The sequence below is a fragment of the Elaeis guineensis genome, chromosome 11, assembly GCF_000442705.2.
Source record: "Elaeis guineensis isolate ETL-2024a chromosome 11, EG11, whole genome shotgun sequence".
NCBI classification, from domain to species: domain Eukaryota; kingdom Viridiplantae; phylum Streptophyta; class Magnoliopsida; order Arecales; family Arecaceae; genus Elaeis; species Elaeis guineensis.
The window spans coordinates 17,356,963-17,417,910 of record NC_026003.2 but is presented as its reverse complement, the minus strand read 5'-3'; the positions used below and the strand labels follow the sequence as shown (position 1 = coordinate 17,417,910).

Genomic DNA, 60,948 nt, shown 5'->3' with positions numbered 1-60,948 from the left:
GACTGGATTTTTCTTGTGGAGGAGATGACAACTGCTCAAATGATGTAAAATCAAGACTAGAAATAAGAGATCGCAGTATTTTTCTATGTTGAGGGTTTATCAAAGCTGTTACAATATGCTCCTGTGTAATCTCTATAGCTCCTGGAGTAGCAGAATAGACAGTAAATGTACTCCCTAAAAGATCATCTGATTGAGAAGGAAAGCATGATGTAGGAGTCCTCATGAGTATGCTGGATGAATATGCATTCAGCCCAAATCCATACACCTTGTTCTTAGAAACACCTCCTGTAGCTTCTACCCACACAGTAGCATCAAATGAAGGCTGTGAATCAATCTCTAAGCCATATTTTTCTATAAGAGCAGTCTTATATGTTTCCTGCAATGATATATTAAAAATATTTAGATCTTTTAAAAAATTGAATAAACAAGTATCTCTATTTTATAGATGATATATATAAAAATAAGACAAACAAAATAATAGTAATTTATCTCTTAATGTAACATCATAACTCTATAAATTTAAATATCTAAAATCTATTAGATATTTTTTAAAAATTCGATAGAGTTTATTTTAAAACTATGACTTTCAAAAATAATAAATATATAACATATTAATAATGCAAACCAACCATTCAATTTAATGCCCAACCATTCGATACTTATAGATATACTTATCAATATATATATGTTAATATATATTAACATATAGATATACTTAGATAGAAAATTAAGAATCTACACTAATTTTCTTGGATTTTGCATCCACGAACTCTCCTGTCTATTTTTTTTTTATGGGTGTGATCAAAAAATATTGCAACAGTAGGTTCTGCACCATTCTCTTGCGTTTGCAATAAGTTATTATATCATAAATATATGACTGAATATAAATATCAGTAATAATAGAGAAATACTTAATAAAATACCATCCTCCTCTTGTGTGTCACAAAAGAAATGGAACCCTCTGAATGCTTGATGATCGATCCCTCCTTTTTCTTCATTCAATTTTTCCTACCAGCTTTAGATTTCTACTGTCACTTATCTTTAAGCCAATGCCTTCGACACAACTCATCCCATATCTCTTGCTTCCTCTAGCTTGGATGAACTTTGCCAATCGTGTCTGCAAATGTGGCTTGTAGATTTGTCTCTTTTAACTCATCAACACATTTCTTTCGTGCCTCACTGATCATGCCAGTAAGTAGACATCTATTGATACTCACCCAGTATTTTTTGACATTATAATCTGTTACTGAAGACCATCTATATCTTGTCTATAAAATAAATTAAAGATTTATGTAGTGTTTTTATAATAACTTACATTATAAACTAAGTAAAAGACTAATACAATATCTCAAATCTGCGCAATAACTCATCCTTGGTTGTTTGCTCAACTATTCTCCACAAAGGCCAAGCTTCTTTAAAAACTACTTCAGCCAAACACTCAGCTGACGTGACACCTCAAGCTCGACAAATCTATGCATAAGCCAACAACCAAATTAATCATACAAAATAACAATAAAAATAAATATCAAATAAGAACATATAATTACAAAACTTACTCATTCATTTTTACTATAATGAAAACTTTATCTGCTTCGATGGTTAGCTCAAGGGCCGGCTGGTTTGGATCTCTTTTATGCATAGAATCAACCAAACCCACACTGTCAGGCACATGAGGTGAAGGATTGACAGAAGGCTTCTCCACGGGCAATGAGCCATGCCCCTCAGTAGGTGGAGGTGTGTCAAATAGCCTACGAGTAGATCGTTATAGGTGTCTCCCACTATCTCCATTATATTCATCTTGAAATTATTGTCGGAAGGCATCTCTTTCTCTACCACCCCTTCGACCAAGTCTAGATGCTTCACCATGTGTCATTATCTCTGTTCACACATAAAGGTAGATGCATATATTACATATCATGAATCTAACTTAAGATCAAATATATTATTTATAATAATATAATATAAATCCATAATGCAGGTACAGATCAAACTCCACCATGTGTTATTATCCCTATTCATATATAAAGGTTAGATGCATATATTACATATCATGAATCTAATTTAAGATCAAATATATTATTTACAACAATATAATACAAATCCATAATATAGGCATAGATCAAATAGTCAAAACAAATATTTGATAAATTATAATGAAAATTATCCAAAACATATATAATTGTAAACATTCCAATATGATAATACATTACATAGCAACTAAATTTAAATGTGAATAGCAACATTGTACAAATCAATCATTATCGCTATCAGACAACTCAAACTCATTTTCTTCCTCATCAGAGTCATCATTGTCTTCAAATTCTTCTTCCTCATCCTCTACATCCTCTTCATTCTTCTCTTCTTCTTCCTCTTCCTATTCAACCATCGCTTCTTCTAGTCTTTGTTGCAACTTACATATTCATCATTATCAAGCATTTCATATTGAGAGAAATCAACTAGCAAATTGGGTGCATCAAGTTCTTCATTAGCCTGAACTATAGATGGGTTTGTGATATCATCCTCTTGATACACATCAACATCTGAAGATACATTGTCATCACGTGTATCTCCTGAAGGAATATTAAAAGAATTTCTAGCTTTAGTTTTATATACAGCCCACCAAACACGTGTCTCCTTACTATTGCATGGATAAGTAGTGTAATGTACTTATTGCACTTGTTGTGCTCATACAAAAAGCTCATTGATATTCAATCGTGATCTGTAGCGCATATATTTAATCATGATTTGTGGAGCACATCTACGAGACTATGATCACGATGCACTCTTGTGCCTCTTTCAGTATCATACCAATCACATCTAAATAACACAACCTTATTTTCAGCACCATAATAAGTTAACTCCAAAATATCAGTTAACATGCCATAATAATCATGTTCAAAGTCATTGTAGCAGCTTCTTTTTATACACACATCACTGTTCATTGTTTGTTTATTGATACCGTATTCAAGACTGTGAAATTTGAAACCGCTGACAAAATATCCTTCGAAAGTTGTAACTCTTGGATTTGGGCCTTGTGCTATGTCCACAATACGCCGATCAATCCTATGCCTCTCACTCTTCATCTATTTTCAAGAAACAATTATCACAACTATCTAACTTAATGATCAATAATAAAGAAAATATATTAAATAGAGTATATTATTGACTAACCAAAATTTTCAACTATCTTGCAAACTCCCGCTCATGCAATCTCTCAACTTCTGTATCGATAATATGAGGTGAACACACTATGACATACGACTCATATCGACTGTACTGACGTTAGTCACACATAATTAATCCAAATAATTTAATATCTATAAATATTATAAATAAAAAAATAAAATACTTACTCTATAAATGGTCCAAGCTCTTCACAGTTAAGCAACACATAAATATATGCAGTATCATACTCTTCATTAGTCATTAACCTATAAGATGCAGTTGCTTCTATCGATCGTCCGAGATGCGAAAAGATAGAAAGACGTCCTGAAGGCCCCACATCTCCGCCATCAATATTTCGTGGGACTTGAGTCAACCTTGTTTATACCTTAAGCTTAAAATAATATGAGCAAAAAGAGCTAATTTTCTCGATGACATAAGCCTCACATATTGAACCCTCGACAGAAGACTTATTTCGCACCATACACTTCAAGTACAATATGTACCTGAACAACATCAATTTTACTTATATAAGATATGAATTTAACAAACTATATACTAAGAATAAAGAATAATACCTCTCAAATAAATACATCCATCTAACTTGATTTGGTCCTCCAACTTTTGCTTCATAAGCCAAGTGAATCGGTAAATGTTCCATAGAATTGAAGAAAGTAGGAGAAAAGATTTTTTCCAACTTACATGAAGTTTCAACAATATTTTTTTCTAAAATCTTCATATGCTTAACCTGAATGATACTGGAGCATATATCCCGAAAGAAATGACATAGTTCGACTATTGCATCCCACACTGGATGTGGCGTTATGCCTCAAAAAGCAATAGGAAGCAATCTTTCCATAAGTATGTGATAATCATGACTCTTCAACCCATAGAATTTACAATCCTTGACATTCACACATCGAGATATGTTTGAGACATAGCCATCGGGGAGCTTCAATTCCTTTAGCCAGTTACAAATATCCCTTTTCTATTCAATGATCAATGCATAAGAGGCTTTAGGTTTGCAAAGCCTATCATTATATAACTTCAAGTGCAAATGAGGCCCATTGCAATATCTTTTCAAATCTTTCCTCGCTTTTGCGTTATCTTTGGTTTTGCTCTTAATGTCTAAAACTGTGTTAAAGACATTCTTAAACATATTTTCTCTATGTGCATGACGTCAAGATTATATTTAATTAGATTTGTGTGTCAATAAGGCAACTCTCAAAATATACTTCTTTTCATCCAATTATATTCAACACCAAATCCAGATAGCTTTTCTTTGGCATGCTGCATGCCAAATGTAATATCTAGAAGCATGCATATTCTGTTCAATATTTCTTCACCAGATAATCGAGGAGGGGGTATATCTCTCTCAACTCGACCGTGAGAAAAAATATCCCGTTGTCTCCTATATTGATGATCAAGGGGTAAAAACTAACGGTGGTAGTCAAAAAATGATGCTTTGCCACCACTTTTCAGGATGAATGCCTTAGTACGCTCCATACAGTAAGGATATTATAGTCTCCCATGTGTGCTCCATCCGTACAATATGTCATATGTAGAGAAGTCACTAATTGTCCATAGAAGTGCTACTTTCATCTGAAATTTCTGTCTTCTACTCACATCATAAGTATTCATACCCACTCTCCATAACTCCTTCAACTCCTCAATTAAAGGCTTTAGAAATATATCAATATTCTTGCCTGGACTCTTCAAGCCCGATATCACCATATTTAAAAAAATATACTACCGCTTGAGGTACATCCATGGAGGTAAATTATATACCATAATCAGAACAGGCCAATATGAATAAGGTGTTGATGAATGTCTAAAAAGATTGAATCCATCAGTACATAATCCCAAATGCACATTCTTCGGATCGGATGCAAAGTCAGGATGGATTCTATCAAAATGCTTCTATGCCTCACTACCACATGGGTGTGCCATAAAACCATCTGTACACCTATTTGAAGCATGCCAAGTCATATATTGTGCAGTTTTTGATAACATAAATAGCCTTTGAAGTCTATCAATTAGTGGGAGATATCGTAGTACTTTAAAAGGGATATTTTTTTTCCTTCCACCACAATCATTTCTCTTAGGTTTTCATTGAGCATGACCACAAACACTACATCCTGCCTTTGCCTCATCTTCCAAATAATACAACATACACATATTAGGACACACATCAATCTTTTGATAGTCAAGGCCAAGCTTTTCCATTATTTTCTTTGTTTCATAGAAATTATCTATTATTTTCTTTGTTTCATAGAAATTATCTACTAGCTTTTCATCTTCTGATAATAAACCCTTAATAATTGATAAGAGATGATCATAACAATTTTTACTCATATTAAATTCTGACTTATAATTTAAGAGTTGCGACACTGCAGATAATTTGGTGTACTTCCGACAATCCTCACATAATGGCTCATCTACTGCTCTCAGTAAAGAATAAAATTTCTTGACATGTGTATTCGGGGATTCATGCACATCATAACCCTTCTCATTGATGATTTTCATATTCGGTTGTAATTCTTAAAATTTTGGACCAAATCCTTCTACTACCAACCTTCTATATGGATTAATATCACCTTCTGAAGATTCTCCGATCCGACTATAAGTCTCACCATGTGAAGTTTATATAGTGTAGTGCTCATCAAAACCTTTATAGTAAAGATATAAAACCACTTCAACTCTAATGCAAAACTTTAAGTTACGATACTTTGAACATGGACACCTAATTTTATTTCCATCAACATTATTAGGTTGCAAAAATACAAACTGAAGGAATCGTTCAACCCCTTCCTTAAATTCGTCGGTGACATATCTATTTCTCAAATGATTATATATCTAACTACGATCTTCTGACATATTGTATCTTTTTTATCTATATAAAATCAATAAATAGTCAGTATTTTAATAAAATTATAAAATTTATTTATCAAATAATTGTTAATATAGCTATTTTGAAATAATGATGCAAATGATAACTATAAGAGGCAATGATGTCAAATCAGGTCATAAATAATATAAGTATCGCTCAAATACAGTTTTGGAGCAAAAAAAAAAAATCAAACTCAATATGATAGATAAGATTTTAATAATAAATAATATAAGTATCACTCAATGAACATGGTAGACGTTCTCTTTCTACTCTAGCCCAAGTGACTTATGCTCTAATAATTTTCTCTGAATTTGTAACCAACAAATTAGAAAATATAGTTGATTGGACTAAAATCTCCAAATGCAATGCATAATTATAGAATTTCAAGAACTACTAATAATTAGAACATGCTTTTATTAAAAATATTAAGTAATTAGAGAATCATTAAATTTATTTTTTTTTAAGATTACCAACAAGAACCTAGATGAAAATTTTTATAACTAATGACAGAAGCCAGAACATGAATGAAATGTGTATACTTCATATAAGAGTTTTACTGATGTGACCAGATGCCACACTAGTGGCATGCTTATCATCATTTTTTTCAACATCTTTCGAGCCTAATTCAACTAAACCCAACCGACCAATGAATGGATTCCAACTGACCAAGACCACACATTCATCATAATTAACTCTTGATGTCAATATTCAATTGTCCGCCCTCAAACAAGAAAAGAAAATGTGAGATGTGCCAGCTGATGCTATTTCTAGGAGCATGGCACTTCATCCTGGCCTAAAGAAATAGTTTTAAAAATTGAAAAAAGATCCTTTTTAGGTCTCTACCACTATGCCGAACAAAGAAAAAATCCAAACAAGATCATGAACCAATGTTCATCAGAGATGCATTAGAAATAAAAAGTATCACCATGTACATTTGTTAAAACTTCTATAAGTGCATATTTTTTGATGTCTCAATCATACACTAAATGAAAGTATTGAAAAGTCATGAGGCTAAGTGTTAGATCACTGATTCATATTGAAATTTTTTCTAGACCCACACCCAACAACATTATGATCACAAAAAAATAATATTCTGTAAGAGAACCTGCAAATCATGCATCCAAACATCTACAAATTATATACATATTCAAACAACAAAAAAACCTATTGTTGGATATGTTATAGGAATACATACCAACTATGCATAAATTCCATGATATGTTGAATCACACATGCACACATCTAGACTGTTCTGTTTGAAAGTTAGAACATAATATTAAATAAAATAAAAACCCAAGCAATGTACATGGTGACTGTAATTTAAGATCATTTTTTGAAATCATGACCCTGCTTTCATGAAATTTAATGGAAGGCTACTTTAGGATAGAACAGAATACCCACTATTCATCAAAAGAATAGAATACCCACTTTAGGATAGAACAAAATGACCCTGGTTTCATGATATTTTTCTATTTCTTTACATAAAAGAACCGATAAGAATGAAAAATTATACCTCATAGTCCATCAAAACTCCATAAGAGCAATCGAAGAAGAAGAATGAAAGAAAAAAAAGGATGGAAAAAGAAAAAAAATGATCAATCCATATGGGACAATCTCTTACCTTTTGATTTTTCTGTTTGTCCTCTGTTCTCCACTAGTTTTCCCTCCATTTTCCATCAATTTTCTCTCTGTTTACTGTATCTCAAGAGCCTCTATCGGTTGGGAAGCTTGCAGCGGCTGGATAGGGAAGCTTAGATGCTAGGGCTTCCACTTGGGAGGAAGGAAAAAAGGCTCAATTGGGTGGGAGGCTTTGAGTGACTGAATAGGAAAGCTGAGACGTTGGCCAAGAAAATTTATGCACCAGGTCCAATTGAACCAGGCCAAATCTCAAAGCACATGCACATTAGATAGCATGCAATCAAGAATTGGTGAAATACAACAGGTAACATGGCCTGTTATCCATCGTGGGATTTGGTGCGGTCCAGTTACGCATAGTGCATCCAATATTAGACCGTTAGCTAGGACTTTCGCTTGAAAGAGATGGAAAAGGATGCGATATTTTTTAAAAAAAATAGGCAGTGGATATAATTTTATTTTCTTTAGTGCATAATTTTGAATAAGAATAATCATAATATGCTATTAATTATATGGATCAAAAAAAATATAGCTAATTTTCATATTAGAAATGGACTCAAGCCCAAATCAAATTACTTCAAATATTATGTTCAAAATTTTTTAAATCTCTTATGAACAATATCAATTCAAAAGATAAATAGGATGCAATATTATAAATATCTTTGTTTGATGTTATTCGATTTTTTTCAATAAAATCACAAGTTTATTTCTCTAATTGGAGTTTAAGGTTCTTCCTTGGTACCTTGAAGAATTTCATCTTGCGTGAATCTTTATTTTTATTCGTAAATGCTACATCAGTGTATCTCCTAATCTAAAAAGAATCAGATAGAGTGACAAAAAGCAAAGTTTATGTAGAAGTTAAAATCTATTATTTGTATAATTTTAGCTTTTACAAGTTTATTTTTACTAATCATGTATATTTTAGAAAAGTGAGCTATGTTGAAATTAGAAAGATGAATTCGATCGAGCTTGAGTAATATCCTTATGAATATAATTGTGTAACTCAATTTTAAATGAATAATGACATTAATGAGGATGTAAAAATTTTGCTTTTGCCAATTCGTATATCTTTTTTTCTCTTCCTAATCGAATGATAGGATTTCTTTAGCAAAGAGTTAAATGCTCTTCATTTACTTTGTATCTTATATGAATCTATGTTATAATAGTGAATTAAATGCTTCGATTTTTCATAGCATCATTAATACTTTCAATTCTTATAGTATTGGTGTTGGATTTCAATATCACTAAGGGACTTCTAAGAAAAAATCCCTCTCTAATGTAATTTTTTTTGATTTTTAAAAATATCTTATTAGCACCAAGGGATTTATCCCTTGGTATATCTCCAAGGAACAAAACTTTCCTTACAAATCCCTCGATGAAAATTAATGAAGTAATCACTCACTGATCTCTTACAGATTATCAAAAAATTTTCAAGGAATTTACCGAGGGTAGTAAATCCCTCACAAATCACTTAAAGATTTCTTAGTGAAACTGAGTTTTGAATGTAACTTAATATTCCTTAAAATTTTTTTTCTAATCCCTCAGTGATTTTTTGAGGGACAGATCCCTTAGTGATATCCCTTGGTGAAAGGCTGATTTTTGGTAGTGCATGGTTCTCATGCAATTCCTATCGAGCACTAGAAATTGCAGCATTAAGTGGAGGATTTGATTAGCAAAGGAGCATGGTCCTCATTTAATTCCATTATTATTGGTTCCTAAGATTAAACAAAAAACACCTCCTCTTGCTTTCCCTCTCCCTCTCCCATTCTCACATCTTGGGACCCCCTTATGTTTCTATCTCGCCCACTTCCACTCTCTTCCTTTCCCTTCCACTCTCTTTTCTAGAGCCTATCATACCAAATCTTGCGGTATCTTCCCTAACAAGGTGTAAATAAAGTTTTTCTCCTATAATTATCAAACAAAATGTGTTAGTAGAAATGATTGGTTAATTTAAGGGGCAAGGAAAAGAAATTAAAATGCATCATTTTGATATTATAAATTTAGTGATTGCTAAAGAAAGAAGTGGGGCATTCTTGCTAGTCCATATTTTTTTCTTTCTCAACTAACATCAACATGTGCTCCTACATTAGAATAGGAGTTGTATCCTTTATGTGGAAGAAGGATTCATTTTCTTTTGCATGAATCCACCATTGAATCATACAATGGTCGCTTCGAGATTTGTACAAAAGATAAATGCAAGAGATTATAGTGTTCTGATTTCTATGCAGAGCACAATCCAATAATCAACATTATGAAAGAAGATCAATCATTCTTCCAGAGATACAACCTCAACCCCGCTAAAGCTTAGCCACTATATGAAAGATATAAAAAAGTGACCCCTTGCACAACATGCTTGGTTAAATGTGAAGGATATTTCCCATAAAATCAAGTGTTTCCAGCTTCATAAATGCAAAAAATAGAGATGGGTACCACAGGAACAAGATCAAACAGCATGGCAACAATACATATAAGTTTCTATGGAGTTTTCTCGTGCATTTCCTTTCCATCTATTTACATTTTACTTGTTTATATTTCCATTTTGCTAGTTATTGTTTCAAAACATTCCAAAGATCATAAATCTATGTGTTTCTGAGCTACATATCTGTAATACCCAACCCATCATTTAAAGCACTAGAAAGAAAAAAAAAGGACCAGCACGTGCTGGGTGGGAGTTGGACTTCTGCTGGGAAGCCTCTTCCATGAAATCTTCATCGCGGAGATGACTTTCAGGGAGGACTCAAACTCCTCCCTCGGAGCTCTTTAAAGAGGGGCCAACCTTCCCTTTGAACCCCATTGTCTCCGACAATGACCCAGAATCGATCTCCCTCTCTCTCTCGCCGTCTTCCTCTCTCTATCTGTCTCTTTTACTTCTGGTTATCATCATCGTGTTCGATAAATTATGGACTGAGCATCGTCAAGTATTAGGTAAAAATCTCTTAAAGAAGCCTTCATCAAGTTTCTTTGATTATTAAGATGGATTGTAGCTGGTTTATTTGTTGATTTCGAAAAAAAATCAGATTTCAAATATGCCCTGTTTTTCCTTCCGTGTTTGATTTGATTCCGATATCGTCTGCCACCGTTGTTCGTCGGATCGGAGATCTATGACCTCGCCGCTATGGGCCGCACCTCCGGCCATCTTCCTCAACCTTTAAATATCAATTTTCGATCGACAATCGCCAGATTTCTTTTGAGAAAAATCGTCCCCTGTTTCGGGTTATTTTCGCCCCTTTTTCTTTTGGTTTTACGGCATCGATGGTAACTGCCGACCATCAGTCTGAATTTTTTAGACTGTGCCATCACAGTCCCGACAGCCACCGACCACCATCGTGTCGGAAGGGGCTTCCGGTCCAAAGAACAAAAAGGGGGACCACGGTCTCCTATTCTTTTTAAATGAAGGAAGAAGAAGAAGGAAGAAAGAGAAAAAAGGAAAGAAAAAGAAAGAAAAAGAAGAAAAGGAAAAAAAAGAAAAAAAAAAGAAAAAGAAGAAAAAGAAATTTCTCCCTCTTTTCTCTCTCTTTTCTTTCCTTTTTTTCTCTTCTACTTTCTCTCTTTACTTTCTCTCTCTAGTTTCTCTATTTAAATTTTTTTTTTCTCTAGATTATTTCTCTCTCCTAAGATTTTTAGAATTATGAGAAGAGTGATGATGAGTTTGAATGATTCTAGTAAAAGCATCCTAATCCGTGATCGTTAGACAGCATGCTAACATCTTGATCAGACCATGACCACTAGATTTGATCATATGTGATTTTATTTTGAATCATCTATATACTGGTTTAACTATGACGATTAGATTATTTTGATTTGGACCAATCGTGATATTAGACTATGTCATCTGATCAAATTAGATTGTACCTCATGAATTCTCTCTCCTCTAATTTTTTCTCTTTACTCGATTAAGGAACTCAATGAAGGAATCTCAATCCTATCACTTTAAAAATTTGATTTGATCCGGTAGCCAAACTCTGGATCATCTATATTCTAATTGAATTTTGACTAGATGAAATTAGATGATCGGATCAATTTGGACTATAGGATGCGGGTATCCATTAATTCTATCTTTCTTAATTACTCGTATCCTTTCTAATTGTTGAACTTAATCCCGCATAGGGTTGTGGATATCTGATCATGGGATACTGTGATATGAACTATGAACCGAAGATTTTGGAAAGATATTTATAGAATTATGTGGATTTATTAGAATGCATTCAAGATAATTAATGCTTCATTTTTTCTAGATTTATCGATAAGTTATAATATATATTTTTTGACATGATTTGTGAAATGATATATGAATTAGATGAATGATATTTTGTTATAGAAAATATCTTATTTTGAAATGTTATGATGAAGCATAATTGAACATATTGATTTCGTTGTGCATTATATTGATTGATTTCGATACCACATGATTGTGTTTTTTTATCGAACTAGAATAAGAGATATGATTTATGAAGAATTTTGATATAAGAATGATATGAATTGACAACTTGACTATGTAAAGGACCCCACCAATGGGGGTATATACATTGGTAATTAATTTATCCTGAGAATTTATGTCGCCAGCGAGACCAGCAACATGTCACCAGTGAGACCAACGATAAACCGCCAGCGAGACCAGTGATTTTGAAGGACTTTACTGTCAGATGATTCACAGCTAACCGCAAGATGATATGCGGTGTTATGACTTTGTCACAGAAAAAATATGGTCATAACTCATGGTTGATGAAAAGAACTTAAGAATGAAAGAAATTAAAATCTCGAAAGAAACTTGAATTTTTAAAAAAGAAATGAATTTGACATAAACTATATTGTATAATTGAAATTGATTTCGAATTGATGAACTCGATATGCTTATTTTTTATAAATAATTATTTACTTTAAAACCTAATAAAATCTATTTAAAGTGATTATTGCTTACTGAGCTGTCTAGCTCATTATCTTCTATTTTACTATTTTTACAGATGTTGAGAAATTAAGATGATACAAGATATGAATGGAAGAGTGATTAGAAGCAGAACCTCCATCTTTTATTTTAGATTGAAAGTCTTATTGAATTTGATGTAAGACCTATTGAATATTGTTGAATTTATTGAGATATTAAAATTAAAATTTAGATTATTATTATTGACTAATTATTCACTGTTGCTTTATGATAGCATGATAAGATGTCTTGCATGCTTATGGAAAAAATTTTCTATGGGTATGCGATGATTGCTATGATCTTTGACTCACAATCTCGGATCGAAAGTATGACAATATCTTTAGTTATAGTGTCATTAATACGTTCCAGAGATGGCAACATTGCAAAAAGACATCTAATACTTGATTTTTAATGAGTGGACATCCTAGTAATAAGAAAGAAATGTAACAAAAAAAAAATCCAAAAATATATATATAAAAAACCAATCTACTCTGCGAATCAGAAAATAATATATATAAAAAATAAAAAAAAAAATCTAAAGCTGCAGTTCCACGTAACTAGCTGCCATCTAATCAGCTTTACCATTTTATTTCAAAGGTTATTAATCTACTACCTCATTTTTTTTTCTAATAAAATAAAAAGAGAAAACAAGTACATCATTTACAGCCACTTCAAAACAAAAAAAAAAATTGCATCAGTTAAAGCCATGTTCCGGACGCAATTTATGGCAGACTAGAAACCAAAGTGCGATGCCCAAACTATAGCAAGCTTGCATCATCACAAGCTTTGAGCTCATGCAGCCAATATTTAGCTACTAATACTCCTGTAGAGTAGATAATTGCCCCATTTGGTCGTTTGATTACTGCATCATGTATAACATTATGGGTTTTCTGATCATCATGGATTTTTTTTCTTTTTTTTTTTTGGGTAATACATAAAGCCTAAGGTCCATAGCTCTGATTTCTGGCTCACAAGGTAGGACAGCTCTTGGATTATCCAACTGAAATAAGAATCAGGTCTAATAGCACCACCTCTTTATCTCTTGGCACCTAATTCTCTGTACTTAAATGATCTTCCACCATTAGGCTTTCTAGTTGTCTCCATCCGCAAAAGACAAGCAAGGCCATTAAGATTCCTTCACCATCAGGCCGCATTAATTCGCCCATTAATTCAAAGCCGTACATAGAGTCAGAAGCCTCCTCCCACCAGGAACCACGAGCTATCATTGATTTGTAACCCTACGAAGAACCGGCAAAGCGCCTATTCCCATTGGACACCCGCTCACTAAGTCACGGGCCCCACAAAAAGGTGAGGTTGTGGGTGCGCGAGACACGGCGAGCCGTCGTTGGAAAGGACGCGCGACCAGAGCCCGCCGGCGAACCAGCGCTCGCCAGGTCAGCAACCTGGCCGGGGCCCACCAGGCCAGTCACGTGCCCAAGCACCGGTCACGTGCGGCGTCGTTCCAAAAAGTCGCCCTCGGCCGAAATAGAGAAAAAATAATAATAATTCCAAAAAAAATCGCCCCAGTTTCTAGAGAGAGAGAGGGGGAGAGAGAGAAAGAGGGGGCGGGCGGGGGGGCCGCGCAATGGGCAGCAGCAGCAAGCCAGCAGCGGAGAAGAAGAGGAAGAAGAAGGGCCGCCCCTCCCTCCTCGATCTCCAGAAGCGCAGCCTTCGTCTCCAAAAACAACAGCAGGAGAAGGAGAAATCCAACAATCGGAACCCTAACCCTAACCCTAATTCCAATCCCTACCTCCGCTTTCCTTCCTCCTCCTCCAGCCGCCGGATCACCCGCCGGAACCCCCATCCCGAGGCGGCGGAACCGTCGCCTCCGCCTCCGGCGGCGGTGGAGGAGGAGGACGAGGAGGAGGTGGAGAGCTCCGGAGGGAAGCGGAGAGAGAAGAAGCTCAAGCTCGTTCTCCGCCTTCCCCCTGGTCGCTCCGCGAATTCCAATTCCGGCTCCGATTCCGACGACGATGCTCGGGGCGCGGTCCGCCGGAAGCGGAAGATCGACGCTGTCGGCAGCCATGGGGATCGAGACAAGGTACTCACTCCCGGCTTCTTAGTTTGACACGGTTACTGATTTTTTTTTTTTTTTTTAAGGTGCATTCCGTCTCTTTCCTTTGAATTTGGAGTGGGGACGCGGAGATCCGGTGCTTTACGGGATCGGGCGCCAGGGCTTCTTGATTCGAGGATGTTTTGCGGGATTTAAAAACTGGGAGTTTGTACGGTTTTGTCTACGGATCGCGAATCTATGCGTCGATGTCGGTTGGATTTTTTCTTCGGATTCCGTTCTTTAGTTGGATTTTTTCTCGTGGATATTCAAACTGAGAAAGTTTTGAGATTTGACTAGGTCAACTTGTCAATCATTTCTTGAAAGCCAAAGTATCTTTGCTGTTGAAATTTTGAGTTTCGTTTTTTTTTGGTTTTTCAAGTGGATGTGGATGGGGGCCTGGGTCTTTGGAAGGAAGATTTTATCTTAGAAAAATAATCTGACCGCTTCATTGAGAAAAGTTATCCTTGTCCTCTTTCTTCCATTTTTAACATTTTTAATTTATTGATGTTGTTCTTTTTCACAATTATCATGAGGTAGATCTTTTCCACTTTCCTTTTTTCCCTTCTTTCTTGGTGTTGGATTTTTTCCTGACTGTTTTTGGAAACGATTTTCTTATTTTAGGCAGAAAGGCACAATTCCTCGAAAGCGATGGATTCTCTTCAAGGTTTGGTGATCATGCATTTATTTCGAGAAGTAGCGGGAAAAAGAAGACGCGGACTATTTATTGGGTAGAATTATCTAACATTTGTGTTACGAACAGGGGAGCCATCAGATTCCGGGCCCACAACACCTTTGCCAGACAAAAAGTTGTTGGTGTTCATCCTTGATAGGCTCCAGAAGTGCGTCCTTTGTTTTCTTTTTGGAATCCTTCTTGTGGTGTCCTTTTATATGATTTCTGTGTTTAGTGCTTGTTTATTTTGCTGTATTCATCAATTTTGATGATATCTTGTAATTCATCTTTAGGAAAGATACTTATGGTGTCTTCTCAGAGCCCGTGGATCCGAACGAGGTGTGTCTGAAAGCTGTTCAAGTTGTTACTTTCTTTGTTTTTGTATTTTCTCCTTGTTTTTCATTTTCAACGTTCTTAGCTGTTTTTCTGATGCTGCTTGGGACATGCTAGGGTTTGTTTTTGAAGCTTAAGATTTAATGTTTGATGGATTCACAGCTTCCGGACTATCATGAAGTCATAGAGCATCCAATGGATTTTGGAACCGTACGCAAGAAGCTGTCAAGTGGAGCGTATGCAAACTTGGAACAGTTTGAGGTTGGTACAAGTACTGCAAACTTGCATGGATGTTTCATGGTTCTCTTGATGAATGATAAAGTTTCAAAGAATTGAAAATGCTCTGATTTGCTGCTCTCTTCCAATCCTCTCTCTCCTCTCTCCTCTCTCTCTCTCGTTTGAAACCAATCTGTTGGGAGATGCGTTACATTTATTTGTTGGTTTAGGTTATGGTTAGTGATACAGAGTTGGTAAATACGCCTTCTGCATCACCTGTTATGTTCGCGATGCTGCTTTGCTTTTTTTTGACTTGACTATTTATGTGTTACTCTGCTCCTTTTGATTGTTCTGGATACTGGTTGACAGTTGTTATGTCTAGTTTTATCTCCTTTTCATAATTGGTCACAGTTTTGATGCAAAATTTCTTTTTTCGTTACTATGGTTATGGAATTCTTTCCAAAATTGTGACATTAATTTTCTGTGATCTATGATAAGTGATAAATAGAATACACATTTTTTGTTTTTCTTCTTGGGGAATGAGGTGGGGTGCAATTGAAGGTGCAGTGGATCAATCACAACTAAGCATTTCATCTAGTTTCTAATTTGTAGTCATATAACCTAATTCATGGTAATAGAAGTCACCTTACTGGATTGTTTTCATATGTTCAAATATTTACTCAGAGTGATGCATTCTCTGTTGTTTCTCATGTCTAGGATCAGTCACATATAATGCTGAGCTGTATGCGTTTAACTGTTATTCATGATCATTTAATTCATACTGCAAATGAAGAGGTACTGATCGTTCCATATGCATTCATACAACTCATTGAACACCTGGTAGTTTTGCTGTGATGAAGGTATATGACAAACTGAACCTATTTTATTTTCCTTTCTGGGAATTCATAATGCTGTGGAACAAAAAAAGAAGGCAAAAGATAAGAAACATGTCATGCTTCTAATGCGACACAAATTACAAAAGTCTAGGAAATCTTGTACTTTGAACCTTTTTTGCAATCCTATCAGCTGATATATGTGCTAATTCATAGGAGAAGTGTTTATTTTCTGGACAGTGTCTTCAATCTCATCACTTAGTTTGGAAAAATATCCATGTCTTGTTTGCCCAAAAATTCATGATATGATCTTTGAAGTCTCCATGTGTGGATGGACCAAAGGAACATTAGCAAATATTATATGGAGTTAGACAAAATTTATCGAACATTTCAATGTGCTTGAAGGTTGAGAATTTTGCAAACCATACATTTTGTCTTTTCTGCCATCAGAATTTATTTAGTATATCATGATAACAGAGATCACACAGAGTTGCTTTTTATGCATGGCATTTTCTTCCAATTGTAACTTCCTAGCCATCAAAAGCATGAGAAAATGCTTGAAAAGTTATTTAGAATGTTTTCTTGTTTGTATTGCACAAAGAATTGATTTTCAGGGTAATGTGGTTTATGTTTTTCATTAGTAAAAGTTGTACAATTCAATGAGGGCACGCAAGTAAATCTGGTGCTACCTCATAAGGCTATAAAATTGTATGCTTGGAGGTGCTATAGCCATATCAAGCTTCTCTTGTAGAGGTGCTTAATGATTATGAGTTATATTGAGCATAATCTGTTAGTATTATAGTTTGGGATGTTTCTAATTTTCTTAGATAGATGAATAGATGTTTAAGTTCCAGGAGTTACTTATGGTGCCATTTTCTCATTCAAGTGGAGCATATTAAGAATCAACAAATTTTGAGCATAAATAATTTAATGCACTAATGATGCCTTGCCACCCTGTAAGGACTAGATATTCTAAAGCTATGTTTTCTTTGCTTTATAAATAAACCAAACATCAGACATGACTTTACTCAAGCTTACCATCATGTTTTAGCATCGGTAGACATTATTTTTTTTCCTTATTAGTAATAATTCCTTACATAACTTGTTCATTTACTTCCTTAGATCTTTCCTAAGGATACTCTTGATCCTTTATTTTGAATTTTAATTGTAGTGGTATGCATTGGAGAGGGGTATGGTAGCCATTTTTGCTAAAGGATAAAATCTTCATATCCTTTTACTATTGACACCAACAACTGAAGGTGATGTGGTTAAAAATCTATAACATCTTAAAAATAAAGGAATTGTATTATTGTTATCCTATCTGGGGGCTGCAATCGAGTCGGGTTGGGGTTTGATATGGGTTGGGTCAAATAACAACTGGAATCTGATCTGTTTATTAAATAGGTCAAAAATCCAAATCTTAACATGAGCTTTTTATTAAACAAAAAAGCTAGACTTGACCTACACAACTTGCTTAATAAACAGATCAAATTATGTTAAACATGCTAAATGGATTTTAAACAGGTTAAATGGTTCTAAATACGATTAAACAGGTTAGTTCATGACCCTCTGCACTATTAAATGGACAAAATGGGTTCAAGGGGTCAGGACTCTAACTCTAAACTTGGACCCATTTAAGATGCGGATTAGGTCGGATTGGCCCATTTGTGACCCAGAATCATTTATACCAAACTTGAACCTGCTTAAAGCAGGTTGGTTGCGGGTAGGGTTGGAAGGTTGAGTCATAAATTGCCACCCATAATTTTGTCATGCTTTAGTAATGTATCATAGCTGCTTTTGCTATATCCTCATACTCTTTGCTCAATCATTTTCACATTTTGAGCAAGTCGTTGAAAAGACTACCATGACGTCTCTGCATGTTTGCATATAGCTATTTCACTTTCTCATCGTGGGATTTAATAGGATGCTCTTGCAAGTTGAAGCGATATTCTACCAGGTCAACCTTTGAGCTCCCGCTGAGGTTTACTTTGGCCCAGTTTGGTTAGAGGATAGTGAATTATGAATAGCTTTTGTTGTCCCAAATGACTTCTTCTATTCGCAGGATAATTTCTGAATTTTGTTTGCGTGCCTTAAAATGGAGGATACAAGGACTGAAAGGTTTTTTCTTGATTTCAAGAATTGAAAAAGTTTTTATCCTTCCCTTGGGGAAAAGGTTATTCTCTCCCTCACTATGTATTAGTTTTAGCCAAAGAAAACTGGAACTTCATGCAATTAGGTAATATAGGGGGCCATTGATGAGAGTAATTTAATCTGGTATAGACCGGATTAAGGGGCTGGCATTTGTTTGTGAGCAGGCCTATTTGCCTCACTGTTCTTGAGCTGAACACAATGTAAGTAGTGTTTCTATAGTTCAGGTGAAATAATGATCTCTGTTGACAAGAAATGTCTCAATAAAGTTATTATTTGTCTATGTTACTTTGGCCAAATAGTTTGATGCAACCAAATTATCTTTTCTATATTATGATTTAGCACAATCTTTCTTCTTTAATCCAGGGAATTGGTTAAGGTAATTCGGTATGTTGGAAAGCAAAAACTAAGCTGAAAGGAACAAAAGAGACACAAGGTCACTCCTGCAAACTAGCAAACCATGATGTCTTCTAGGCCTGAGGCTAGCGTTATTCAAATTGCCTAAACACAGCTATGGACTTTGTGCCTTTTCCTTGGCTCAATGCTCAACAGAGGTTCAAGCCTGTGAACTTAAAATCCGAGTTTGACAAATTAATCGTAATCTTAGCTTAAGCATAAAATCAGATAGAAAACATCTTAATGAAGGTTCAAATTCTAACACTAATTCTTGTAATAATCTTAAATTCTTAATACTTTAAGACTTGGAAAATCTTTTTGTAACCATTCCTTGGTATCTATGAAGGCGATCCTAGGACAAATTATGCCAATTCCAATCCCTAATTTTGGATGCTCATATCCAATTATCCAGTCAATTTGGCTATGACCTGCCATATATTAGTTGGTCAAGTTTAAAAAAGGAAAAAAAAGAAGATCTACAAGGTTCCAGTTGGCTGAGAAAGAAGATTATCCAAATCCATTTTCATTACATAACCTCCCTCCTGTGTTAAAAGGTTGAGAGAAGCATTTTGATATATAATAAATAAGGATTTGGTGTTGGTGAAATGTATATCAAGCTAAGGATACTTAATAGGCGAGCTTTTGAGAGATTGAGTAGTGAAGATAAATCAGAAATACCAATGCAAAGAGGCATATTATTAGCTAGGGCTCTGATTTGGGAACACCATTGTTATGAGCAGTTGTTTGGGCTCTTAGACAATTTCCTGTTTAGGATATGGGCTTTATAATTCCTTAGCCCTCAAGTTTCTGGGTGTTTGCGCAAGCAGGCAAGCAAGCTGAACTCAACAATCCATACATGTTTGCATGGGAGCATATAAAGTGCAATCTAGTTTTTCCAAGGGACCCAATCTAATTTATCTCACTTAAAGTTGGATAAACAAAGAATCTAAGCAATCTCTACAAAATGAGCTAAGAGAAAAACAATATAAGTTATTGCTTGTAAGATTTTAAATACCATGGGATAAGGCATCCCATTTTTTTTATAGAACAACCTTTGAGTTGGTGTATGTCCCATCCCATCCCATCCCGACCCATCCCGACCCATTCCTTGACTTGTTCCATCCTAACACTCCCCATCTTGGCACTTGGGATAGTGGGATGCCTTGTTGTAAGGTTTTAAATCTTGTGGGATGGGCCTGTTCCGATTTTTCTATGGAACGGGACGTATCGCCGTCCCATCTCGTCTCGTCCCGACATTTGGGACAGAGGATGTCTCAAGGTGTCCCGATCGGGACGCTAGAATGTTAGCAGGACGGTCCTGTCCCAACATGGGATGGTATCTCGTCCCGATGTCCCGCAGGACGTCCCGCTGGGATCTGAATCCTTGTCTTGTTGTACCACCAATATTTAAAACTATGATAACTTATAATATATTTAATATACGAGTTTATTTAGATTTTCAAATAATGGTTTATTTTCTTAAAAAATTTTTGGTGAAAGCGTCTATATTTTCTTTGCATGGTAAAGTGCTCATTTAAGTATAGAATCCAGTAAATAAATAATACAGATGAATAAAACTATTATTTATTGTCTTTGATACCAAGTTGCCTGGGCAATTTGCCTAGGCTATAAGCTTGGCTTGTTGCCTTGAGGCGATTGGGCTGTTTGACAATCATTTTTGGAAAGTGGTATTGTTATATATTCTTCTTAAACATGATTTCTTACATCTCAAAGCCATTTGTGTTGGTGTACAGGTTCTAAAAGCACATTCTATGTAAGCTTGAGCATGATTTCAACTTTAATAGGGCTTTAATTTGTAAGCCCAACTTGAACCACAAGGTTGATCTGTAACGAGCCCATTTAATGCTGATTGGTCTGAAAAATTTATTAGTCTTTAACCTATTTCCACCTATAAAATCCACTAGAGGTGCAAATGATGACAAAAGAAAGTAAACTGAAACACTGAGTTAGAATAGTATGAGGAAATAAATGTTCCGATCATGTTTGCAAGCCATCTCAATACTAATGCTTCCTGATCGAGAAAGCCCTGCAACAATGTAAAACTGCAAAATTTTCTTAATCCTATGAAGAAAGACACTTGTTTCTTACTTCAATTTTTCCAATATGGCATGTCGGAAGCTCTACCTGGTTGCTCTGTTGATAATACATTACCAATCTTTACTCGACAGTTAGTTGCATGATAATGAAGTGCCAGGCTGAAACCTGAAAGAATCTAGCCCAACGTATGCCTGCTTAATTTTAGTTAATATGAGAAATGATGAAACTCAATTTTTTTTGCATTATCAATAAAATCAAGGATTTAGGTCCCAGTGGGACATCCCGCGGGACACTGGGATGGGGTACCATCCCATGTGTCGAGACAGGACCATCCCATTAGCATTCCAGCGTCATGATCGGGATGCCTTGGGACATCCTCTGTCCCAAGTATCGGGATGGGGCGGGATGACCACGCGTCTCGTTTCATGGGAAAATCAGAACAGCCCCATCCCATAGGATGTAAAACCTTGAATAAAATAAATTACCTATCTGAGAGTCTCATTTGGGTTACATTTGTACAAGTTTCACCCGGAAAAGATAAAACATGTGGGCTTTTCTTTGGGCATTCATATTCCAGGTAACTTGTTTCCAAGCAAAACATGTTTCTCTTTGGAGCATAGTTAACAAATTATGAGAAATGGTTATACTTTGAACATTGAAACTTAGATATTGTCTTATAAAATGTTCTGTTAAGTGTTAACATTGTTGTCTTATAAAATGCTTTGCTCATAATGACTCTTTGCTAGTTTAAATAGTTGAGGCTCGTAATCAATGTTCACCATCTTGGTATTGGACCTGTTACCGAGATCATGTTGTTATAGTGTTGTTATGTCCAGTATGGGAGTTGATTTGGCATGCAGATACTTGGTACCAACCCCCTCACCCCCTAAATTGAGTATTGTTCGATATCAGTACAGTATGATATACCCGGTATGGGGAGGTATGCACCGGTTCTGGGAATGTTGCTCCTAATTTTCTAACATAGTATTGGTGTTTAACCAATCTCCCTGTGGTTTCATGCCAAGCTGCAGTTTTAACTAGTAACTTGGGATCTGACATGCAGCATTATAGATTTAACATTTGTATGTTGTAAAGCATGTTTAGTTAATGATTGAACCTTTGCAACTTGTCAGCAAGTGTTGTTTTTATTTCTACTTTATGTAAGCCACATGAACATCAAATACTTGAGTTGTCTACCTTTCTAGAGGCAGGGAATGTAACCAGCTAGAGATATAATCAAGCTAAAGCATAATCGTTACGTGATCTGTTCTTGAGAGGTTTTTTCCTTTTTCTTCCTTTTTTTTCTTTTACTTTTCAGTATTCTAGCACCAGAATATTGTGGGATGCATTAGTACTCTAACTGGTTTCTGAAAGTGAAATTCTTAGGTTGTCAAATTTCTGTCTTTTATTCTAATCTCAGCTGAAAACTGAGCATATCACCTCGTATGAGTTGATGACAAGTTGACAACAGTGGCTGGACAATTGTTGATGAAAATAACAGTTAGTTGCGAAGGGACTTATTCATTATCATATTGTGTTGCTGCACAGTTAATATTTTTTTTCTAATTAAAAAAAATATGCATGTTAATGCCATCTTATGTCTACAAGTTAGCATTTGAAATTTCAACATCTGCATGATTTCTAGAAGCACAAAATTAGAATGACATTCCCTTCCTTTTCCAGGGCTGGGGTAAAGTTGTGTTTTTGGGTTTACTTATTTTGCGGTACTTTTCATGTAATATCTTCACCTAAATAAATGGCTTCACGTAGTTGTGATGGGTTGACTATTTAAATCATCTAATATAATGGTTGTTTAGTTTTTTTTTTTTTTAAATTATTCTTTTCTTGTTTTTTTTTTTTAATTATTTCTTCTTTTCTTTCTACAAGTTAGTTTAGATGGATGAGTTCCATTGATTCAGAAAATTTTTCTTGATGCAATATGATTGCATATTTAAGTGACAAGCAGAAGATCACTGTATGTTTCATTTGAGAGTATATGCCTGGATCTTTGATTTGCATATCCTCATTGATGTTGAATGCTATGGATATACTGGTGGAGATTATCAGGTGGTAGCACAATGATAAAATGAATGTGTGCAGCAAATTGCTGATTTCATACCTTTGTCCCTTTTTTTTTTTTGGGCAGATAGGAAGACAGCAACTAGCTGTAGGATTAAGTGGTCCTGTGATTCCAAAGGAAATATATTCTCTGATGGTTAGTTGCCTTACTTGAAAGGCAATATTCTTGTCCATGACTGCTTTTGGAATTTGATTATATGATATGTATTTTATAAGATGTTTGTTAGTATCATCAGAGTAATTTTAAGTAGATTTATTTTTTAGAGGGAGGCTAAGAGGCAAGGATAGTTAGTTTAACTTCTGGGTTGGATTTTCTTGGAGAAAGGTGGTAGGTGCTAAATTTGTCAGCAGTTTCATAGAGCTGAGAGTGCAGTATGTTAAGGTATGGTATCTCTGGTTTCCTGTAGTAGGATATATTTGGGGATAGATGCTTGAGGAAGCAAGAGGTAAAATCTGCAGAAACTGTGGCATATTAGCCTTATGTTATGTGACCCATAAAATAGAAATAGATAATTGCTGTATAGAAATGAGTATAAAAAAATTCAAATGATTTCTGAAGGGAAAAATAAATCTTGGCTTTGGTTAGATAATGAAAGATTGTTAATGATGCTTTGATAGCTGGGTGCTTCTATAAGCGAAGGTAAGTAGCATGGTAGAAGTTTGTGATATTAGGTCAGGGTACATTTGAATGGGCATGGGACACCTTTTGACCTTGAAACAGGAAGAATTAATAATTATGGTTTTTAATGATGGGGAAAATATCTACTTTTCGAAAGGATAATCTTGTGAATCAGTATGGTAACATCAATGCCAGAGTGACCATGAAGTTCATAATATTTACAACTGTGTGTTGTCTGCATAACTTTTATGAAGCTCCTAGCTTTTTAGCCTGGTTCAGCTGGGGAGAAAGCAGAAGCATACCAAATTACCAACCACCACAGTCACTATCTGATCTATATGTTGCCAATTAGACTTGCTAGGTTTGGCCTTCAATTAGTTAGCTCACTGTCTGACATCAAACTTGGCATTATCTTTATCATAGTTTGAAATTGATGCCGACAATGTCTTAAAAGCATCAATTAGATGTTTGCTCAAATCATATGCAACCATTTTTTGGGGTGGCTTTATGAGTAGGGCATGTGCCAGCATTTTGTTTCTCATTTCAGAAACATTTGTATGATATAAGTATGTAATTGTGATAAATTCTTAACACTTTGCTGCTTTTGACACTTTCTTCATCATGACTTTTAGCAATTGTGGTAATTTACAATACATGGCCGTGCTCCTTTCCTTTGATAAGTTAAAGGAATAGTTAATGTTCTCTCTCCCTCTCTCTCTCCCCCCCCCCCCCCTTCCTCCACTTCTCTCTCCTGATCAAAACTTGGTATATAATATGAAACTGACTGACATATGAAATACGAAAATTATGAAAAATTCTGCAGTATGATGAAAGTAGTTTGATTTCTTTCATCAAAGAATCATCACCTTGTATTGCTCTACTAATTATTACAAAGTTGAATGAATATTGATTTCTTTGGGGATCAAACCCAATTAAGCATAACATCTGTTAGTTATATCATAACTTAAGAAAAGTAATTGAGAGCCATTAGTCACATTTTACTGGTTCTCAGTACCATATATGAATTGTTTAGCAATGATGGTATGGAGACACATAGGTTTGTCTTGCTACTATAATACTTGTAGAATGAAAGACTACAGTAGAAAAATGTTGTCACAAGTGGATTGGGGTATGAATAATTCAACAATCCAATGTATACAATTTCATTGCCTGTGGTCATGTATGCGGGTGTTTGTCTTAATTGTTTGAAGGGATAAAATCATGCTAAGAGTGTATCAAGTGCTCTTAAATTTAATAAGTACTATATAATGTATGTTATTATGCAAGGAGGACTTAGTGGACTAGGGTCTATTGGTTTTAATTGGATGGAGGGATGCTAACAATCTATATATCAAATTCTGAAACAGCAACACTATAACCAGGAAAGCAAACTCTTTATGTCCTCAACATCTAAATGTACACTGCTTTAAAAGTAGCAAGCTAGACCACTACCTATAAAAATGAACCAAATCATTTTATATGAACAATGAATTAGAGAATCATGATTTGCAATAGTTTTGAAAATACATAGGGGTATGTTTAGAAATTCTTTGTTAGGATTAGATTAGAAGTAATTTGCCAAAGCATTAAAAATAAATACACTAAAAGGATTGGGTTGAAAAAGGTAAATCACACTTTAATAAGTTTGTCACTGAAAATGGAGCATTATCAGGTGGTGGACTTTTGATCAAGAGTTTACATTTTGGCATAGTGATATCTTTGAAAACTCAATCTAAAACTTCTTGTAACTTGTAAGTTCAGAATACTACTAACATCTTAAGGAATTCATTTTAAATAAATGAAAGAAGAGGAAAGGGCATATATCACACTGACTTACATGAGTCCTGTGCTAAGGGATCACTCCTGCTTGTGAATACTTTGAAGAAATAAAGCTTAATCACTGATATCGGGAGCTGGTGTGAGTGCAAGAAAGCAGCAATTTTAGAAACACTTGAGAACTTAGGAAGCGGTGCAGGTTCGGGATTCCAGGAATATTCTGAAGTAGGCAATGCACCCTAGGTAGAAGATTCTAGCTGCTAAGGATATAACTGGTAGGATGACAGGCATAAGATCATTTAAGGAACATGATTTCAGAACTATGTATTCTATTACTTAAGATACAATTGCTAAAAAACATTATCAATAACTTAGAATAATACCTTTTGTAAAGAATGGTTCTGAGTCTCTTTTATGTGTTTTCATGTTACATAGGTCAATATTTTAGAGAATTTTGCATTTTAGTTAAAAAATTGAATAATAGAAGTGAAGAGATAATTCTCATTCAAATTTTTGCCCATCCACCGAGTTGTATTGTCTTAGATTATGTTTTTAGCTTTGGCCATGTCATTCATGAACAATTGTTGCACGATAGAATTTCTGCCTTTTACTGCCTCTGTGTGCAGTGAATTCCACTATCTGTTCTACCACATGCTGCCACTGCCAATATCTGTGTACAATACTGGTGACAGATTTGGGATTTGAGGTCAACTGACAAAAGGATCAATTTATTTATGTAAAAAAGGGGCGATTGTCAATTATTAGAAGTTTGAAAAAATGAGCAATAGGTTAAATAATTGGAAACTTCTCTATGAACATGCAGAAAGCATTAGAGTTCGTGAAATATTCCATAGAACTCAAAAGAAAAATCATAATTTTTTTGTTGAAAAATTGTGTCAAAAAATTTCAATGACAAATTTTGAGAATTGAAAAATTTGCTGGAATTTTATAGTAGGCTATATTTTACATCCATAGGTTATGGACCTAACTCTTTACCCATGTACACAATCTCATTTCTAAGGCCGGCAAATATGATCCGACCCACCAACCCGACTCGTGTTCGATCCGTAATAAACAGGTTTGGATTTAGGCTAAACGGATTTGGGTTGTAAACAAGTTGACCTATTTAACCTGTTTAATATTTGGGTCAGATTTGGATTTCAGATATTTGATCCATTTAATCAGTTTAATATTTAGGTCGGGTTGAGGCCGATAACCTATTTAACCTATTTAACCCATTAATACGTTTAACCCGTTTAAGACCTGTTTAACTTGTTTACAACCTGCTTCATCTGTTTCTGACCTGTTTAATTCAATTTATTTAATCTGTTTAATTCGTTTAATTTGTTAAAAATTCATTTAACCTAATTTGATCCGTTTAATAAACAGGTTAAGCGGGTCGGGTTAGGTTATCTATTTATTAAACAGGTCGGGTTCAGGTCTGAATTTTTGACCTATTTAATAAATAGGTCGGTTTCGGATTGATGATTTTTTGACTCGATCGACATTGGCCTAATCTATATCTGACCCAACCCAACCCAATTGCCACTCCTATTCATTGCTGCTCTTTGTGGCAGGATGATTACATTAAAAATCATGATCTTTGCTACTTCAGAATGTGTTTTAAATGACTGGAAACAAAGGTGTGCATGCATAATTTGCTTGGAAAAGATCTAGTCAGGGGTGAGTTATTGATGTTGAGTAATTCTGAAAATTAAAGTTGGCAAGTAGATTAAACTTTTGAAATGTTCCAGTCATTTAGGCATTGCAGAACAGGATGATAAGAGTTCTGTAGCAAGCTGGTATAATTGAAAATATCACTAGCATTAGAAATACTTTGGTTGCAGCGATTGTTTAGAAAAAACAAAGAATGTTACATGGTATGGGTTTAATGAGATGATAGACATGGAATTCTGCTGCTGGTTAAGATGAATTGATGAACCTGTTTAATGCATGCAGCCCATGTAATTGTTATATGTTAATGTCTGACGCATCTATGGTAATCATGAAGTAATGATGCCATATGGAAGGGGAAATTTAGGGATTGAATTAGTTGGCAAAATATGTGAAATATAGGTTTGAAAATAAGAAAATTCTCAATATGTAGACATATATATCAGATAAACAAAGTACAAGCTCGTGCCATATCTTATTCTTGATTGAATCTGATTTCCTATCTTTATTGCAACGGTCAGGTCTCTACTTTTTGTGTTCCTTGTGCAATTTATGCCATGAAATAGTTTGATGATGCTTTTGTGACAGAAGAAACAATGCAAGGGCCACTTACATTTTTTGTATGGAATCACTGTTTGATTGTGTACCGAGCCTTTTTAGTTTTCCTTTACAGGCACTTCTTTGTAGATTGTATCATGTTATGAGCCTTGGCATATGCCTTTAACTTCTTTCCCACTTGCTAACTCTGCATGTTTCAATTCTGTAATATTAGAATCAAACATATGGGACCTGGAAACTTTGATATTAATTTTGTTTTCTTCATTTTTTTTTTGTTTTACATATTCTTTTAATTCATTCAGGAAAGATATTGACATGACAGATCTTTTTTTTTTTGAATCTATATTGACTGGTTGAAGATGAACGTTGTTTTGCATTATGACATAGCCTTAATGTGCAGTGGTTTCACAGGTTTCACAAAGAGGAGATGCTTGAGTTGTATTATATTTTAATTTTGCAAAGCCTTCTAGAAGATATAACTTAGAGAATAGCGGGAATTACAGCCAAAACACATTATGGATTAAAAACTGATAAAGAAGTTGACCTACCAATGCGAGTTTAAGTTTTTGTGGCTAAGTTAAATGTAAGCTTATTGGCTCCATTAAAGCAGTGCCATGAGCCAAATATAATTTTGATAGCATTTTTACACATCCATTATTTTTATTGAATTCTTTTATCAAAAGAGTTGTTTGACTTTTAAATTTATATCAGATGAACTGTACTAGGGGCAGAAATTTAATCTGTAAGACAGAAATGTGATGAAATAAATGCCCTTATTCACCTTGAAGTTATGATTTTCAGGATTCTCAAAAGATATGTCTAAAAAATATCATATTCATGATCTTATGATCAAAATATGGAGAAAAATAAATATGGATTACAATGTGAACCTTCTAGGTCTATCATTACAGGGAAACAAGCTTTCATTTTCTTTCCATATGCATTTTTTTTCCAGGTGGACCTGGATCAATATTTCTTTGTTTAGTAGTTTCTCCAGAATATGTTTCAGGAAACGTGGGATTGCATTTATGGTAGTGGATAAAGCCATTTGATTTGACTAAGCAAGTATGTGGACTCGGTACCAAACTGATAATCATTGTTATTGTTGTCATCATTATCAATGCTTGACTGCTGGAATTCAGACAGCAAGCTGTATGCAATATTGGACAGCAAATTTAGTAGTGGAACTGCATCTTTAGCCCTTACCTATTATCATATCAACTGAAACTCCAACTGAAGTTTTGGAGGTTACCTCTATTGGGTATGACATTTGACATTAATATTAGAAAAATCATGAGAGAAATTAAGTTTGCATTACTTGTTTGCGCAAATGATTTGCTGCGAGAGGATGCTTTAAACCTAACAATCAATTGAAACATGTTGACCATGAACATTAACATGTATTAGTCTAAGCATGTGTTTCATGTGAGTAGTTGTTGAAGAAATCAAGTATACAGAGGACAATTGAAGCTTGATTTTCCAATATATTTCTTTGGAATATTTTTTATCTAAACATACCCAAAATTGAGGGGTTTATTTATAGATTCAGATTACTAAAGGGGTTCTTTTTTAGAATTTCTTTAATTATATCATTTTTTATTTAAGTAATGATGTGTTGGATGTGGTATTAAGTTTTGGGCATTGTATGTGAACTTCTAATTTTCAAGATTAAATATTACAATAGTAGGCTGGAGAATTTTATGCATTAACCCACTTGGCAATAAGGTGGAGACAGTTTACAATTCGCCAAGGTAACCATGGATTGGAAGTATATTTGCAAGACTCGGCTAGTTTATGTCATAGAATAGCTTTTTGTTTTTTTTTTTAATATTGATTCTAATAGAAGCGATATTATCACACTTCCCTGTTGTACATGACTTAGTTTGGAGGGATGTATTTTATGCAAGTGATAAGGAAATACTATCGTAAATCTTAAATACCTTTAGCATGAAATTTCATATTAGTTCATAATGCAAGTATGTTCTCTTGTAACTATGAAGTACACCATATACCTTTATGATTGGTTATACGAGACTGTGTTCTAAAGTCATTGTTATACCGAGTTACTTGAAGCCAGAGCTGATTCATGAGTAGTTGTGGGGAAGCAGATCTCTCAAGATTTTTAGAATGTGGAAACAGGTGTCAGTGTGGTGCAAATTTCAGGGGTAATTTTGAGGTGTTTGCAGCACCCTAGCTACAAGTTTCTGGCTACCAAGTGTTACAATGTAGGTTTAGCTTGTCAGTTTATAGTAGCTTTCGTATGCTTATGTTGATTTTTATTAGTAGTTGTCAGAGAGATTTTATAACCGTTCTAAAGTTGACTTCCAACAGATGACTTTGTTTAACTTAACCTTTTTTTGTCTTTAGTTATGATTTATGGTTTATTTCGAGAGTATTTGTTTGAATATTTGATTATAGAAAAGTTTCTCTTATATGATCTGCAGCCTAAGATACATCTGGCAAGAGTGATTGTTTTCATGAGCTCTATCTAATTAAGTAGCTTGAAGTAATACTGCCTTAAGCTTTTTATGGAAATTTGCACTGATAATCTTTGTTATCGTGAAACGACCTGTTGGGTTGATGTGTATCTTCCCTGACTGTTATGAGGCCGTGGGAATTGTTGTTTGCATTAGTATGGTTTCTTCATTGATCTGTAAATAAATAATGGAGAAAGAAAAGGGTGGAGAATGTGCAATCTGTTGGACTTTTTTTTTCTTCAATTTGGAACACAATATTTCACTAGCATATCTGCTTGCAACAGTTTCACTTACTGAGCTGTTTTCCTAGAAGTCTAGAGCACATTTTGTTTTAGTTGATTTCATGAAATTTTTAATATGTACATATACTGTTATATGTCTTTGCAGAAGGATGTGTTCTTAATTAGCTCAAATGCCATGCGCTATAATGCACCAGACACCATTTACTATAGACAGGTATTAGTCTTATCAAAGGTTGTTACATATTGTTACATATGTACATATTGTTGGACTAATTCACTATCTGAAAATATATATTGTAAGCTTCCTCAGTTGTTTAACAAGTGGTTCATATGTACAGGCACGATCCATACATGAGCTTGCCAAAAAGAACTTTGAGAACTTGAGACAGGAGAGTGATGACAATGAACCAGAACCAAAGACAGTTGTGAGGAGAGGGAGACCACCAAACAAAAATAAACGGCCTGTTGGCAGGCCAGCTGAGCGTGCTACTTCAGATTTCTCCTCTGATGCAACACTTGCTAATGCAGGGGATGGTGTTCATTGGTCTAACATGGCACATGATTTGTCAAGGAAAGGATCAGTGGTGGATAAGTCTGTCATGATGGCTTCCCATGGTGTTTGCAATATTGACATGTTCAGTTTGGGCGAGCGAAAATCAGAGAGAAATGAAGAATGCTCAGGTTTCTAATATACTCTGCTGCATTGATTTGTGTCTTGCAACACTCAATGACTTTTTGTTTTTTAAAAAATCTCTTGCTTTAAGGGAATCTGTAGCTGCTTGCTTTGATCTCCTTTACTTATTTATTCTCGTTTGAAGAGCATCAAGTATATCTTTTGAATTACTTTTGCTGCCTCTTTTTTATATTTAAAGGTTCTGCATGTAAAGGGATTTCAACAAAATTTGGGAAGAAACTCACTGTTATAGATGAAAATCGGCGCAACACATACAAGCAATCCCAGCAATTTACCTCTGGATGTGAGCCATCAGTACTGACTACCTTTGATGGGGACAGGAAACAACTGGTGCCAGTAAGTACCTATAGACTTTCTCAGTTTTTTTCTTTATCTTCTTTCGCTTTTCTTCAGTGGGTACTGGAAACAGTATAGAAGCTTGCTGTAATTTGCTTAATTTATGTCACAGTTTGCTCAAGTAAGTTTGCACTATCCAAAACGTTTTGTTGTCATGGTTCAGAAATTCATGAATTTTCGCCTTTTGTGGTATCCTCGATCAGTTCATAACAAAGCTTTAAATAACATATTCCATTATAATGCCTCTCACTGAAACCATTATTGACTGCTATAATGGTTATAATAGCCATTATTTGTCTCAAGAAGGAACTTTTCAAATTTTAAATATTAAAAGAATTGCTAAAACAATGGCTGTTATAATGGTGGCATAACAGGAAATAATGGACAATATCCAAAAAAGTAGCAGCGTTATCTTTTCCTTTATTTCTTATTCATTTTCGGAGGGAATTTTGAGCGAAAAATTGAAATTTTAGGAAATATTATTTTATTTAAAAGAAAATACAAGCAAATTCAAAGGCCATTATTTATGTTATTAAGGTCCTTTATAATGGTCATAAGGGGGAATAATGGAAAATAATGGCCGTTATATTTTTCCACATCATTTACCTCAATAACATAACAGGGGTGGCCGAAACTGTTATAACGGTCATTATAACAGTTGTAACACCATTATTTAAAATCATGTCCATAATATATTGTGAGCTTTAATTTATATACTGGAGACTTATTTTCCTAGTCAAGAACTGCAAATTGCAAACTGTACTCTCATGGCTTTCATGGTTTGTACTGTGAAACTCATTATATGTGGCCGTGTTTTTATTTGAATCAGGTTGGGCTTCACATGGAGTATTCATATTCAAGAAGTTTGGCTCGATTTGCTGCAAATATTGGCCCCATTGGCTGGGCCATTGCTGCCAAGAAGATTGAAAAAGCATTGCCTCCTGGGACAAAGTTTGGCCCTGGTTGGGTTGGAGAGGGAGATGCTCCACGGCGGTCACAACCACCTCTGTTATCTGCATCATCTCCACATCCCTCTTATCAACCCAAAATTTTGCCCTGCACCACAATATCCAGAAGTGATATACTTCCACAGAGGCTGGAACCACCCTCAAATGACTCAGCTGTTGAAGAAGCCCATTTCAGCAGAACTCTTCCACCTGCTTCAACATCTGCTGCCACTAATAGACCCCCTGATATTATGGAGGGTCCTGTGTCTTCTAGGGGATCGAATTATGAAAATGGATCGGGTACTTTAAGTGGTGTTGGTGGTGGTGATGCTAATCAGTTCAAGGTTCCCTTTCAGGTTCATCAGAATACAGGAATGCAAGCCACAATAAATGGCTTCAATAACCTGTTTAAAATGTCTTCGCAGTTTGGTAAGATGCTGAGACCAACAAGAACACCTGGGTCTTTTGGTTCTGATGTACAGATGACACATGCTCAAGCACTTGACATGGTTTCCAGAAGCAGCAACAGCCTCATCCATCAGGTACCCATCAGCCACTTGGATGCAGAGAAGGTAAAACCGATGGCAGGTTACTCAAATACGGTAAATTCCGGAAACCCCTTGCCGGATTCTGGTCTCTCCCAGGGTTCATGGCAGGGTATGTCACTGCAACCAAAGTCAGATTCTGTTCCACCTGACCTCAATGTTGGATTCCAGTCACCAGGATCACCAACTTCGGGCATGTTAGTTGATTCACAGCAACCTGATTTAGCCTTGCAGCTTTGAAGGTACAAGTTATTCTTCAGTTGAGTTAACTAGGGAGAGAGATTCATGGTGTTGGACTTGCACCTGACAAGCGGTGTTAGATGATGAAAATATAGATAGTGAGGGTTTTTAACAATTATTCAACACCAGCATTATGTTGTAATGGTGCAGGGGCAGTTGTACAGATTAATTAATGTATTAGAAATTAAAAATCTTCAGATGAAGAAGCTGAATCCCATTTGTAACATTCTAAATTGCCTTAGTAGAGAAGGTTTTGCTTCTGCTGATAAATTATTCATCCTCTTGGTTGATTGAGCTAAATATGGATCCATGCTTATTTTGTCTCTAAAGATGACGACAGGGCCTTCGCGTTGGGCTATTTTGTTCTTTGTGACCTGCCAATATATATCAAACATGGATTGTGACATCAGATGTTCAACTTGTATATTATTGTGTGACATGGCATTTGTGAGGTTGTATTTGGAAGCAAGCTATGTTTTTATGGTAGCCCTTGTCGTTAAAATTGGGTTTCTGTACTAGATTGAGTTTGAAAACAAGTGTTGATGATCCAAGTCTTTGGATAGACCCTGATAATTTAATTTTAAACCAGGAATGAGTGACAAAGCAAATGTCATAACTAAAATTCTAAGGTTGACACATGAATAGGGTTTGGTCTAAACCTTGTAATATATTTAATGATGCTAGGATGAAAATATTGGTTCTTTTTATTGGACTGACATCAACATGGATATCTCGAATTTTTTATTTAAGTAATATTATTTTTTTAAAAAAATTATTAAAATAATATTATTTTAAAAATATTTATCAAAATACTGTTCAAAATAAAATCATCCTGTGATAAGATGGCATCACAATCCATGTCATATGGAAGGAGTCAGTAATGGGTCAGCATATAAAGTCGGTGAGTCAGCATATAAAGTCGTTCTATCAATTTTATTTTAAATAGTATTTTGATAAATAATTTTAAAATAATATTATTTTAATAATTTTTTTAAAAATAATATTTTTTTGATAAAAAATTTGAATATCTCACTTCGAAGATCTTTAAACCCTCTTAACCTCGACAAAGGTGGGATTTGTTCCTGCGTTCCCATTGCCTACCATCTTCATGAAACCTGCTAACTTGCAACTCGAAAACTTCATGACCCCAGAAAACCTGCATCACTTCCCACTTTTGGCTGGTGGTAGGGTCCACCAAAAATGCTAAGTTTCTCATCAAATGTATGGGGGATTTTCTCACATTCCAGTCTATTTATTTTTGGCTCATTGTCTTTATGGCTTATTTCTTTCATGATCCTTGTCTTCTTTTGCCTCTCCATGTCTTGTTCCCCACCATGACCTTCTACGAACTTTTTCCAACACCAATCTATAGCGTACATCTTCAGCCAGGGGTGCTGGAGAGAACGCTGCATGATGCCACACCCAGCGGTACGGTCAGAATGGACCTGGGCCCCACAACAAATTACCTATATATTTTAGTGCCCTCCAACAACGGGCCCCACATTTTCTGTGGACGGGAATGTCCAGTACGAACAAAAATGCCTAACTGGGGCCCAGTGGAGAAAGCCTCAAGGAGAGAGTGGCAGTTGGCACGCAGCCCACCGGCTCTCAAGACGACCTTGGGAATTGAGAGGAGGAGAACGCCACGAGACAAATCAGTCCTGGTGGCAATTCCATCACGGAACCAACTCCTCCAACTACCTCCACCAAAACCTTTATCTTTTCATCATTGCTAAATTATTCCCAAACTGCAACAACCTTGTTTCTCTCTCACGCCAATCGCCCTCGAAGCCGGAAAGTACTGATTGCCCAAGTTGCCCCCTCTTATTTCCATGGCTACTTTAGAAAAGGGAACTGCAAGCAACCCACGTAACATCACTGCGTACTCATAACCTTATAAATTGCTGCCAACTCGACGTTACGTTGATGACTGTTGTTGACAAATGTCTGCTGAAATCTAAAAATAATTCAAAAATTATTGGTTTATAACTTTGCAGACATGTTTTGATCATCTGAGCTATCTCATTTCAAGGCAAATGTACATATCAGGGTAGCATCATCATGCTACTACCTTGCTTCCATTTGAAACTCTGTTTGCTTTATATAGTTGGTTTATGTTGATTGATAGGAATCACACTAGAATGCATATGTTTTTTGATTATAGATTTACATTTTGTTGAGATTTCACATGATTCTATCATTCAATTTATTGTAGTTTAATAATATGAGGACACCAATAGTTCCACATCGATTGTGAGTCAAAGAGAACTCGCGTTTATAGGGAGAAAAAAATCTTTCCTACGTAAGGCATTTTTTAAAAAGTAAAATCGTGAGGTCCATGAGACAGAATGGACAATACTCATATAACGGATCGAGTCTTTGTCCGCAATAATGATATGTCAGAAAGAGGTAAGGTCCGTCTCGATTTCCTGTTGTTGTGGTTCTAATAATATAGAGAACATGAATAGTTCCACATCGCAATTTTTCTCACGTGAGATATTTTTTAAAGGACAAAATTGATATCTCACGTGATGGATCGAGCTCCATAGATTAGAGCGGACAATATCTCACGTGATAAATCGAGCCCTTGTCTGTAACATAATTGATGATCTTTTAATCTTATTACTATTATTATTATTATTTTCAAGGTTCGGTCAAAAGGGAGGTGGCCTTCAGATGCGCGTTGGTTTATATCGTCCAGATGGTGTAGAGAGAGCAATTTATGATATTTAATTAATTTGACAGTTGCTATGGATGGATGGTAGACCATGGTCAAAAAAAATTTTGAAAGAGACGCGGGTTTATGTCGGTTCCAATGTGGGGCCCAACCAAACCGTGGCCAGTTTCTCAGTCATTTAGTTCAATCTTCTTGAGATTTAATTCTAACCTACTGGATTTAAGTCAGCAACTTTCAATATAGTGGCATCGTAGTTGTTATATTCAATACAACATATATATTTTTTCTCACAAAAAAAAAAAGTTTAATATAGAACATGGAAGCAAAGAATGTATCAAATAAAAGTCTTTTCGGGCTTGAAGTTGGGTTTGGTTGTCTATGATTTCATTGCATGGAATAAAACTTCAACAAAATTATTCCCTCTAAAGAAAATCTCAAAAAAATTATAGAAATGCGGTATTCTAAGCAGCTCTTCTTCTTCTTCTTCTTTTTTCTGTGGGGGGTGGGTTGGTGGAAATACTCACTTGCAAGTAAAAGAAAATACATAGTGCGAGGGTAGCAATGCTGGTGAAGTGCATAATCTCAGGTAGAGAACTTTGCTAGAAGAAAATAATTAAATAGAGAGAGAAAAAGAGAGGATCAGGTCTATCGGCTGGATAGTTCAACCGTCGGACATCCTATATACCAATGAGAAAAAAGAAGAAAGGGAAGCAATACAGGTATGTCTATATATGGTTGGACTAGTCCACCACTGAGCTGGTGGACTAGAGCCATTGGAGAGAGAGAGAGGAGAGAGAGAGAGAGAGAGGAGAAAAAAAAAAAAGAGAAAGAGAGAGGGGTAAGCCCATCTAATGACAAGGCCATCATCTATAGCATAAGATGCATGAATGAAATCACTCTAGAGGAAGCATAGTCTAGAAGCAGTTAAACAAGTTAGTTCTGCCAGATGAAAAGAGAACTTGGAAAGCGACAAGGTTGCAGCATGAACTGGCAACTTGTCATATAAGGGTGAGAGCTTTGAACTTTGAATGGACATGCATGGTGAATTACCATGTTAACATGCATCTAAAAAATAGATGATATCATTCCAAAAGCTACAAAAGGTGGAAAGATCCAAAACCTCTTCTCTTCTTCATGGCCCTCTTGTCACGTTGCCGCAGTACTCAACATATCCCAGTATAAAACAGGAGCCAAACCATGGAAACATGACCCATGAGCATACTCCAACCACCATGGACTCTCCCTCCTCCTCTTCTTCCAACAATCACCACCCACATCCACCCCCTTCTCTCCTCTCCTTTCTGGCTGTCTTCAAAAACGTCCTCAACCAAGGTACTTCCTTTTTCATCACAACCCCAACCATGTAAATATTTTCTTTTACATCCCATTAATCCTCACTCTTTGTTTTTATAATTTTCTTCTTCTTCTTCCTCTTGTTCTTACAGAGCTAATCAGGAGTGTGCATGCCTACCGAGTCTTTCCAGAGGAGGAAGGCGACGAAAGAGAGGTGTGCGTGGAGAGGGAGTTCCTCTTCTCACCCACCTCCTACCTCGAGATCACTGTGCCGATCCCCCGCCAGCTCCTCCTGGTAGATCCAATGGTGGCTGATAGCATCTGCCACCGGCCAAGGTTCCATGAGGGGCAAACTATTGGCCTTTGGCTTTGTATTCTTGCATTCGACTCTGCCGCTCTGCCACCTCCTCAAAGCCTCCTCACATCCCTCCTATCCTCTCCTTCTCCAGGTATAAACATATTTTGCAAGATAGGCCAAGATGTCAACAAAAAGAAGGAAAGATGGGCCAAAGTGGAATGATCTGCTTTCTTTTTATTTTGAGATTTTTTATGAGGTTTGGGGCTCTGTTAGATTGGATGAACTTGATGAAATCCCAAGAATTTTATGGAAGTGCATTGCCAATCTTACCTCAATCTAACATGACAGGAGTGTGATGAAATTTAGTTCTGCAAATTATAGGATTTGTGAATTAGTTGATGATTATTTGTACCCTGTTTTACTATTATTTAGCAATCTATTTTGAATCTTTGGAAGTTGTCCTTTCGTTTTAATTTCGTTTTTCTTTTCTTTGTTTCTTTTTTTGGGGAGTGCATTTGGCATATCTAATTGATGATGAATCGATGCTATGAAAAAGTTTGCTTGTTTCCTTCCTTGCTTCGATGGCTTGTAGTTGATATCGGAGTCAATGATGTTTTTATGAATGGAAATTGGGCTGATCTGGATGAAACCAGTGGTTAGATAGAATAAAATGAGCATTTTTCATTAAATTAACAAAGGTGGGATTTTATTGCTGCCTTGCATGCGTACTCCTGAAATAATTGAATTTTTCTATTTTCTAATACAATGGTTAGATTTTTGTTTGATGATACCATGGCTGGATTTTAGGTGTGATTTTCTTTTTTCCCAGTTGCCACTTTATCACAGAAAAGGTTTTGATCTTCCTTTTTTTTTTTTTTCTTTGCTTTTAGTTTTCTTACAGTAGAGCTCTGACATGTAGTGACTATCTTTCAACTTATGCTTGACTAAAGCATTCACAACTTTGAAGATTGACTAGAGATAGGCTCATACTGTTTTTTTATAATTTCTTCTTCTTCTTCTTCTTTGATGTGCTCAGATCCATGCAACATTTTTAAGACTTCTTTTTAGCTACTTTTTCTTTCCTCTTTTAATAATTGTCATCTATATCTACTCCTGTTGTCTGGATTGTATTGGCCTTTACACATGTTGAGAAAAAGGTTATTCTTTGAACTTTTTCTTTTTCCTTTTCACCCTCCTCCTTCCTTTTTTTCTTGTTTCTTTTTTCTTTTGATGTAAAAAATGCGGCTAAACCAGACCTAGGAGACCAAAGTAAAAAAGAAGGCTTAGGTGGCCCAGAGGGAAAAAAATGGAAAAGGCGAGGTCCTCCACTTATCCATGGTTGAAGCTTTCTCAAAGTATCTCATTTCTCCTCCTTTTTTGCTTTTTTCTCCCAGCTCAGGAGCTACTTGCATTTTTCAAGTCACAGGCAATTTCAAATATTTGATAGGAGTTTATATTCTATCATTAAATGAAAAATTTGCTAGTTTCACTTTCCCCTGTACAACTTTTTGTCATTTACCTTTTTCCCTGTTCATTTTTACCATTTGCATCAAGAAAAGATGATTATAATTTTTCCTTGAATTCATATGTCTGTTTCAGAAATCCAAGATTAAAGTCTGTGCCGACTTTGTCCTGTGATCTTCAAAAGGTTTTCCAATTAAGATGTGAAGCAGAAAACCAAGAGCTGAGGCATGTTGCTTCAGAAGAAATCTTTGTGGACAAAGAAAATGAGTTTTCTCAGCCAATGAAAAATGCATCTGATTACCATGAAGATCGAGTCTTGCACTCTTGTCCTATAATCAAACAAGCAATATCAGAGAATCAACGGACTGATGAAATTGCACCTGGTTAGTAATTTTCTTGCTGAATACCTGGTGCACAACCATGAAATTTATCACTGAAATTCTATTTAAAGTGGCAATTTTTTCTTAATTATCTGAAGTGAAAGTACTTGCATCATGAAATATTTTATAATAAAGTTTGAGCTTGTTGTGGATTTGTCCTAGTTGTAAGCTTGAGATAAATGTTTTATTTTAGATGTATTTTTCATAAAATTTGGATTTCAATTTTATCAAAAATTCTTTTTTGATTCTCTTTAAATTGGAGATCTTCGCTTAATTTTTCAAATTTTGAAGCTATTTCACACTTTGAATGATCAAGCAAAGATCTCTATTTTAAAGAGAATAATAAAGATATTTTAGTTAAACCCCAAATTATGAAGCTATTTGCATCATAAATTATTTTACTTCTGCATATTTTCTAGAAATTATTGTTTGAGCTGCTTGTGTTTATGCTCTAATTGGAAACTTGAGGTCTTGCCACTCTTTGCTTCAGAAAAAATGTGTAAGCTCGAGAAATCAGTCCTGTTTCAGGAGAGTTTTGCATAAAATTGATAAAAAATTAGGAATGATCGAAACATGAAACTCTCTGTTCTAGCTTAAGGATTCTCATGAAATAAGTTTCATGATCTTTACTGAATTGGTTGGCTTTCTACTTTTTAATGCTAGAAGGGTCAAGTGTTGGACTTTTAGGATGCATGCCTTAATGTCATGTAGATCATCACAGCTGTATTAAGAAATTCTGAATGATGGCTTTCTATCAAGTCTGGTAACATCTTAGTCTTAGGTTTAAAAGCATCACTTATAAATAAGGTTAAACTATTTTCTTCATAGCAGTCCAGCTAAGAATTAGACTTTAGTTTAGGGAAGATCATGTGTATCACATAATGGTTGTTTTCGGTCTTCAATAGAATTTTCAGCAATTTTATACTGCATCAAAGGCATCGATTCTCTGGCCAGAACAAGGTCTAGGCTGTAGATTTCAGTATGAGCTGAAGGTTATCAGAGTAAGATTTAGTCAAAATATGGTCAATTTGGATCTCTAAATCATAAAACAGGTTTACTTGTAGGAGTGTCTGCACTCTACAAATCGGTATGCACCTCACGTCCCATAAAAAATACTGCAAATTATTTTCCAGCAAGAGAAATGCCCTACTAAATGAACCCTGATGATATATGTGAGACTAAAGGGTAAAACTAGACCGCATTTATCCTTACATGTAGAATACTCTTATTAGTGTATTAGGCTTGTTTAAATAGAAACACAATTTGTCAGAGAAAAGATAAAAGAAATACATAATTATTTTATCTATTTTCCTCCTTAGCTTGCACTATCTTCTTATGTATTGAATGAAAGAATGCAGAAGTTGGAGCATCCATGAAGAAGAAAAGAGCTGCAGCAGAGCATGTAGCTAGCATTTCTTTAACTGATCTTGTTAAGTACTTCAATCTCCCAATCATAGAAGCTTCAAAAAGTTTGAATGTTGGATTGACTGTACTGAAGAGGAAATGTAGAGAATTTGGTATACCTCGGTGGCCACATCGGAAGATTAAGTCTCTTGACACTCTTATACACAATCTCCAGGTAATTTTTATATCTACCATCAACAGTTATATAAGTTTCACATGTAAACATGTTCACATCATCAAATCATTCTTGTATTTAAGGGTTGGTCATATCTTTGATGCATAATAATAAACTATATACTGCAGATGCATTGTTGCATTAGTTGATGCAAGTCTAAACAATAGCATGTTTAAATTAGATTTCAATAATAAATGAACTTGAATTGGTATTCGCAGTCATAGTGTAAAGTAAAAATCATTGTAGTAGTTGTTGTAGGGCATTTGTCCAAACTCGATTGCTCGCAGTGTTTCATGGTGACCAGAAATACATTATTATGTTATAATCTTAGAAATCCTTTATGATCATCCATCGACCATTCAATACCATTTCTCATAAATAAGAATTAAGAAACTGATATGCAGGAAGAGGTTCATAGACAGGAAAAGGAGGACAAAGCAGCTGCAGCCAGAGCAGCCACTAAGAGGAAGCGAATGCTAGAAACCGAAAAGGAGGGTATTGAAAGGAGCCCTTTCATGGAGTTGCAGGGAGAAACCAAGAGGTTTAGGCAAGATGTTTTTAAAAGAAGACATAAAGAAAAAGTTCTAAGCAAGAAATGCCAGCAACTTTCTCCTGAGGTTCACAACTGCTTCCACAACTGAGTAAATCAAATGGTGTAGAGTTGCTTTTGCTATATTACCAATCACTTGCAAGAAGAAAGAGAGACATTATGTCATGATTTGCTCTAAAGCATAATAACATTTCATATATTTCTCTTATTCCACTTCAGCATTTACAATCTTGAGTGGCTAGTGGTGTTTTAATTTTATATCATCAAGATGCAATTAATAGCTTGTAGTCAGCATATGCTTCGCTCTGAAGATTTTGTTTGAACCTGTTGAGATGCAGGAAGTCAGTAGTCTGATTTGGCCAAGTTACTTTTCTGTCTTGTGAGTTTGAAGATCTCCTTTATTTCTTTCTGTTGGCCATATGCCAGCGCACATCCGGTGGGACTCAGGGAGGGGTTGTCAGTCAGAGGGTGGCTGATGATAGCTAAGGGGTGGCTGATGACATGGCAATAAGTCTTGTGGGTTAGTAGGGATTAAATGGGGCTGACCACCCATCTGCCACATGAGAATGATTGACTTGATGTGGATCAACTTAGGGATGTAGGGTTCTATGCGGTTAATAAAAACTAATAAACCCCACCTTCTCTTAGGGCAATTATCTTTTAGAAAGTTGGTTAGGGGCTAAGGTTCAACAACTAGTATCAGAGTGAGATTGCAGGTTCGAAACCCGACAGGCTCTCCGGATATCGTTGGAGGGGAGGATTGTTGGCCATATGTTAGCTCACACTTGGTGAGACCCAGGAAGAGGTTGCTAGTCTGATAGTTGGGGGATGGCTGATGATGTGGCAATAAGTCTTGTAGGTTGCTAGAGATTAAATGGGATTGACCATCCAGTCCTCATCATGAGGATGATCTGGCTTGATGCAGGTCAACTTAGGAATGCAGGATTCTGTGTGGTTAATATAAAGACTAATAAATCCCATCTTCCCTTAGGGCAATTGTCTTTTGAAAGTTGGTTAGGGGGTAAGGTTCAACACTTTCATTTTTTTTCTTCTCTTTCTACCCCATTCTTTCATAGGACACACATGACCAAAAGAGGTGTTGTAATCATTGTTATAATGTGTATGTGGATGATTTATATTAGTGGAAATTGATCTCAGTTTTGTTAGAGAGCTTCTTGTGTATGTAGTTTCATATAAGTAGAAATTGTTCCCTTTAAAACTGGGAAAGAATGGATACCTAACAAGTTTTTTGTGTTATGGGATTCATAAACATCTAATAGCCTATTGTGATTTTTGAAATTGTTCCATTAGCCCCGTGGGGAATGTGAGACAGGTCTTGGGCTTCTTATAGCAATATGGGTCTATTAGATTAGAGTATTCGGTCCTACATCTGATGCAGACCATCTCTGTTAAAATATAGAAGGATAGAGTAATTCTTTGTGCACCGTGTGTAGTGCAATAGGGGCACACCGCTCAATAATATTGGGGCACATAGCGTGCTTAGATGGGACATATATTTAATGCTGCTCAGTATTTTTCTTTCTCCAATTTTTAATGACGAAAATATCCTTCTCTCTATAGAATAAAGAAAGAACAATATTATTATTTTTTGCTATCTTGTATAACTTTCAATGAATATATATGATGTCTTAAACGATATATATGACTTTTTATGTCTTTATGATATCCTGAACAATATATATGACTTCTTAATACCTTGTATGACTTCCTGTGAATATATATGATATCTAAAATAACATATATAGCTTCCTAATGCCTTATATGACTTTTTGTGAATATATATGATATCTTGAATAATATATATCATTTTATGTGAATAAATATAATATTTTAAATAATATATATGACTTTTTAATACTTTATATGACTTTCTATGAATATATATGATATCCTGAACAATACGTATGACTTCTTGATGTCTTATTTGACTTCTTATTGATCATATAAAGCATCAAAAAATTATATATATTATTCAAAATATCATATATATCTATAGAAAGTCATATATATTATTTAGGATGTCATATATATTGATAGAAAGTCATACAAGATATTAGAAGCCATATATGTTGTTCAGAATATCATATATATTCATAGAAAGTTATATATATTATTCAGAATATCATATATATTCACAAAAAATTATATAAGGTATTAAGAAGCTATATATATTATTCAGGATGTCATGTATATTCATAAGAAGTTATATATATTATTCAGGATGTTATATATATTCATAGAAAGTCATATAAGATATCAGGAAGTTATATATATTATTTAGGATGTCATAAATACACAAAAAATTATATATATGGTTTAGGATGCTATATATATTCATGAAAAGTCATGTAAGGTATCAGAAAATAATAATACTATTTTTTTTTATTCTATGATAAAAATGGGTATTTTCATCACTGAAAATTGGAGAAAAAAAAAATTGAGCGGCATTAAATATCTATTCCATCGGTAAGTATGCTATGTGCTTCAATGTAATTAGGCGGTGTGCTCCACATCAATTTTATTATACTGTACGCGGTGCATAAAGACTTTCTCTAGAGAGATATTAACATGTTACGTCCTATTAGAGACTTACTAGGCCCACCTCTCAGGAAACAAATGGGAGGCCTATATTAGGGGAAGTAGCTCCTCTTAGTGCGCCCTTCTTTCTCACAAAGAGAAAGATAAGGGGCACCACATAGCATACTCCACCAAACCATGGTTGGCCCTCCCCTTCCTCTTCGATAAATATATGGCTAGGTTTGGGGGTTTTGGATGCGTGTGTGCGCGCCTACACACGCACATGAACACACACAAAAGCCGCCCTCCCCCTCACAATTTTCTCTCATGCTTTCTCTTCCATCTCTTATTTCTTGAGAGACCTCTAGGGTTTGGAGAAACCTAATGAGGCCATACAATGAGAGGAGAATCTAAATGGGAGTACTCTGGAGATTCCCTCTACCAAATATTCATCTAGATTTGTTTGCACACAAGTATATTCCAAATCCTATATGTATTATTGAGAAAACTTTTGCATGCATTATAATGGATTTGGGAGAATGTAATTTTCTTTTTGCTGCATATTCTTGATCTACCATGCTTCATATCTTAATTTGATTATTGCCCAAATGTAGGATGAACTGTGGATTGTCATCAGGTTGATCTCCAATCACTGCATCCAAATTTTATGTGATTTGGATTTCACCACTTTTGAGAGGAACTTCTCAGCAGAGAGCTAGCACATCAAACTTGCTACTATTCTTCTACCAAAGAAAAAAAACTTGCTACCACTCCCTTTTGGTTCCAAGTTCCAAATATTGTATGGATTAAGGGACTTGCTCCAAACAACCAAATGTGTGAACTTAGGAATTATTTATTTACTATAACAACATTCTAGATGATCCATTTTGGAGTTCACTGGGTTTTCTAGAATAATTTATACTCAATGGCCATTTGTAGGCCTACCTGGAGTTGTTGGCTTGGAGCACATAGCCCATGTTTGGTAAGTTGTATGATAGTCACTTTGTTGTGGACTGGGCTCTTTGGTTTTCACCTGGCAAGTTCTCCAAACTTATGTTGGACTTGGCTTATGGTAGATGGTTTCTGTGTCATCCATCATAAATATAATTAAACTTGTGGGCTTGGCTTGGTTTTGCATAATCGTGCTATGCAAGGACATGTGTGCGAATGCAACATAATACAGCATAGGCATGGAAGTGGGATGGCTGTGCATATGCATGACATATATGCAATTTACCTTTTACATCAATTAGATTATTGGATAACAAGATGAGTTAACAGGTATTGGAGAGCTATAGCTAATGGGCCCTTTAATGGGTTTACTTTCTTGGCTAGTCGTCAGAGCCTTAAAGTTTGAGTCAGAGTTTACTAAACCAGGCATCAGTACATAGAGCCCAATTCTCAGAAATCCAATATCACAAATCTTTTGTAAGTGTTGTTGTCTTACTCCCATTACCAAGAGAAGCCTCTCTTTCTTCCTATATCTTTTCTTCCATTTCTATATATTTTTTTCATTGATTTGAAATCCCTTTTTCATTGTTCAAAAGTTATTCCAAGCGATTGAATGAGTTATTGGATCTTTATCCCCATTGGCTTGTGCTATGCTAGGAGGCTATTTAGATGAAGCTAGGATCTATTATACCTTGGAAGCACCTTCGCAATCACATATACAAGAGGGATGTTACTTTTAAGACTGTGCTTAGCATGCCTCTTGTTGCAGCCAATCCCTGAGTGTGCCTGACTCCAATGACGAGCAATTTGCAAAACAAGTACTTTAATCGAAATTATGTCCGACGGGGACCCTCCGATACCTAAGTTAGCGGGAAGTGGCGAACAGGATATTTAGTGCAGAATTCGGCAAAATTTTAGCTAGATATCTTTTACCATTACTGTTTCTTACCTCTCCTTTATAGGCAATTCAGGTGTAACCGTTGAATACATGGTGTCCCGCTTTGTATAGAACTAAAGGATAGTTAACCTCTATTATCGAGCCATAATCATAGAGTTAGTGGGCAGTTTATGCCCACTAACAGTCATGGTGTGGAGTCATTGCCTATGATTATGGTATCATGATTGTAGATTAAGCAATCAGCCATGTCAGTCGGTCGTGACAGTCAGCTATGGCAATCGACTATATCAATCGGCCATAGTGGTCAGTCTGCTATTAGGTAGTTGGCCATTATAATGCTGGTTTGGTTATGAAGATGTTGTTTCGGCTATGATGGTCAATCAACAATGATGGTCAATCGGCATTATGATGCTGGTTCGGTTATGAAGATGCTGCTTTGGTCATGATGGTCAGTCGGCCATGATAGTCAATAGGCTATTATGGTCAGTTGACCATTATGATGCTGGTTCAATTATAATGGTTAGTCGGCCATAATGACTCTGTTTTGGCCATGACCTGCAGATTTAATAAAAAAATAGGATGACTGATGAAGGTGTTAGAACCTTATCTCATGAGAGCTGAATTGTGAAAGTTTTTTTCCTTCCAGCCTCCTTATTTTAGGAATGCTGGCACAGTCTATTGGCCACGCAGAATTGGAAGCCGATCTTGAATCAGAGGGAGCAGATCTGATTATCCCAACAGTTGCCCCCACTCCCAAGTCCAAAGTGACTTGACACGTTGGATGATGGGAGTCAGCATATCTTCTATCATGATTTCGAGCCCCGATTCTGCAGTCATTTTGGTTGTCAACTAGAGTTGGCATATTATTCGATCTGATCGTAGTAAGTCAGCATATTATTCTGTCCGACCATAGTCCAATCAGCATACTATTTCATCCGACTGTAGTCGAGTCGGCATATTCTTCCATCTGACCATAGTCGAGTCAGCATATTCTTCCATCCGATCATAGTCGAGTCGGTATTTTGATCCTCTTAGGACTCATCTCGATCCGGAGATCGATATTTTTCTACTTTGGCCCCTCGAGGCTTGAGTCAGAGCTCGTATTTGTCATCGTATTGCATAGTCATTAGATGAGCTATTGGCTTATTATTTTTTTTTAGGATGTGGATCCCTTAGTCAATCGAATAAGAGCTGACTAAAAAATTGAAGATATTTGTAGATTGTCAGTATTCCATATTCGAGGGACAGTCGTTCTGTCATAGAAGAATATTATCGTACATTGCGCCGTTTAATCGAAACATTATCATAGGTCGTTTCGTTATAGAGAAACATAGTCATCATTGGGGAAGAGCTTTTCGAATCATAGATCATGATCGATTCGTTGTTTGGAGAAGCTTTCTAAATCATAGATCACTATCGATTCATCGTTTAGAGAAGCTTTTCAAATCGTAGATCATGATCGATTCATTATTTGAAGAAGCTTTCTGAATCATCTATCCCCCAAAGTCTCATTGCTTAGTCTTTTTGTAGCCTTTTAATTTGGCAATCTAGCTCTTGGAGCTTTCGCTTGTAGTTGTCCACATACTGGGAATCCTCTCGAAGAGAGCATCCAAGAGTAAAACTTTTGTTGGATGAGAGAGAAAAGAACATCATCGTTTCTCCTTATCAGCTTTGTGAAAAAAAATAGATGGCGATCGGTGTGTTGAGAGTGATGGGCTAAGTGGTATGGTCCATCTCGTCGATGGGACTGTCGTCGAGATTACACCACCATCAATTATTGGTTGTATTTGCTGGAGGCAATGAACTACCTCCGTCAGTATCTTTTCCTACTGCACTAAGGCACGAACTGCCTCCGTTCGTGATGATGACCAAATGTGAGGATCTGGGCTCTGTCAGTGGAGGAGGGAGATCTTCTCGATGGAAAGATTGTCGGGTGAAGCCGATGAAAATATTCTGGGCTCTTGTTTTCATCATGTTGATTGAATTTTCTCTCCTACCTGGCACGCCAATCTATTGCGGCCAATCTCTGAGTATGCCTGATTCCGATGAAGAGCAACATGCAAAATAAATCCACTGATCAAAATTGTGTTCGACGGAGATCCTCTGATACCTAAGTTAGCAGAGAGTGGTGAATAGGATATTTAGTATAGAATTCGATAGAGTTTTAGCTCAGATGTCTCTTACCATTGCTGTTTCCTTACTTTCTCTTTATAGGTACTCGGTGTAATTACTGAACACGTGGAGTCCCACTTTTTTATGCCACTAAAGGATAGTTAACCCCTATTATCAAGCCATAATCATAGAGTTAGTGGGTAGTTTATGCCCACTAACGATCGTGGTGTGGAGTCATTGCCCACGATTGTGGTATCGTGATTGTAAATTAGGCAGTCGACCATATCAGTTGGTCGTGACAGTCAGCCATGGCAATCGGCCATATCAGTCGGCCATTATGATGCTGGTTCAGTCATGAAGATATTACTTCGGTCATGATGGTCAGTCATCCATGATGGTCAATCAGCTATTAGGCAGTCGGCCATTATGATACTGATTCAATCATGAAGATACTGTTTCGGCCATGATGGTCAGTCGGTTATTATGGTCAGTCGGCTATTATGATGCTGGTTCAACCATGATGGTAATCGGCCATGATGACTTTGCTTCGGTCATGACCTGCAGACTTAGAAAAAAATGGGATGACTGATGAATGTGTTAGAACTTCACCTCATGAGAGCTGAATCGTAGAAGTTTCTTTCCTTCTGAGCCTCCTCCTTTTGGGAATGCTATCATACTCTATTGTCAATGCGAAATTGGAAGCCGATCTTGAATTGGGTGGAGCAGATCTGATTATCCCAATAGAATCTTTCTTATTTTGCTGCCAAAACCTATGCAAGCATATATTATTCCGATATCAGTTATACACTGGGTAAAACTTGAGTAGATATGCAAAATCAAAAAAATCTAAATAAATAATATCTTTTGGTTAGATTTTTAGAATCATATCCTAAGTTATTAGGAAAGATATTAGAGCTGATCTAGCTAGTATATATGAATTAGAAGACACTGTAACCCTTATATGGGGTTAACGATGATCATGGTATTTTTGATTAGATTGTGATCCTTAGCGTGAGAAGAATATATGGAATAAGGAATCCATTACTGCCAAAATCTAGGCCGATGAGATCAAACTTGGTCTTATCAAAAGAAGGCAAAGTGGAAGAGTCCTCGGTTTAAGACGAGATGGAAAGATCCTCGAATGGATATGAGGTGCTCCCAGGTGCTGGAGCTAGACCTATAGAAAATTTTTGACCGAAAGGTTTTCCAGTAGAGATCCTTCGATGCTGAAGTTAGTTGAAAATTAAAAAATAAAAGAGAAAGAGAGAGATAGTGGAGCATCTTGAGGCTCTCGAGAACTCATCTAGAGTCCCCTTTTTTCTCCTATTTATAGAGGGTGAGCAAGAGTTGCGTACGTCAGGGGTGTTGGCTATTTCCAAAAAGTGCTTACGGATCGCGCTATCAAAGATCATGCATCACATTTATGATGTGGAGCCTAGCTAGTAGTTATCATTCTGGGGCATGATCAAATTCTGATTATTAAGATTTTCTCATTTGATCCTCCATGATTGTGAAAAAGATTATCCACCTAAAATAGCTAACTTGCCAAATTGGGGCAACCTAGTGAACTAGGATAATACTCAGATTACATCAGGTTGGCTGTAGTCGATCTTGCATACCTCGGTCAAAATCGAGGACTACATCAGCCAAGGCTGGGGTGAAGGCCCACAACAATTGCCTGCTACTCTTGAGTCTGAGCTCGAGTCGTGGTTGGGTGAAGACAGTAGAAGTTAGGACCAAAGCCATTCTGGTAGGCTTAGTTGATGCACCTCAACGATAGGACCTATGGATCAATTGCAATTCGCCATGTGTACAACTCCACACACTTGATCTATTTGATCCTTTGATCTGGGCCATTGGCGATGTGGATCTATATGGTGTCAGCTCTTGGGTTGCCACTTGGTAGCCATCTATGATGGCTAGGTGAATCATCATCTAATCGGAGCCATTCGAGCTCCTATAAATATGTGCTTCTCTCTCAAAGTTTACTTTTATCATTTTACAGTTTCACTATTGTGGAAAGGAGAGGTGGGCCCTTGGGCGATTTTCAGTAAGCCTCTGGTGATCATCATGGATTGCCCAGGATCATTTCTGGCTATATCCAATCGTCGAGCTCAAACCCTTGAGGTTCAATTCTAAGGCTATTTGGTTGTCTCCATCCAACTGTAGGTTAGTCTCACCTTTCTTTTCTTTTTAAATTGTATTGAAGATGAGCATCTTGAGCTTGTCGATAGGTAGTTGGTCCTCTAACTGAGACCCATTAGCGGGGGTCCTTGATCTTATAGTGGATCCTCCTCGGATGGTTTCAAAGTTGAGGAGGTATCAAGCTTTGACCTCTTTCAAGTAGCCTTCGTTCTCACTATCAAGGACTTGGAGGTCATCTACCTCCAATATTTAGTTCCCTCGAGGTTCATGTTGGATCTCGCTGATCTATACGATCGGATAGCTAAACCTCCCTCAGGTCAGGTTAGACTCTCTTGAGGAGTCTTTCAAGGCTGGTCTTAGATTATCCCTCTATTCTTTCATCGTAGATCTTCTTAGACTCTTCTATATTACGGTCTATTGCATCGTGCCGAAGTCATGGTATCTTATAGTAGCCTTCCTTTCACACTACTTCCTCGGTGCCAACCATTTGTCTCTTTCGGACATATTTTTCATTCAAGAAATATCCTAAAGAGGTTGAGTGGTGGTATGCCTCTCCTCAGATAGGATGGCATCTCGTCTTAGGTGCTCTTTCCTCCATTCACAATTGGAAGGAGCATTTCTTTTTTTTTGTCAGCTAAGCAGTGACACTTTATGGGATCGACTTCAGTGGTCATTGAATAAAGCTCTAATGCTTATAGACACCAAGGAGGGAGTGTTGAAATTTATATTTAGTATGCCGCTTCTCCTTTGTGCATGCTTTTTTTCGAGAAGACACTCCATAAGTAGGGGTGCAAATGGGTTAGGTCAAACTGGGTCATGAGTGACCACGATCTGATTCGATTTTTTGATTGGATCTGAATATTGGACCAAACCCAGTCCAATAGGAAATCGGATCAGATCAGATCTATAATCAAATTTTTTGACCCAATGGGTCATCCGAGTCGAGTCGGGTCCATGTATAACTCGACCTTGATCCATGAAATACGGATTCGGCTCGGGTTAGAATTCAGATTAATTCGAATCTGGATTATAAGAAAGAATAATAAAAAAAATTATGTAGGTAATGGCATGGGATTCATTTATCCATCCAAACTTCTTTTCAAGAGGTTATATATATTCTAACTCACACAGTCATACTCCACCCAAATTAAATTGAACCAACTTAAAGTAATATGAGTTTCATCTGGTAGTGTTGGTTAACGTCCTAGGAGTTGCCCTCCTAGCTTCTAGGAGGCATTAGACCTATAAGCTTTGTTAGTTTGAATTTTTGTCAAGTCTATCTTTAGGCAGAGCTCAAATTCTTGATATAAATATAATATAAGTAGTGCTTATGATTGATATTATTATTATTATTATTGTTTATCTATATATTTATCAAATCTCACTGTATGATGCAAACTTTTATAAGTTTTTAACCAATTTACATGCTGTATTTCAACTCCATTCCAATATACCAAATACCTTTTAGAGACAGTGGTCAGAGCTTCCATCTCCCCTTATATCACACCCTCTTTTAAATACTAAAATAAACTACAAAAATAGTTATTAAGTTTATTACAAATAAATTGATTATTTGTACCATAGCCATCATCAAACACCCCTTGTCTTGGTTAAAATATGTTCACTTGAACTTGCCAAATACTAGTTGATCAATTAATTCAAATTATAGCTGAAAATAATATAAACATATCTCATACTTTTGAGGACATGATATATTACTTTTAAATATTTTTGCTATCGAAATTAGAGGCTACACAAGAATATTAGGTTCCATGTGTACCTTAAAAATGTTATTAATCTTTCAGTTGAAATTAGCTAATGCATACCAGCGCTTGCAAGAAAATAAATCAACACCTGTTTCCATAACATGCAAACATAGAGCAGGCATAGGTTGGCCATATACTGGTAAGTTATAGAAATTGTCAAAGAGCTAGCGAGCAGTTTTAAATGCTTTCCTTTTCACTGACCAAGTGAAGCAACAATCCACAGATAAATATCAAGCCACAGGAAACAAGCATGATAACTATTGCAAGTTCTGACAAATATCATCCACATCAAGTTTCATATGTAAAATGGCCAACTCACAAATATGTGCATCAGCACCAATTATCTTTGCTCCAATAAACCAAAGATGCTCCCATAGCAACACACAATTAATCATTCACCAAGAACACCATAACCAACTGATTTTCTGGTTTCATTCATCAAACTGCCTCCAGAACACCAGTGTGCTACTCTACTGCTCAGTGATCTATAGAAGATTTTGCCAGTAAAGGAGCCTTTTAGATGATTAGATCTTGTTCAAGAATGTCAAAAAAAATGGTAAATATTGACAAAAATAGTTGAACTTGTAAGTTCTTGAAAAAAAGGGTTATAATAAATAAAACAAAAAGAATATAGATTTTAAATCACAAGACAAAAACATCTGAATTAAGATCAAAGAAATCCATTAAACAGATTAGAAGAAGAAATCTGCAAGATGAGATTCAATAAAATCTAGAGCTAAGTAATATGCCAAATTATCTTTATATTATTATTTTTACATCCAGATATTAAGAATTCTTACTTTTCAATATTATGACTTTAATAAAACAGCAACAAACATTGTTGGTGCAGAAATTTGCCATTTGAGTGAAAATATAGTAAAATATAATTATTTGTAGTCCATTATATAAACTTATCAAAAAGTAGGAAATCAAGAATATATTGTTATAGGTCTAATAGTCCTAGATGGCACTCAAGTTAGAGTTTGTTTCATTCACACTAAATGGAGGAATTATTTCACCTAAAAAAATAGAGGAATCAAGAAAATTTTGATTCTGATGTATGAGACTATTAGAGCCCCATTAGACTATTAGAGCCCCCATGCATCCTTCAGGTTTAAAGACATGCATCTAAGCAATATCAAATTGTTTTCACTCATACTGTGTATTCCACAGTATTAGATTGATATTAGTTGATACAATGATGTCAAAATCTAAAAATCTTAAACATAATAATCAAGATGATCGTGACCAATTAGTTATCATTACCAAGAACATTTGAGATAAAAGTTAACAATGTAAACATAAGAATCAAGATGATTGTTATCAATATAAGTTAATCAGTAGTATCAATAACAATAGCCATTTCATAATCTTCAATCTTATAGCTCAGATGAGGAGGTAGGCCATATATATATGAAAAAATTATGAAATCAAAAATTGAAAAGTTTTAATACACTAATATATGATAAAATTTATGAATATTCTAGAAATTAAACCTGTAAGATGAGATAAGGTATCTCAAAGCCAATCATGCATGCATATCAAAACCTCAACTGTATTGGAGGATAGGCTAGCATGAAAATTATCCAAAACTCTTCCAGCAGTGCTGAAGGTAGACTTAAATGCAATAATAAACATCAGAATTGCCAATATATCCCCAACCACCCTAGAAAATATTGGATATTTTGATTTATTGATTCTCCAATAGTCTAGAATGTCAAAATTCTAATTCCTAAGAGGATGAACCTGTTTATATATATATATTCTATGTTATTTTATTAGCAATATTGAGTCATATTTTAATGTAGATATACAAATTAGAGATCATAAAAGATCTTCTCTTTCAAATAGATCTCTAATTCTAGCTTGGATGGTTAGGCAACTTCTTCTTTTTGGATAAATTCTTTATAATCTTGCATAAAAAAACTCTCATCTCCTTTACCTTCAGGTGCAGACACCATCTCTTTCATTTGAATATGAGAGTCATATGTAACATATAAAGTTGTATAATGATCATAAAGATTTTGAATGACATTATGCACCTTATTGATCTCAAATACAGCACGATCACCATTACCATGGATTTTCTGAAAGTGATACTTAATAAGTTTTATTTTATGTCTTGGACAAGAACAACTCCTATGGCAAGAATGTAAGAGCAATCTTTCCAATACTTGTCAAATTTCTCTTGTATTTTTAAGGCCATCATTATCACAATTGCATTTAAACTCTTAGATTTTTGAATTAAGAGCATTTGTATTCTCCAAATCTCATAGAAATATAAATTTATAGTTGTATTTTTTGTTTGTGAAAAAATTTTAATTATATGATAGAAAAATTTTAAGAAGTTACAAATAATAATGTCTTAAGACCAATCTTCCTCGACATATTTTTAAAATTAGGATCCCGAACCTGAAGTCACATAAATACATCCTTGAATTGCATAACATCATTTAATATGAGATACATAGAATTTCAATAAAAAGGTACATCCATGCATGTCCTTTTTTACTATTCATCTTTAATTATTTGATAATTTGTATAAATATTTTTAATCTTACTTGAGATGGCTTTATAAATTTAATAGCCTTCTGGATCCTATCAATAGCACCCTTCACTACCTTCAATCCATCCTTCACAATCAAATTAAGAATATGTGCATAGCAATGCACATAAAAGAACCTGCCATCCAAAAGAAAATCTCTTGTAAATTGTCTTTGAAGTTCCATGGCCACAACTATGTTTGCTGATAAATTATCAAGGATGATTGAATCTAACCTTCTTTCAATATATTATGATAAAATGCAACTTGTAATACAATCACTAATGACTAAGCATGTATGTTGTGAAGGTACTATCTTAATATTGATAATATATTTTTTAAGTTTTCAATCATTAGTGATATAATGTGTAGTGAGATACATATTTCTAACATCTGATTTGAAATCCACATGTCAGATGTTAAGTTGATTCGTTCACAATTTGCTTTAAACAACTCATCTAGTCTTTTTTCTCCTTTCATATGCTTTAAAAAAATCAGATGCCAATGTTCTCCTTGAAAAAATATAAAATTTAGATCTAAAATTTCTAACAAACATTTGAAAAGTTGAATGTTCAACTATTGTAAATGGTATCTTTCGTAGAATTATCATTCTTGCAAGGTTCTCATGATTTTTTCCTTGATCAAATGAATAGAGAGTCAACTCATTCAATGCAACACCATCTTTTGACATTACATTACCTATTAACTATTTTTGCCTTCTATCAAGACTTTTTTTTTTATTTTACAGTTCTTTATATGTTTGTGAAGATGCCTTGTTCTATTTTTAGGATTGGCTGAAAATATAAAATGGTAATAATTACATTTAGCCTTATCTTTTTGATTTTCTATCTCAAAATAATGATTACATATCTTCGATCTCCTTTTTTTGCTTGCTTTAGAGCTATCTATATTAGAGGGTTGTGTAGGTTGAGAAATATTACAATCAAGTGCATTTGAAACTTTAGTTGTATTTTCATTTCTACCCATCAGAGATATTAACCTATTTTTCATAGAATTAAATCAAAATATATAAGCATGAAATGCAATTAAATATGATAAAAAGATAAAATAATATTATCCATTGTTCCTATCGAATATCTTGCATGAAAAAAAAAATCCTAAACATGAACACATATTTGAGGAGATGTGAGTAGGGTTAAAGAGAGAGGAGGTTCAACTTTTCAGTTCTTAAGATGCTTTCATAACCATGAACACATTTATTTGAGGAAAAAACTATGAAGACATTTATTTTAAGCAATCCATGAAAAATTGTGCTAGATCTATGCCAGACTTCCACCCTTCCTGGTTCCCAAAAATGATAAAAAAGGTTGGAAATAAAAGCAAGTTTTTCTTTATTTGAATACTGCATCCTATTTCAGGGATTTATGAATTTCCTACCATCACTAATTATATCTTGTAGCAAATGAGACAAAGTGGATGAGAAAAAACTGATGGTGACTTGCAAATGGCCCAAAAATTTATTTATGTAGCTAGACTTTTAATTCTTCCTTAAATGGTTTCAATATAGATAATGAATTAAACTACTTCAAGTAACCAAAAAAGACACTGTGTATATAGATTATGCATTAAACTCACATTTGGTCAGTCACCTTGACATGTCTATTTGATTGCTCTGATATTTTGCTCTCTTTTCATATCTAAGAAGAAGATGTAGGGAAACTCAATAAGGAAGAGGAGGCTAATGGTTGGGGTGGTGAAGTTCGGAGCCCTACAGACTTTGATTGGAAATTGGAGGCTCCAGATCAGCTAGAGGTTACCGAGTATGAAAGTGTTTATGATTGGGATGCTAGTAGTTCTTATCCACATGATATGGAAAAAGACACATTTACTAAATTCTGAATTAAATTATGGCTCTATTATTATCTCTCTCAATGATGTTCCATATTTCAATGGAAATTAGAGTGGTAAAAAATTTGCCTGCAAGCGATGTATATTATGATATTGAGATCTATATCTGTCGTAGAACCTAAGATAAGCCTATGCTTAAAATTGTGCCAATTTAGATACACTATGTAAGTGAGCCCCTCCTACCTTTATGATATAGCAAATAAGGCACCAGAAACTAAATAGGCTGGTAGAAAAAAAATGGAGCCTAAGTGAGTATCCATCCCCACTAATAGGAAAAATCTCCCAAAAATGGTTGTAACTCCCTCTTACTGCGTTGAGGAGCGACGGAGGGGATGGCGCTGGCAAGGGAAAGTGAAGAGCAGTGGCTAACGATTGTGGATGGGTGGGCGGTAGCAGCGGCAGTGTACAATAAGTCAGTGGTGAAGGTGGGGTAGGCTAGGGCAGTGGCAGGCAGGAGGGAAGGAGGGTACAGGGGGTAGCGATAGGTAGAGATGGAGGAGGATGGAGGAGAATAAGAGAAGTTGGATAAGAAGAAATCAATCAAAACATTAGATCTGAGATTTTATTATTTTGGAGAAGGGCATACCTTGAGATGAAGCACTGAGCACGTGCTGCACACCAAAGTCACTGCCTCACCGGCCACCAAAGTCATCTGGGGAGAAGGGAGATTGAGTGACAATGGGGAAGAAGCCTGGGAGATGGAGAGAAAAGTGATTAGGGTTTGGGGATGGAGAGAGAGCATTATTTTATTTTAAGAGATCATCTGAAAGAGGGACTCAGGATGGGTTCGGGTTCGAGTGAATGTTCAGGTCAAGTCAGGTTGGGTTGGGTTATTTATCTCAAGATCTAAATCAATCCAAAAATCTCTATGGGTTGGGTCAGATCTAATCAGATCAAAATTCAATAAATCTAGACCCGATTCAAAAAATGAAAAGGATCTAATTTTAGAACCCAACCCGGCTCCATAGGTCCTTTAAAATGGTTTGGATTGGGTCTATATAGATCAGATAGAATTGGGTCATGGGCAACCTGACCCATATGGAGCCTTATCCATATGGTCGGCTTGAGCCCCATCAACCCTCAGGGTAAGTGCAAATATCCATAATTTATTTCACCTCGGTTCTTCTTATTGGTGGTTTTCTATTTTTCAGATATGAAACCCAAGAAACTTGAGAAGCTATGCTGCATCACCAAGAAAAGAAGCCTTTGGGTGGCGCTCTCGTTCCTAAAGCAAGGCCAAACTAAGGTGGTCCTTGTCCAACTAGCTAACAGTTCTCCTTGGGCACTAGCCTAAGGTTTAGTTCTGAGGAGGGGGACATCATCCTCGAGAGCACATGTTATTCTTCCCTCTGATCAATCACTCTAGGGGAACAGCTCCCCCCTTTGTCTACTTCATCTTCTTCATCTTCTCTACAAGGTGTAGCAATACCTCAGGGCTCTTTGCATGAATCCCCCTATTAAGCCAATCTTTCGATCTCAACCCCTCAAAAGTCTCCTATAGAGCTTGGACAAGGCACTCAAGACCAGAGCCTGGCCTAACAAATAACCAGATCACTCATGAACTACTTTGGACTGCCATCTTTCCGGTCAACGTTGAGGCCATTGACACAAAAGTCTTCGGATATTGCATTGAGTTCTCATTCGACTCCCTTCTTCAGGTAAGTTTGAAAATTTTATTTTTCTATCTTTTTTTTCTTTTTTTTTTAACTGATCCAATCTTCTCTAGAGCTCATCCACTATGGGGACCACTTTATGGGAGTTATGAAGGTGGCCCAACAAACATCGAAGGAGGCCAAGGCCTGAGCTGTGCAGGCTGAGAAGAAGGCAGTTAAGGCCTCAGAGTTGGAGAAGAAGGCCAACAAGGACATCGAATCCTTGAAGGCCAAGGTCAAATCATTAGAGGCTGAGGTTGCTGACATCAGGACTCAGGCTGAGGCTTGAATAACCGATGCCCTCTATGTGGTGGATGCACAGTGGGAGAAGAATCTTGAGACTGTGAAGGTCGAGGCGATCCAAGCTTTTCATTCTTCGAATGACTTTGTAGTTGCCGAATCATACTTGGAGAGCATGGTAGATTGCAGTGCCAAGGTCCAGAACCTCTTCCTAGACCTTGACCTTAGCTAGCTACCAAAGATGAAAGTGCACACGTCGAAGAGGGAGTAGGATCGGGTGGTGTTGTGGATGCATCGGCTGAGGTTGCTGAGCTGCCCTCTAGCCTATGCTCATGATCATATTGGTACAACCCAATGCTCTAGCTGAGAAGCCTGCCACCCTTGCCAATGCTTGGAATTAGGATCTTTTTTTTTTCTTTTTTCTTTTGTTTTTTGTTTCTTTATACTCAAGCCTGGTAATGGTCGAGCAAATTTTTGGTTGGGTTCTTTTAGTATTTTGTAGCTTCAACCAAATTGATTCTATAATCAGCATGACCGACCTGATATAAATCTTTTTTAATGCAAATCTTATTTCTTCGATATTGTCTTCATTGGTTGCTCCCTATTGCCATCCATAAAGTTCCCAAAGTTATGGAGGTTGGAGTTTCTTTAGTTCCTCTATTGCGTGTATGATGGACGTAGTTTGTGCTTTATGGTTAGATTCCAATCTCCATCCAATTCACCTTTATGTGAGGTATTCTAGCCAGTTTGGCTGATAGATCCCAAGAGGACTTCCCCTTCCTCATCATCTTTGGCCTCCGTTCAACTTGTCCGAAGATAAGAAGCACTAGTTAGCCATTTCAAGTAGTTCCTGTAGATTAGCCCTTTCGACATTGTTCTTGGCCTCCATTGACTTGTTCGAGGATAAAGAGTACTAGTTGGCCTTATCGAGGGATCTCCATCAACATTGTCCTCAAATTTTGCTCGACTCATCCAAAGATGAGGAGTATTGGTTGGCCAATTCAAGAGATACCTAAGGCTTAGCCCCTTCGATGTTGTCCTCGACCTCTGCTCGACTCACTCGAGGACAAGGAGTGTCGGTTGGCCAATTCAAATGATCCTCAAAGGGTTAGCCCCTTGATGTTGTCCTCGACCTCTATTCGACTTGTCAGAGAATAAGGAGTGTCAGTTGGCCATATTGAGATATCCCCAATGGTTAGCTCCTTTGTCATCGTTCTCAAGCTCTGCTCGACTCATCCGAGGATGAGGAGCATCAATTGGCCATTTTACGGGATCCTCAAAGGGTTAGCATCTTTGACATTATCCTTGGCCTCCACTTGAATTGTCTGAGGATAAGAAGCACCAGTTGGCCTTTTTTGAGAGATCTCTGAAGGGTTATCCCCTTCAATATTTTCCTCATCCTCCGCTCGACTTGTTCAAAGATGAGGAGCATCGATTGTCTATTTTGAGGGGTCTTTGGAGGGTTAGCCCCTTTAATATTGTTCTTGGCCTTTGGTTGACTCATCCAATCTTGAAGGTGGAGATCTAGATTGATGGTGTCCAGGCAAGATCCTCATCAGTTATAATGAGGTGTCTAGGATCAGCGTGATCTCCTATCACTTTACAGCCTTCGTACTTATGTCCCTCACTCTTGAGCTCACCATCCTCTTTTTTTTCTCGGGGCTTATCATGAAGGTGCTCTCCATGTTGAGCCCATGCCTCCTCCATGTTCACATACTTCTCTGCTCTCACCAATATTTTGGTGAAGTCCTCAGGGTACCTCTTCTTAAGGGAGAAGAGAAATGCATTCTTAAGCAACCCACCTTTGGGAGCGATCATGGCCATTGATTGATCCAAGTCACGTACTTCAAGGATTACGGTGTTGAAGTGATTGATGTACTCCCAGAGGGATTCACCCTCTCATTGCATGATGCTAATGAGTGAGTCTGATCTATGACACTATCGATGATTGCTGATAAAGTGGATCATGAATAGTTAGTTGAGCTGCTCAAAGGAGTTAATCGAGTCGGGCTGAAGACTCCAATATTAGTATCGGACAACTTTCCACAAAGTAGATGGAAACATCAGATCAAAAATTCCATTGATTGCTCTATGGAGGAGCATTAGAGCTTTGAATCTCTTTAGATAGTTGATGGGGTCTAAGATTCCATCGTATGGCTCCAAATATGACATCTTGAATTGTGGTAGGATTGGCTTATCCATAATCCTCCTGGTGAATGGGGGGTCGACATTGAAGCCGAGCTCCATATTGTGCTATAAAGTCAGCCTTGTAGTTCCTCGATCCACTATTGCATCTCCTGAAAGCTCCTCTCCACCTTGCCATCTCAAGCAGCACAAGGATCGTGGTGTCGAGGACAGGCATTTTGCCCACAGTAGAGTCCTTCCCTGACCATGAGCTCAATGAGTGCTTGCATTATCCTTGATCGGGGTTCCTAGGTTGGCTATATCGACTGTGCCCCTACCTCAGATTATAAGGAGGAGCTTGCTGACTT

General features: G+C 36.0%; 2 protein-coding genes and 2 pseudogenes across 2 annotated transcripts; 2 read left to right on the top strand and 2 right to left on the bottom strand.

Annotated features, from left to right (window-relative positions):
* Nucleotides 1–3,349: 3,349 nt before the first annotated feature.
* LOC140852367 (uncharacterized) lies at nt 3,350–5,688 on the bottom strand (annotated as a pseudogene).
* An 8,444-nt stretch (nt 5,689–14,132) lies between these two features.
* LOC105034797 (uncharacterized) lies at nt 14,133–33,802 on the top strand. The gene is made up of 9 exons (XM_010910086.4): nt 14,133–14,649; nt 15,283–15,325; nt 15,422–15,500; nt 15,625–15,670; nt 15,827–15,925; nt 30,886–30,954; nt 31,079–31,421; nt 31,613–31,770; nt 32,600–33,802. Exons 1-9 carry the CDS (start codon nt 14,194–14,196, stop codon nt 33,500–33,502), a joined length of 2,196 nt encoding a protein of 731 aa, XP_010908388.1. The 5' UTR covers nt 14,133–14,193; the 3' UTR covers nt 33,503–33,802.
* Nucleotides 33,803–37,195: 3,393 nt separating this feature from the next.
* Nucleotides 37,196–42,039, top strand: LOC105034798 (protein RKD5). Its single transcript, XM_010910087.4, is given in 6 exon segments — nt 37,196–37,511; nt 37,625–37,864; nt 37,867–37,921; nt 39,370–39,617; nt 40,973–41,193; nt 41,598–42,039. Coding segments are annotated over 6 exon segments (1,257 nt in total). The 5' UTR covers nt 37,196–37,255; the 3' UTR covers nt 41,835–42,039.
* Nucleotides 42,040–53,970: 11,931 nt separating this feature from the next.
* LOC114913154 (zinc finger BED domain-containing protein RICESLEEPER 2-like) lies at nt 53,971–55,305 on the bottom strand (annotated as a pseudogene).
* Between the last annotated feature and the right edge of the window lie 5,643 nt (nt 55,306–60,948).

Bases quoted from the DNA above. Each gene is read 5' to 3' on its own strand.
- LOC105034797 (XM_010910086.4), top strand. From the start codon at position 14,194: ATGGGCAGCAGCAGCAAGCCAGCAGCGGAGAAGAAGAGGAAGAAGAAG. The intron at 15,501-15,624 runs GTGCGTCCTTTG...ATTCATCTTTAG, and splicing joins ATCCTTGATAGGCTCCAGAA to GAAAGATACTTATGGTGTCT. The intron at 15,671-15,826 runs GTGTGTCTGAAA...ATGGATTCACAG, and splicing joins AGCCCGTGGATCCGAACGAG to CTTCCGGACTATCATGAAGT.